The sequence below is a fragment of the Salvelinus namaycush genome, chromosome 19 (genome assembly GCF_016432855.1).
Source record: "Salvelinus namaycush isolate Seneca chromosome 19, SaNama_1.0, whole genome shotgun sequence".
Taxonomy (NCBI): domain Eukaryota; kingdom Metazoa; phylum Chordata; class Actinopteri; order Salmoniformes; family Salmonidae; genus Salvelinus; species Salvelinus namaycush.
Genome location: NC_052325.1, coordinates 40,024,202 through 40,085,917, shown reverse-complemented (window position 1 = coordinate 40,085,917; position 61,716 = coordinate 40,024,202). Strand labels below are relative to the sequence as shown.

Below are 61,716 nucleotides of genomic sequence, written 5' to 3'. Positions count from 1 at the left end.
TCTCCTTCAAATGTTGATATTTACAGTAGCTGCATTGACAACCAAACAATTCAAAATCAAGTTTGTCTACAAAATGAATAATTGATACAGTTGAAGTCGGAAGTTTACAAACGAGTTTTAATGAATCCAACATAAGTGTTTTTCAACCACTCCACAAATTTCTTGTTAACAAACTATAGTTTTGGAAAGTCGGTTAGGACATCTACTTTGTGCAGGACACAAGTAATTTTTCCAACAATTGTTCACAGACAGATTATTTCACTGTATCACAATTCCAGTGGGTCAGAGGTTTACATACACTAAGTTGACTGTGCCTTTAAACAGCTTGGAAAATTCCAGAAAATGATGTCATGGCTTCAGAAGCTTCTGATAGGCTAATTGACATCATTTGAGTCAATTGGAGGTGTACCTGTGGATGTATTTCAAGGTCTACCTTCAAACTCAGTGCCTCTTTGCTTGACATCATGGGAAAATCAAAAGAAATCAGCCAAGACATCAGAAGAAAAAAAATTGTAGACCTCCACAAGTCTGGTTCATCCTTGGGAGCAATTTCCAAATGCCTGAAGGTACCACGTTCATCTGTACAAACAATAGTACCCAAGTATAAACACCATGGGACCACACAGCCGTCATACCGCTCAGGAAGGAGACGTGTTCTGTCTCCTAGAGATGAACACACTTTAGTGTGAAAAGTACAAATCAATCCCAGAACAGCAGCAAAGGACCTTGTGAAGTTGCTGGAGGAAACAGTTACAAAAGTATCTATATCCACAGTAAAACGTGTCCTATATCAACATAACCTGAATGGCCGCTCAACAAGGAAGAAGCCACTGCTCCAAACCCGCCAGAAAAAAGCCAGACTACGGTTTGCAACTGCACATGGGGACAAAGATCGTACTTTTTGGAGAAATGTGCTCTGGTCTGATGAAACAAAAATAGAACTGTTTGGCCATAATGACCATCGTTATGTTTGGATGAAAAAGGGGGATGCTTGCAAGCCGAAGAAGCCGAAGAAGCCGTGAAGCACGGGGGTGGCAGCAGCATTGTGGGGGTGCTTTGCTGCAGGAGGGACTGGTGCACTTCACAAAATAGATGGCATCATGAGGATGGAAAATTATCTGGATATATTGAAGCAACATCAGTCATGAGGTTAAAGCTTGGTCGCAAATGGGTCTTCCAAATGGACAATGACCCCAAGCATACTTCCAAAGTTGTGGCAAAATGGCTTAAGGACAACAAAGTCAAGGTATTGGAGTGGCCATCACAAAGCCCTGACCTCAATGCTATAGAAAATGTGCGGGCAGAACTGAAAAAGCATGTTCGAGCAAGGAGGCCTACAAAACTCAGTTACACCAGGAATTGTGAAAAACTGAGTTTAAATGTAAACTTCCGACTTCAACTGTATGTTAGATTCACGTCTCCATCTCAACCAAAAATCAAATTAAAAAACAATCAACTTTAAAAGCACTTTAAATAAAGTCCTATTCTTTAAATTCAATTATTGGTTGAGATGGAGACGTGAATCCAACATTAATGATTAACTTGAAGACAACCAAAGCTTGAAACCCTAGGCCTATGTGTATTGCCTATTTTTAGTTGAACCCTGGGTTGAATTGAAACAATAGCTGGTGATGACTTTGCAAATGCTATACTTTAGAGGCCTAAATAGACTCACTGATGATATATGACTTGTAAAAAGATGGTTACATTTCAATAGCAACAGTAAATATATTTAGTTATTAAAAGATCGAGAATCATTCTCATGATAACACATTGGTAGTAGTGTGTGACGAAGATAAGCAGGGCTGGATGGGAGACCAAATTAATAACTATATAGATAGATCAACTGTCCAGTAGGAGGTGCAGCCCAGACTATTGTTTTTTTCTGATAGTGGATATAACGTTGAAGATCTGACATCGTTTCAAAAAATGTACAAATTCAACATATTTGTCTATGTTGAAAATTGGTTACAATGAGGACCTAATCCTGTGGTTGAAATCTTCTTTGATTCAACCAGTTTGTGCCCAGTGGGTAGCCATTTATCAGGCTTATGGCCAGGGGATAGAAGCTGTTTAGGAGTCTGTTAGTCTGAGCCTTGATCCACTGGTACCGCCTGCTGGACGGGAACATGGAGAACAGTCCATATCTCAGGTGGCTGGAGTCTTTTGGAATTTTTCGGGCCTTTTTCATACACCGCCTGGCATGTACATCCTGGATGGCTGGGAGCTTGCCCCCAGTGGTGCGCTCGGACATCTGGTCAGGATGCTCTCAATGGTGCAGTTGTGAAAGCTCCTGAGGATCAATGCCAAATTGTTTCAGCCTCCTGAGGGAGAAGATGTGTTGCCGTGCTTTCTTCAAGACTGTTCTGGTGTGAGAGGACCATGTTAAGTACTCAGTGATGTGGACACTGAGGAACTTGAAGCTCTTGACCATCTCCACTACATCCCCATTGATGTGGATGGAGGTGTGCACCCCTGTTTCCAGGAGTCCACGATCAGCTCCTTGGTCTTGCTGACGTTGAGCGAGAGGTTGCTGTCTGACCATCTCCCTGTTGGCTATCTCATTGCCATTGGTGAACAGGTCTAACACTGTCGTGTTGTCAGCAAACTTGATGGAGATGGAGTTGTGCGTAGCCACACAGTCGTGGGTAAGCAGGGAGTACAGGAGGGGTGTAAGCACATAGCCCTGGAGGACCCTCGTGTTGAGGGTCAGCCTGGCAGAGGTGTTGTTGCCTACTCTCACCACCTTGGGTCAGCTCATCAGGAAGTCCAGGATCCAGTTGCAGAGGGAGGTGTACAGCCCTAGGGTCCAGAGCTTCGTGACAAGCTTCGGGGGCACTATGGTGATAAACCAAATGTTCGGGTGCCTGGGATGGAGGTGACGTGTGCCATGGCCAGCCAGTCAGAGCACTTCATGATTAAAGATCTTAGTGCTACAGGGCGGTAGTCATTGTGGCAGGTAGCAAGAGTTCTTGGTAAAAGGAATGATGGTGGTCAGCTTGAGTCATGTGGGGATTACAGACTGGGGAAAGGAGAGGTTGAAATGACAATGAAGGTACCTTCCAGCTGGTCTGTGAACGCTCCGAGAACGCGCCCTGGAATACCGTTTATAAACTGCTTATAAACCCTATATCATGTTTATAAAGGGTAGCTTGATGCAAAGTGCTGTATATACCAACTAATTGTCTATCTAAAACTAAATGGACAGACAAACCTGATACATTTGTAATTCACCAGGTATACCAACACAACAACACAATTGTTTTAATAAATTTATAAAAACCCATGGAGAATGCTATCTGCAAATAGGGGCTATACCTATAAAATACTGTCTCTACTGTTACAAATGTATAGGGCTTCACCTGAGCTGAACATAACCTTGCAGCTGTCAGTGTACAAAGCCATTACACCAAGGTGTCTGACTGAGCCCCTGAATGAAATCACAAGTGATTTACTTCAGCCTCTGCCTTTACACTCGTCGTGCCAAACCACATGGTACAAAAGCCAGGCCTAATGGCTAAAGAGTTTGGCATGTTAGCCAGACAACACTAGCACCCTAGATGCACTACACTAGCACCCTCGTTCTCTGTTCTACAGTACCTCAGGCACCGGCATACCTCCTGGTCAGGTCACATGGTTAGGAAAAACTCTAAGCTGCTCGGCAGCACCATGCCCGTTATGACACCAATGTATCGAATTTAGGAAAACGGTTTAGAAAAATGAGCCCCCTGCTTCTGACGCAGTCTGGGACTGTCCATATTAGGTCCCTAATGTAGATCTACGGGTTGTAACTTCCAGAATGCAGAGGTCAGCCACCTGGGGAACAGAACAAGGTTAAGGGTATTCCATACACAGACCCAGTGCAACAACCACTCAAGAGCACTGTTGTTGACTGAATTCTTTCAGGACAGTGGAACTTGATAAAAAAAGTGCTTCTTTATTGACCAATGCATCCTTACAGCCTTCATCGGTTTTAATAAATAAACATCAACTTCCACTGTCCTCAAAGAATAGATTCATTTCTTTTCACTTCAGTTTGCTCGTCAATTCATGCACCTTGGTTGAAAAGCGAGGTTGCGGCAGTGTTCCCTTTCGTTTCTATTGACTGTAAATGCAAAGTGACTCTGACTGATGGCCTCCCATACAACTACCTGCATGAAAATCACTACACACCTTCAAATCATAGGTGACCACATTGTTAGTGCATTTCCATAGTAACCTACAGGAAACTGACAAAATAAACACCAACATAAAGTGTCTTAATCAGGCGTTGGGCCACCACGAGCCAGAACAGCTTCAATGCACCCTGGCATAGATTCTACAAGTGTCTGGAACTCTATTGGAGGGATACAACACCATTCTTCCACGAGAAATTAAATCATTTGGGTTTGTTGATGGTGGTGGAAAACGCTGTCTTTGGTGACCGAGACGGCCATGGCATACGCTTTACATCGTTGCCATGCTAATCAAACCATTCAGTGACCACTCGTGCCCTGTGGATGGGGGAAATGTCATCCTAGGCATAGCCATGGTAGCCAAAATATTGTCCAGCCCAGAATGTATATCCGTGACCCTAAACATGAGTTAATTGCTTAATTAACTCAGGAACCAGTGTTGAAGCATCTGCTTTCATTATACTTTCCCTCATTTACTCAAGTTTCCCTATTATTTTGGGCAGTTACCTGTATTTCAAACCCATTAACAAACCCACTCCGAATGTAGAGGTTATTTTCGCTTTAATGCTCAGTTCCTCTCTATTCCTCAAGGTCAAGGCTACCTACGTCCTGCCCCTGGATAAATGGCACTGCTCAAGGGGAAGCGAGAGTGTGAGAGAGACAGCAATAGAGTGGGAGAAAGAAAGAGGCAGGTAGGGTGTGTGTTTTCCGTGGTGTCAGTTTGAAGCTGAAAAAGAAACTGTTTCTCAAAAAAAACGGTTTGCCAGCTTAGTGACGGAGTTCGATGAATGCATTCTTGGAATGAATGTGCAGAATGAATTCAAGGCCATCTGTTGAAGGATCATTATCACCACAGGCAACACTTTGCTTCAATGTTTTAATTTAAAAGCTACCATCACCTAAAAGCTGAGGGGAAACAAGTACACAAATAATATGCATTACTGTCGTCTTGCAGTACTGTAGTGGGTATTACAGTTTAAAATCATTCTGCCATTTGCTATAATTTGTAGGCCTACTGAGATGCAACGTTAATGGGAAGCACAGTGAGTAATCAACCGGCCTGATACACAAAGCAGAAAAATGAGACCTTGCTAAAAACTAAATCTGGTCAGGAGATGGCTAAAATGACCAGTTAATATGGACCATGAATGACTCCCAAAACAGCACTGTTTCCTATATAGTGCACTACCTCTGACCAGATCCCTATTGGCCTTGGTCAAACGTACTGAAAAGGTGCCATTCTCAGGATGTATGTAAAATATGCAACAACATATTTTTTGAGGGGGGGGCACAGTAAGTCCTGGCAGACAACTGACATAGCCATTGCTTTGCCCTTTACCGGTCCCATGTTGATTCCGGAGTATGAACCACCGCAGTTGGTACCATTTACCATTCTAGACCAGCCTTTTGTTTCTCTTCTGGCAAGTGCTCCACAATTCAAGCAGTTCAATTTATAGTCATTAGGACCTAGCAAACCCTGTGACATTTCCCAAATGAAAATGAATTGGTATTTTACAGTCGAGATTGAGAGGTGTTCAATATGGAAATGGATTAACATGCCCTACATACTTTGCTGCATTTCATTATTTGTTTAGTAGTTCAAAGGCTGGACACAAGAAAATGTCCTTTGTGCACTGAACAGCTTGCGTCTCCGAGGCACGTCAGTGAAACTGCACTATGCAAAGGCAAGGGAACTGTCTAGTCCGGGGGGGGGACAAAGGAAAATATTCAGAGCTGTTGAAATGAAAATATGCTCTTAGTGGTTTGCATAACAACCACTACTAGTACTCACCACCAGCATATTGCTTATCCTGACATAGAGTTGCAAAACTGTGTTAACGTTCTCAAACTTCCCAGGTTTTCCAGTAATCCTGGTTGGGAGTATTTCCAGACGTACTGTTTATTCCCGCCTACATTTTGGGATTCGGAAAGGTTACCAGATTTTTGCAACCCTATCATGACATGTACAAATGCTCAGGTTTTAGTAGATGGTGGACAAATATTGTGGCAATCATTCCAATGATATGTTTTAATTATGAGAATAAAATGGTTCATTTGATGTTGTGACTATGACATATGAGACAGATAGCAGCTATATGGTTTTTCTATTTAATTAATAGAAATCACTCCTTGATATAAAATATTAAAGAAATGAAAAAGCCTGAAGTTCGAGTTCAATTACTTAGACAATACACGCCGTAAGACAATATTAGTGCTCCTGTATGAATTGAGTTCAGTGTCATCTAGTAAATATTTTATTTGCTCTTTTAGCATTTGTCTCAATAAAGCTGATGAAACAACCAAACAAAGAACAGGTACATAATGTAAAATGTATGGTGATATACAAAGTTTCTACGACAGGATACCTTAAGACAACACCTCCGAAGGACGAATAAAAGAGAGTGCCTACAGCTGTCCGCAGCACAATTCTACAACACAGTGCGTTAGCTAAATAAGTTACAGCTTGGACGAAATACCAAAAGAATTGGTCTAACAATTTCGTAAAACAGCGGTGCAAGAGATGCAGTCCAAGTAAGAATTAAAAACGTTTTCCTAATTCTGATTACTGTTAAGATATGGAGTTTGTGTGGACTATTTAAAAAAAAAAAAAAAAAAAAAAAAAAAGTTTTTGGCAAGTTGCGTTTTTTCCCCAAATACATCCGCAACATTGCATGTCAGGAATGCAAACATTGCTAGTGCAATAACAGCGATAAAGCACAGCCAATATTGCTGAATGAAATACGTTCATATGTTTCTCAAACTTAAGTCGTGTCAAAAAGAAAAATGGGTAGCTCTAAAGCGATAAACGGTACTCAAATGCCCAGGTAACAGTCTCTTCTTTGAAGAATGTTAGTTCAATATTCCTATGTCTTTCAAGTGATAGTCACCTAATTTCCAAGACTATTGGCAGTGTTTTAAATGCCCTGTAAGCCATCTTTGGATGCCAAAATGTGTCCCACCAAGAGTGTTGCAAATAAATACAATGTGCCACTTCAAGAGCACTGAGCCCAACCAGTCTCTTTTCTCCTGTGTGTTGTCCAGGAAACCAAACTGCCTGACATCTTTTAAAGGCCATTAGGTCTTCTCTCCCTCTGCATCAACGAGGAAGAAGCTCAACAGTCCGCTTTCATTTTGTCCAGAGAGTTGTCGATTTTTGTCAGAGTCTTTTTGATGCGTAGCGCCGTTAATCTGGCAGAGGGATTCTGATACCAGCACTCCTTCATAAGTTTCGAGATGGACGTTAAAGTCTGGAAAAGAAGAAGAAAAACTGAGCAAATCTGTTAAGAGTCCCACTCCACTTGTTTTGAGTCTTTTCCCCATTTAAAAATGTCCTGAATATGTAAGTACAGTAATTTGCACAACAAAAAATGACGTTGGACAAAATACTATTTTTAAGCCTCAACTGCGAAAGTCTATAGTTCTGCAAAGGGTAACGCAATTATTCTTAAACGCTAGAATTCTAAGCACAAAAGATTTTAACTGCCCATCAGACCGTATTATGTATTCAATGGTCCTGGGAAATGAGGTGGGCGGCTGACAGGCTGTTTTCGAAGACTCACAAGTGAACTGAACGTCTGATGAAGCAGGACAACCTAGCAGGCAGTGCTGAATTCTGCACGGCTTCTAAATTGACACATTTGGAGCAGCTCCTATTCTCCATGACAACATATTAGCTAGTTCCCTCTCTACCAGTAAACATTTAACTCAGATCGCCTCGTCTGGTCTCGGTATACTCACTGGGTCTGAGAACCATCTGTTGGGGATGTTGGGTCTCTGCTGGTCCACACACACAACCTTCTTCATGTCTTCAAAGCTGGGGTCACTGGGCACCACGTCATGGAAGGGAGGTTTGTAGTCCTCTACAATGCCTACACAGAGTATGGGGGTAAATACACAACACAGATGTCCGTAAGATCACACAATCATCAGCATGGCAATTTAAAGTAATTAAAGTGACATAAAAAGTGTCAAACACAATACGTGAGATAGCACAGGAAATTTCTAATTTCCTAACAAAGGGGATTTGTTTTGATAGTTGCTCTCAATTGCTACTGTGTACCAGGTGGAAAGTCATGGGGAAAGTAAGATTGCGGTGTCCTGCATTAACCAATACCCTGTGTGTGGCTGTCAGCCAGGTTCAACTATAAATAACCACGAAGCCATTTAAATGGGAGTGGAGAAAGCAGGATCCATTTCAGATAAGACGCCAGCTCCCTCTAGCACCAGACTGGACCACAAACTCATGGAGAGAGTTGTGTCTGTCACTCCTCTAAAGTCACATTGCCTCATTGATGAAATGAGTGACTGACTAAGTCTCAGCCCAAGTATGGATTTGAATTATTGGCTTGTTCTGCCAACGGTCGATGTAACTTTGTGCTTAGCAAAGTGATATATGGCAGTTATGCTATCCGATTGCTGAAGACTTTCTGCGAAAATAACACTTCCTCTGAAGTGGTGAAATCAATCGTTAAAAAGCCAGCTGGACACTAAATTATGTTGGACATATTTTTATAGGATTTTACTACACCCTGACAGGGACATCAGATAATATTCCAAGAAAAGCATGCATTTGCAGACAGACAGACAGACAGACAGGCAGGTAACAGACATATACCTAAAGCAACTCTGTATGATGCAACTACTATAGGAAAGATGTTTACCATGCTTTGTCATATTGTCCTAAATGCATGACATTTTAGAGGTTTCTTTTTTTATCCTACATTTTTTTATGGATACTTTGTATAGTTGCTGCACTGTTCCGAGAGGAAAGCTTGCAATTAATGATTTAATTGCACTGTGTACACAAGGCTGTATTCTGTGCATATGACAAATCAACGTTGATTGGATGGAGTGAGGAGTGAGAGAGAGAACAGAAGAAACCATGGACCATGTATTGTACAGACCATTGCTGACCGTCCTCCTGGCGATCTCCCACAGGACCAGGCCAAAGGCCCAGATGTCCACTCTCTTGAAGGACTCAAAGCAGTCCATCTGGATGGAGTCGTCCAGGACCTCTGGGGCCATGTAGCGCTTCGTGCCTACTTTAGGGTTGTTTCCCACGTCTAACTCGTTTGTGTCTTGGAAATGCATCACAGCGAGACCTGGGACAGAAAAACAGGCCTCTGTTAGGATATTCTATCTATATCAAAAATGTCCAAAATAATTCAAATACAAAAAAACACATAGCAAAATAATTTTTAATTTTGGTTATTTTTAAGTAAATAACCCAAATGAATATATCCAAAGATGAGAACACTGCCCTCTGGTGGATTTGAAAATATCAATGGTAAAACAAGCTGATAGTTTAGGACTGTTGTCAAAAACAACCCTATTCGTCCAACATCAAATAACAAAAAATCATCTTGATCGTGAGCAAAAACAACATAACATTCCATAAACAACCTAACAGCAGTGACGGCCGTGACCGCAGTAGTAGTCTCAATTAGTAGCAGTAGATTGCGTGTGCCACCTGAAATAGCTCACACTTATCATTAGCACAGAGAACATTGGGAGTATGCGACACGGTGCACAAGAGTATCCCTTAATGCATTTTTGGTTACGATTTAAAGAGCCACCGGCTCTGCTGCTCTTCATCTAACGATCAACAGACATGGAGGGAACAGGGTTGGAGTGTTCAGTGGCACAGCCTACTGTACTAGCAAATCTTTCCAACAACAAACAGAACCGGACATCCTCACCACCCACAGACGATGTGGACAACATGCCCTGCTATTTAAATTTAAAAAATCACAATACATAATATGGACACGATAACAGAAAACGGTCATGTAAACAACACATGTTGAATGAAACCTCATAATACTTATGCTTCCTATCTGGAACACTGTGCTCTTACCCAGGTCGGCGATGCAGCACTGGCCGTTCTTGTTGACAAGTATGTTTTTGCTCTTAAGGTCTCGGTGGGCGATGGCCGGCTTTCCCTGGGTGCCGAAGATCTCCACGTGGAGGTGTGCCAGGCCGCTGGCGATGGACAAGGCCATGCGCAGACAGCTGGCTGTGTCCAGGGTGCTCAGCTGCAGGTAGTCATACAGGGAGCCCATCTCGTGGAAGTGGGTGATCAGCCACAGCTGGGTGCTCGAGTTTCGGGAAGTCATGTCCGAAGCGATGAAGCCTGCAGTCAAAGAGACAGACACAGAGACAGAGCTGTTAGAACTCAAGGGAAGGTCTTAAAAATCAATTTGACACAGACATTTTGTCACTAAAACACTGCCGGACAGAAAGAATTCGCTCCTAAGTCATATTTTCCCTTAGTCTCCCAATGACATCAATGCATGACCAAGTGAAAAGTGGAAGTTTTCGATTTGTCCCATGGAGAACAGCTCCTGTCCAGAACATGGCTGAAGGTACGTACCCAGGATGTTTTGGTGCCTCAGCAGCACTGTGTTGTAGATCTCAGTCTCTCTGAACCAGGACTTCTCATCTCTGGAGGAGAATATTTTCACAGCCACACTCTCCCCTTGCCACTGGCCCCGCCACACCTCACCATAGCGCCCCTTACCTATAATAATGCGAAGAAAATAGGGAAAAAAAGATTAGAGCAAAGCAGACATTGTGTACGTCTGAAATTTCACCATATTCTTAATATTGTGCACTACTTTTGACCAGAGTCATATGGGCCCTGGTTAAAAGTAGTGTACTATATAGGGAATAGGGTGCCATGTCATACAGCCATTTTTAATGAATTACTGAAAATGCGATTCATCAAATACAGTGGGAAAATATAAAGCCTCTCTGACAGGAATAAACCCAATGTTCATCTCCAACGCAAATGTCAGATTATCTCAGTCTATCATGTAAAAATGATGAATTCTTTGTAAAAAATAAAATGTATTTAGAGAGTTTCACTGATTTAAATGTATTTTTTAAGGCAGTGTTACACAAAATTCTAGACCAATAGTTAATGGAACACATAGTACAATTTAATTTGTCATGCTACTCAACCTTAACCTTCTGCATAAACTACATAAATCACACAACAGGTACTGTAACTGCCCAAAAAAAGGAAACACTTCAGTAAATTAGTGATACAAAGTATATTGAAAGCAGGTACTTCCACACAGTGGTGGTTCCTGAGTTAATTAAGCAATTAACCCATCATTAATCCCATCATGCTTAAGGTCATGTATAATAAAAACGCCCAGTTGCCCATTATTTTGGCTACCCCAACTAGAAGAGATCTCAGTGACGTTGAAAGAGGGGTCTCAAAAGAGCATTTTTTAAATATTTTTTTATCTAAACCTTTATTTAACTAGGCATGGTCAGTTAAGAACAAATTCTTATTTACAAATGGGACGGCCTACCCCGGCCAAACCCGTACGACGCTGGGACAATTGTGCACCGCCCTATGGGACTCCCAATCACGGCTGGATGTGATGCAGCCTGGATTTAGGTTTAAAGTATGTGTGTCTAAGTCACACATAAAATAAAATATTAAGACAATATGTAGGTGTTTCCTTAATTTTGGTAGTTACGAGTATAGCCCCATTTGACATTAAATGAAACATGTTTGTTAAAAATATTTTTGTTGGCAGTTTATACTCGACTAGACCCACAAATCAAATGTGTGCAATGTTGGTTTAGGGAGTTGAGTGTTACATTGGCCATCTGGCCATGTTTCAGACCGAACTCTAGGAAAACTAAGAGAAATATTAAGAGATACTACTGGGAAAAGAAACCTCTTCTAAGAAATCTCTCAGGGTCAGAGAACAGCAGTGGCTCTGTTTTGCAACACAAATCTCTGTTCCAACAGTGCTACACTTTTTTTTTTTTTTTTTTTTTTTTTTTTAAATACATTTACTTCAAAACCTGCACTGAGGCTAAACGTACACCTTAGCCACTGAACAAAGAGAACAGGCTCTGATTGGATACTGACCCACACACTCGTTGAGCGTGATTTGTCGGGCGACAGTTCTCTGAACGAGGAAGGGGAGTCCGGAGCCGCTTCCAGACGTACACGAGTGGTCCAGCAAATCCTACGAGAGAGAAGAAGGACAGACAAAATAAATGAACTGCAACCAGAGGAATATGATCAGCCTGTACTCTCTCTAGATGAAGGTGGCCTAGCCCTCAACACAGCAGAGCATCTGGAATTCAGTTAATACAGCTGGCCTCCCTCCTTCTGATGTGGGCCAGGTTGGGGAGGCTGAGTGAAATGGTTGATGATTAGTGCTCAGACTCCAAATGCTGGCTATCTAGCTGTCTGTCTGTGCGCATGTCTATCTATGAGTCAGTCTGGCCATTCTGAAGAGTTAGTCAGTCAGTCTGGCCACCCTGGAGCAGCAGAGGGCCCCCTGGGTAAACAACAGCAGTCCCTGGTGATTAGTGAACTGAGGGGGCTGAGAGATTTGATCTAATCCCAGCCCCAGACTCCAAACAGACGCAATGCTACTAAGCCTTTTATTTTTAACTCCTCTCCAGGCATCTGCAGGGCATCATGGCTGACACAAGGGGGTAGTGTCCCGCAACTCCATCAAACACGCCTGAGAAAAACAAACTAACAAGCAGAGGACTAAAACGGAAAAACTAAAAAGATAGATGCCACATGCATAAAACACATGCTGTGTACAATTTGGGAAAGGAGAAAAATACTAAATAGAAGCCGTAAAACCAATGACAACTCCTTTTGTCGTTAGTTAAAGTCCCTGTTTAGTGGTAGTGCAGATCTGGGCTGTTCTGTTGAAGGGGGGAATTCAGCCACAGCATTACCACAATAACCACATTTCTAGGCATCCAGGGCTACTGGGGGAGACCCGCATGTGTTTTAGGGAAATGTGTTTTTCTTTTTTACTGTCACCACAGTTTATAATAACTCTTATCCGGGTTGCTGCCAAGCACTTTTTACTTATACTGAAACAAAACATTATGCGGCAGCATATTTGGAGTTTACACTGCCAAGTGCTCTGATGGGCTTTGGAAAATATCTAGAAATAGATCCAACATCGGCACTTCCTCTAGCACACCTCAGCCCATCAGTGTTATCAGTGAGACTGGTCACACCAATGGAAACATTCGGCCTGTTTATGGTTTTCCTTAAAGTTTTTAATAAAAAAAATAGATGGGATTGGTCTGGGTCTTGAGGTAGGTAGATTGCTGAAGTTTAATCAAACAAATGCTGATTAGAGTTGCAAGCTCAAAGCATTATTTCACTAGAGTAGCCAACAAACTTGCAAACAAAACAGGCCATTTTGTTGAAATCATGTGTATCTGTGAAACACATGTGCTCAATATGCTCTGGTAAAACAATGCGCATATTTTTCCATCACAGTGGTGGAACAAATTCTTTCATTCCCAATTCCCAGGACAGGAATGTAATCCTGACAGGGTTGATATAGGCAGACTACATGAACACAGTGGAACAGAGTGCATGACTACCTAGCACACATTCACATACAAATGGTCTTCGGGCTCAACATTATGACATAGTTTGAGAGTGTATAAATGGTGTTCAGTGCTGGACTGCGTGGATTGGAACCATACTATCCACAGCTCCCCGACGAGCCCAGGCCTGGCATGCTCTTAGTGTAGGGTTGCAATGTCCCAAAATTCCCTGGTTTTCCAGAAATCCTGGTTAGAAGAAGCCCGGAAACAGGAGGGAATAAGCAGGTAATCATCCAACCAGGATTTCCGGAAAACCTGGGAATTTTGCAACCCTAAGTATGACCATGTCTTACTCACCGCCAGTGTACTCTCCCCCACGTTGGAGGCGATGAGGCCGTCTATGGTGCCGTACTCAGCTTCCCGGGCCGTCAGCCTCTCCATCTGGTTCTGGTGGATGCGTCTGAACACCAGGATGGCGATGCCAGAGAGGACGACGAGCACGATGACCGGAGCCACGATGACGATGGCCAATGTAGTCAAGCTGTAGTTGGGCAGGTTGCTTGCTACGAGGATGAGAAAGAGGTTTAGGTTTATTTGAACATCCTGGTACATATTGTATGTAGAAACATAAATAAAATGTGATGTCATACAATATATAAAAACGCATTCAAAAAGATATGATCTGCCTAAATATATGGGTAACAGACAAGGAAGAGGGTGTTTTTTTTGTCCCTGCACTATTGTCCAAGTCAGGGACAATTATGCAATAAGGCACGAGGGGGTTTGGTATATGGCCAATATACAACGGCTAAGGGCTGTTCTTGAGCACGACAACAACGCGGAGTGCCTGAATACCAGCCCTTAGCCGTGGTATATTTGCCATATACCACAAACCCCCGAGGTGCCTTATTGCTATTATAAACTGGTTACCAATATAATTAAGGCAGTAAAAATATATGTTTTGTCATACCCGTGGTATACGGTGTGATATACCACAGCTGTCAGCCAAATCAGCATTCAGGGCTCAAACCACCTAGTTTATTACAAAGTATATCACATCATGCCAGAACCAGATGAAGACAAAAAAATCTCCAGCAACATAATCGCCTTTAAACACGAACTACATTCAATCCAGTACCGTGTTTGGACAACGAATTTGAAATCTGCAGTAAAACCAAGTTCTTCCTCCGTTCAGCTTAGCCAGGTGCCCAGCGGGATCAAAACACAGCGTTTACTAAAGCCCTAAGCTTTGGGAGGCCTCATTCAAGGAGAGGCGATGATAATTAGGCATGTTAAAGAACACGTTCTCTCCCTCCTCCCCCAGTCCGCCTGCCTGCTCTGCCTGGACCAAACAGACTGAGGAACCTGGCTCCAGGGTTGAGGGGGAGGCCAAGGTAAGAGCACACTGCAGCATATATCCACGGGTGGGATAGGCCACACATCAAAAGGCTGCACCACCACCATGCCTGGAGATCTGACTACCACACACACTCCACACACTCCAGGGGGAAAAGACTGCCTAGCCCTCAGCACAGACAATGCTCCCTCTTTTCTCCCATGCATACTGAACTCTTTCTCCTTTGCATAGCACTCTTGGGGAGTGGAATTCAATGAAGCTCAACTAGCTCAGAATAGACAGTATAGAAAACAACAGATTTTAGACCGAAATGATGGCACAGTGTCAATGTTTTCTACTGTTCTTGTTAACGCAGAAATGTAGTTTTTGGTAGATGCTAAGATCTTATTGTGTGTTTAACAGGTGTGTTTAACAAAAGCAGGGACTAACCTCAAAGAAATATTGATATTTAGGAAATAATTCATTTTTATACATACCTAGCCTACTGGTTTTACTGTGGATAGGAGAGGAGAGTGAGTTTTAGAGAACAGAGCTATACATTTCATTCAGGCCTTGTCCCATATGACCCCCTATTCCCTGGTCAAAAGTAGTGCACAATGTAGGGTATAGGGTGCCAATTGGGACACAGCCACAGTGTCATCTCCTTTCCCAGGGGGCTCCGCTCTACACTGCCTTACAGGTCTGTGTCAGGCCGAGCAAACAATCTCAGAGGAGACATAGGAGGAAGTAGACCGTGACTAAACACAATTCTAACGTTTGTCTCTTTTTTCAGACTGTCCCCTCCTCTGCTGTGGAGGTGCTCGGGGTGGAACTGTCACACAGGCCTGAAAAGCAGACCAATAGAGGACCATGCAGCAAACGACTATGGCAGACAATTTCATGCGCCGCAGCATCGCGTCCTCGCTGGAGAATGGCCAAGTGGACACAATCAATAGAGCACCTGCCTCTTCACGTCAGTCAACCGATCACAGACAGCAGATCACTAAGAGTATATGGCCCAAAAGTGTTGTTTTCTTGGCAGTAATTATAATCAAATGTTATTGGTCACGTACACATATTTAGCAGATGTTATTGTGGGTGTAGCGAAATGCTTGTGTTCCTAGCTCCAACAGTGTAGTAGAATCTAACAATTCACAACAATACACACAAATCTAAAAGTATAAAAATGGAATTAACAAATACGTAAATATTAAGACGTGCAATGTCGGAGTGGCATTGACTAAAATACAGTAGAATAGAATACACTATATACATATGAGATGAGTAAAGCAGTATGTAAACATTATTAAAGTGGCCAGTGATTCCATGTCTATTTACATAGGGCAGCAGCCTCTAAGGTGCAGGGATGACTAGCTGGGTGGTAGCCGGCTAGTGATGGCTATTTAACAGTCTGATGGCCTTGAGATGTAAGCTGTTTTTCAGTCTCTCGGTCCAGGCTTTGATGCACCTGTACTGACCTCACCTTCTGGATGATAGGGGGTGATCAGCCAGTGGCTCGGGTGGTTGATGTCCTTGAAAATATTTTGGCCTTCCTGTGACATCGGGTGCTGTAGGTGTCCTGGAGGGCAGGCTGTGTGCCCCCGGTGATGTGTTGGGCAGACCGCACCACCCTCTGGAGAGCCCTGCGGTTGCGGGTGGTGCAGTTGCCGTACCAGACAGTGATACAGCCCGACAGCATGCCCTCAATTGTGCATCTGTAAACTTTTCCGGGGGTCTTAAGGGCCAAGCCGCATTTCTTCAGCCTCCTGAGGTTGAAGAGGTGCTGTGCTGTTGAGCCTTCTTCACCACACTGTCTGTGTGGGTTGACCGTTTGAGATTGTCAGTGATGTTTGCGCAGAGGAACTTGAAGCTTTCCACCTTCTCTACTGCGGTCCCGTTGATGTGGATAGGGGCCTCACAAGGGTGCGTGCTTAGTAGCCCCCTCCTGTGCACCCTGTTCACCCTGTTGTACGCCCTAGCTCCCTCTGCTGTTTCCTGAAGCCCACAATCAGCTCCTTTGTTTTGTTGACGTTGAGGGATAGGTTATTTTCCTGTCCCCACTCCGCCAGGGTCCCTCACCTCCTCCCTGTAGGCTGTCATTGTTGGTAATCAGGCCTACTACTGTTGTGTCATCTGCAAACTTGATGATTGAGTTGGATGCGTGCGTGGCCACGCAGTCGTGGGTGAACATAGCGTACAGGAGGGGGCTGAGCACGCACCCTTGTGAGGCCCCAGTGTTGAAGATCAGTAAAGATGTTGTTTCCCAGCTTCACTACCCGGGGAGCGGCCCGTCAGGAAGTCCAGGACCTAGTTGCACAGGGCGGGGTTCAGACCCAGGGCCCCGAGCTTAATGATGAGCTGGGAGGGTACTATGGTGTTGAAGGATGAGCTAGTCAATGATCAGCATTCTGAAGTTGGTATTCCTCGTCCAGATGGGATAGGGCAGTACGCAGTGCAATGGCGATTGCAACGTCTGTGGATCTATTGGGGCAGTAAGCAAATTGATGTGGGTCTAGGGTGTCAGATAAGGTAAGGTAAAAATTTGAAGAAATAAAAAACAGAAAAGCCCCTAAATAAGATCTAGTGAAACCAATTACCTTCAGGAGTCACATAATTAGTTAAATAAAGTCCACCTTTGTGCAATCTAAGTGTCCCATGATCTCAGTATACAGTTGAAGTCGGAAGTTTAAATGTATTTGGCTAAGGTGTATGTAAACTCAGTTTTTCACAAATCCTGACATTTAATCCTAGTGAAAATTCCATGTTTTAGGTCAGTTAGGATCACCACTTTTTAAGAATGTGAAATGTCAGAATAATAGTAGAGAGAATTATTGTATTTCAGCTTTTATTTCTTTCATCACATTCCCAGTTGGTCAGAAGTTTACATACACTGTTAGTATTTGGTAGCATTGCCTTTAAATTGTTTAACTTGGGTCAAACGTTTCAGGTAGCCTTCCACAAGCTTCCCACAATAAGTTTGGTGAATTGACAGAGCTGGTGTAACTGAGTCAGGTTTGTAGGCCTCCTTGCTCGCACATGCTTTTTCAGTTCTGCCCACACATTTTCTATAGGATTGAGGTCAGGGCTTTGTGATGGCCACTCCAATACCTTGACTTTGTTGTCCTTAAGCCATTTTGCCACAACTTTGGAAGTATGCTTGGGGTCATTGTCCATTTGGAAGACCCATTTGCAACCAAGCTTTAACTTCCTGACTTGAGATGTTGCTTCAATATATCCACATCATTTTCCTTTTCATGATGCCATCTATTTTGTGAAGTGCACCAGTCCCTCCTGCAGCAAAGCACCCCCACGATGCTGCCACCCCCGTGTTTCACTGTTGGGATGGTGTTCTTCGGCTTGCAAGCATCCCCCTTTTTCCTCCAAACATAACGATGGTCATTATGGCCAAACAGTTCTATTTTTGTTTCATCAGACCAGAGGACATTTCTCCAAAAAGTACAATCTTTGTCACCATGTGCAGTTGCAAAACGTAGTCTGGCTTTTTTATGGCGGGTTTTGGAGCAGTGGCTTCTTCCTTGCTGAGCGGCCATTCAGGTTATGTTGATATAGGACCCGTTTTACTACGGATATAGATACTTTTGTACCCGTTTCCTCCAGCATCTTCACAAGGTCCTTTGCTGTTGTTCTGGGATTGATTTGCACTTTTCTCACCAAAGTACGTTCATCTTTAGGAGACAGAACGTGTCTCCTTCCTGAGCGGTATGATGGCTGCGTGGTCCCATGGTGTTTATACTTGCGTACTATTGTTTGTACAGATGAACGTGGTACCTTCAGGTGTTTGGAAATTGCTCCCAAGGATGAACCAAACTTGTGGAGGTCTACAATATTTTGTCCTGAGGTCTTGGCTGATTTCTTTTGATTTTCCCATGATGTCAAGCAAAGAGGCACTGCGTGTGAAGGTAGGCCTTGAAATACATCCACAGGTACACCTCCAATTAGCTTCTAAAGCCATGACATAATTTTCTGGAGTTTTCCAAGCTGTTTAAAGGCAAAGTCAACTTAGTGTATGTAAACTTCTGACCCACTGGAATTGTGATACACTGAATTATAAGTGAAATAATCTGTCTGTAAACAATTGTTGGAAAAATGACTTGTGCCCTGCACAAAGTAGATGTCCTAACCGACTTGACAAAACTATAGTTTGTTAACAAGACATTTGTGGAGTGGTTGAAAAAAGGAGTTTTAATGACTTCAACCTAAGTGTATATAAATTTCCGACTTCAACTGTATATGCACCTGTTCTGAAAGGCCCCAGAGTCTGCAACACCACTAAGCAAGGGGCAATATGAAGACCAAGGAGCTTTCCAAACAGGTCAGGGACAAAGTTGTGGAGAAGTACAGATCAGGGTTGGGTTATGAAATAATATCCGAAACTTTGAACATCCTACAGAGCACCATTAAATCTATTATAAAAAAAATGGAAAGAATATGGCACCACAACAAACCTGCCAAGAGAGTGCCGCCCACCAAAACTGACGGACCAGGCAAGGAGGGCATTAATCAGAGAGGCAACAAAGAGACCAAAGATAACCCTGAAGGAGCTGCAAAGCTCCACAGAGGAGATTGGAGAATCTGTCCATAGGACGTAAGCCGTACACGCCACAGAGCTGGGCTTTACGGAAGAGTGGGCATAAAGTAATTGCCTAAATAATAAAATACGCAAACACGTTTGGTGTTTGCCAAAAAGGCATGTGGGAGACTCCCCAAACATATGGAAGAAGGTACTCTGGTCAGATGAGGCTAAAATTTAGCTTTTTGGCCATAAAGGAAAACGTATTGTCTGGCCCAAACCCAACACCTCTCATCACCCCGAGAACAGCATCCCCATCCCCTGCACCATCCCCATCCCCTGCTGATGGGGGTGTTTTTCCATCAGCAGGGACTGGGAAACTGGTCAGAATTGGATGGCGCTAAATACAGGGACATTCTTGAGGGAAACCTGTTTCAGCCTTCCAGAGAGTTGAGACTGGGACGGAGGTTCACCTTCCAGCAGGACAATGACCCCAAGCATACTGCTAAAGCAACACTCGAGTGGTTTAAGGGGAAACATTTAAATGTCTTGGAATGGCCTAGTCAAATCCCAGACCTCAATCCAATTGAGAATCTGTGGTATGACTTAAAGATTGCTGTACTCCAGCAGAACCCATCCAACTTGAAGGAGCTGGAACAGTCCTGCCTTGAGGAATGGGCAAAAATCCCAGTGGCTAGATGTGCCAAGCTAAAAGAGACATACCCCAAGAGACTTGCAGCTGTAATTGCTGCAAAAGGTGGCTCTACAAAGTATTGACTTTGGCGGGGTGAATAGTTATGCACGCTCAAGTTCTTTTTTGGGGTCTTAATTCTTGTTTGTATCACAATAATAAATATTTTGCATCTTCAAAGTGGTAGGCATGTTGTAAATCGAATGATACAACCCCCCCAAAAATCTATTTTAATTCCAGGTAGCAAGGCAACAAAATAGGAAAAAATGCCAAGGGGGTGAATACTTCCGCAAGCCACTGTACCTTTGCTTTCTTGTGTACAGGAACAATGGTGTACATCGTGAAGCAAGTGGGGACAGCAGACGGGGATAGGGAGAGATGGAATATGTCCGTAAACACTCCAGCCAGCTGGTCTGCGCATGCTCTGAGGACGCGGCTAAGGATGTCGTCTGGGCCAGCAGTCTTGCGAGGGTTAACGCGCCTAAAATGTCTTACTCGCGTTGGCCTTATACAGGTTCAAAATAGCAGATATGGACACGGACATGCACCTAAACTGGAACGCAGTGGCTGTAAAGTAACATGTTATACATGACGTCAGAGCTTAAGGTCTCGCTTCACAGCGCCATATGGGTTTCGATTGACAGCAGTTCTGAACTTGAACACCACTCGCGACAAGAAGTTGCCCCCATCCCTGCTGCTAAATGGGCAACTTTTGCAAATGTTTTGTTTTCTGAGTAAGGGAAATGCTGCAAATAAAGAGGACTAGATGTATTTTGAAAGATGAGACGCTAAGGATTATAATAATTATCGCTTTGATGTCATACAAGCAAGCCAAACAGCCGTTAGTCCAAACGTGCACTTCACATTTCCATATCGCACAACTCATGTAATATACCGTGTGAACGTTTACAATCACTATGTTTGATGTACAGTTACAAGATGACATGGCGTCATACCCTGGGTGGTTCTGAATAGAATGTAGCCTGTGACGTATTGTGAAGAAATCTGGCAGGGAACACGCATCTGAATGCAGTCTATTCTATTTCGCACCACAGGAAGGTGTTGAGGGGAGGACGGCTCATAATAATGTCCGGAACGGCGCAAATGGAATGGCATCAAACACCTGGAAACCATGTGTTTGATGTATTTGATACCCTTCCACTGATTCCGCTCCAGTCAGTACCCCCGAGCCCGTCCTCCCCAATTAAGGTGCCACCAACCTCCTGTGATACGCACCAAAATGACAATCTGCTTCTCTGAATTGCCTTTTGAAAACTAAGATTATATTTTGTAATTTAGCTAGTCATGTTGGCAATAGAACAAGTTTTCAAAATCATGCCCACCCGACCAGATTGCGATTTATAAATGGACTGTTTTTTGGAATGTGTAAACAACAGTAATTGTGTAAAGGCGGGGATGCAGGGCTGTGTTCCAAAGAAAATAACTACAAGTCTGCTTGCTATAGTTCCTCAACGGCACAGCTAGGCGAGCTCAAAATATCACCTTATCGTTGAAGACTCTTCTTTGAGTAATAAAAGTGCAATGAAATCATGTAGGACATGCACATTTTGGAGATGTGTGTGGCCACTTGGAGACACCAGTTAGACCTCTCACTCAAATCCTTGTAATTTTTTTGTTTTATGTTTATGCACCTACACCAAATTGTTCAACTTTTTCATGATACTGAACGTATCCAGAGTATTTTCAGATTTCGATATCAACAAACATGGCAAAAAGTACAGCAACTGTAAAATGCACATAAAATCCACACTAATGTTTGGATTCAGTCTTTTGTCAGATTAACTGTTTTGTTCTCATCTTTAGTCTAATAATTTCCCCATGATCTACAAACTGTTCCCTTTAGATTGCTACCATGGTTATACATATGCTTTCCATATTTCTTCTGTAAGAAACATTGAAATGTAGCCCTATCCATATAGGCCAATGCAAGGGGTGTAAGTGGTTAATTAATAACCTTGGTTTAAATGCAAATGTGCACCACACAGACCTCCCATTAGAATACAGATGCATATGAATGAATGTGCACCATTGTGTGTGTCCCAAATACGGTGCCAAGTAGCAAGTGCATTGACTTACCTATAACAGGCAGCTCCACAGTGATGTTCATGTTACACAGGTGGCCCTGGCAGCACTCCACGATCTGGTCGCGGGAGGGCGGCGTCTTGCAGGTCATCCTGCTCTGCTCGTACACCTTGAAGCAGCCCTTCTGGTAGACCAGGGCTCCGTCGCTGACTGTCAGACTGGAGAAACAGTGCTGGCCCATGCAGCGCTGCCCGGTGGCACACGACTGCCCCTTGCACACGCACTCGTGCTCGCTGGCGGTCTTCACTTTCTCCTCTGGACAGGAAACAGAAAATATCATTATTGCTCATGGAGTAGGGTGATGCTAGAGCTGCCCCGGTCAACTGGAAGTGCTGTTATTGTGGAAACGTCTAGGAGCAACAACAGCTCATTCGCGGAGTGGTAGGCCACACAATCTCACAGAACAGGACCGCCAAGTGCTGAAGCTTACAACCGAGTTCCAAAGTGCCTCTGGAAGCAACGTCAGCACAAGAACTGTTCGTCGGGAGCTTCTTGAAAAGTGTTTCCAAGGCCGAGCAGCCGCACACAAGCCTAAGATCACCAGGCACAATGCCAAGCGTCAACTGGAGTGGTGTAAAGCTCACCGCCATTGGACTCTGGAGCAGTGGAAACGCGTTCTATGGAGTGATGAATCACGCTTCACCATCTACCAGTACGATGACAAATCTGGATTTGGTGCCAGGAGAACGCTACCTGCTCCAATGCATAGCGCCAACTCTAAAGTTTGGTGGAGGAGGAATAATGGTCTGGGGCCGTTTTTCATTGTTCAGGCCCCTTAGTTCCAGTGAAGGGAAATCATAGAACATACAATAACATTCTAGACTTTGTGGCAACAGTTTGGGGACGGCCCTTTCCTGTTTCAGCATGACAATGCTCCGTGCACAAAGCGAGGTCCATACAGAAATGGTTTGTCGAGATCGGTGTGGTAGAACTTGACTGGCTTGCACAGAGCCCTGACCTCAATCCCATCGAACACCTTTGGGGTGAATTAGAACGCCGACTGCGAGCCAGGCTGAATCGCCCAATATCAGTATTAGACCTCACTAATACTCTTGTGGCTGAATGGAAGCAAGTCCCCACAGCAATGTTCCATCATCTAGTGGAAAGCCTTCCCAGAAGAGTGGAGGCTGTTATAGCAGCAAGGGGGGAAACAACTCCATATTAATGCCCATGATTTTGGAATGAGATGTTCGACGAGCAGGTGTCCACATACTTTTGGTCATGTAGTGCATCTTCATAAATTTGAATCACCTCTATGATATGCATACCTATCTTCTTAAAAAATATAAGTTGCAAGTGATATATATTTACGTATAAAAACTACAATAAGTGAGAGATGAAGCTTCAGTGAGGCCAAGATTAGGAAAAATTATTGAAATTATTTCAGTGAAAACAGGGTAGTGCGTTACCTTTTGCTGGTGCTTCCACGGTGACGTTCATGTTACACAGGTGCCCCTGGCAACACTTGACTATGTGGCTGGGAGAGGGAGGGGTGGCACAGGTGGCTCTCCCCTGGTCGTCATCCTGAAGGCAGCCCTTCTGGTGACCCACATACCCGTCACTGATCTTCACAGAGGAGAAACACCGCTGGCCTGTACAGCGCTCCCTGCCCTCACATGACCGTCCTTCACACACACACTCATCGTCTTGCAAGGCAGGCGCCACTTCCCCATCTGTTCAATAAGAGAGACCAGACAAATCCATGAAACCTTTTCATTCTCATTCATTTAAACAAATATAACGACTCTTTAGGTAGTTTTGTTTATGGAAGCATTTCACTAATGTACCCAAATGGCCTACACGCAAATGAAAAACTAAATGTAAATGTGTTATTAACTAAATCATTGTGCAAAGTGGTGATGTGCTGCCTAGGTAGGTAGATATATGATGTGGTAATGTGAGTGACTCAGCATGCTGGTATTGCTTAGCCTACATTGAGGGAGGGATAAAAGCATGAGTGTAATGATTTCAAAGACAACAATGCGTCACCTCTCTCTGGGTCTGCCACTGTGACATTCATGTTACAAAGGTCGCCATGGCAGCACTCCACAGTCAAGTTATGGGACGGGGGACTTCCGCAGCTTATGGACCCTTCGCCAAGCCCCACAATGCACCCCTTCCGTCGGAAGAACGTGGCGTTCTGGATGGAGACGGCCGAGAAGCACTGCTGGCCAATACAACGGTCTCCGCTGTCGCATGACGGCCCGTCGCAAACACACTCATAGTCGCTCGCGTTGCCCTTATCTGCATAGTCATTAGACCAGACAGACATTTTTAGTATTCTCCATTCATTTCAAACAAAATCTCAACACATACTGACGGACAGAGCTGAAAAGAAACATATTTAAACACCAAAGGCATAAAATACGCAGACATTCGGCATTGTTAAAACTTCTTCTGGATCGGTCCCTTCAACGGGACGCTTGAGCTAACGTAGGCTAATGTGATTAGCATGATGTTCTAAGTAACAAGAACATTTCCCAGGACATAGACATATCTGATATTGGCAGAAATGTTTAATTCTTGTTAATCTAACTACGCTGTCCAATTTACAGTAGCTGTTACAGTGAAATAATACCATGCTATTGTTTGAGGAGAGTGCACAAGTTTGAACATGAAAAGTTATAATAAACAAATTTGGCACATTTGGGTAGTCTTGATACAATATTTTGAACAGAAATGCAATGGTTCATTGGATTAGTCTAAAACTTTGCACATACACTGGGTGCAATCTAAATTGCACCCGGGCTGGTATAATTCATTATGGTCTTTCTCTTGCATTTCAAAGATGGTACAAAAAAATACAAAAGAACGTTTTTTTTTTTTCTTTGTATTATCTTTTACCAGATCGATTGTGTTATATTCTCCTACATTTCATTCACATTTCCACAAACTTCAAAGTGTTTCCTTTCAAATGGTACCAAGAATATGCATATCCTTGCTACAGGCAGTTAGATTTGGGTATGTCATTTTAGGCGAGAATTGAAAAAAAGGGACGGATCCTTAAGAGGATTTATTAATATGTGAATATTGTGGTCATATTGTGGTCATGTTAGTGCAGGATATTTGCTATGTTCAACCTCCCTCATTCTTATAATGAGTGTGTCATCATTTAGCTGCTACACTACAGTAGGCGATGCAGAATAATAAGTATCCCCAGCCAGCCAGCCAGCCAACCCGTGACAGTGAGAAATCCTCAGTTCTCCCAGAGCCCAGTCTGCGAGCCTGTCACTGCAGTTGTTAAAAAAATGCTGCGAGACAGCGGGGGAGAGGGAGAGAGACAAAGCACGCCCTTGACAGAAAAATGTAAACTCACTACGCAGATTCGAAGCCGTGTACTTGGCCGAATGTATGGGGAATGGTACCGAATGCGTGTAATCTCTGAAGCCGCTACCTAATGTATAGATGTTTTTATTATTTTTATTATGGAAAGGTGTCAAAATCTTACCTTCCACACTGGAAGAGGGTAAAACCAGAAGTATGAAGACCAGAATAAACATGTCGTCATCTAACATCGTAGACCTGGAAGAGACAGAAGTTGTGATTAGACGACCATATGACATTGGAATAACGTGTTCACTAAACATGGACTTTCAAAATAGCTTACAATTTAGAAAGACAAGATACATACATTTATTTGTGTCACATCATTTGACAAATCAACGTCTATGTAAATGCCTTTGTTATGTCCACTAAAATGATTTCAAGCCACTTGCTGTGACAGGATAAAAGGATGGAAAGAGAGGGGGGGGGGGGGGGGGGGGGGGGTTTGATCTAAGAGCACCATCATAATGGCATTTTTACTCAAAGAGAAAACCCTTTCCTTGTTTTCAATAAAGAGTCAACACCAACTTTAAAATGCTCAAGTAAAGTGGGTCTCATGCCTTCCTGTTGTCCTGGCAACAAGGTGTTGAGTGGCAAGCAATGGGGAGACTGATGCACTCCTATTGGCTGAGCTGTAGAGAGCGAGAGAGAGAGAGAGACAGCCTTCTTGACAGCAAGGGGAGTAGACAGACGCGGCAGGAGAACGAGGAGGACCGGAGAGGGGCACAGCAGGGAGCACCAACGTGGGAGCCCAAATAGAAACATTTCAAATGAGGAGGCTGGGTCTTTAAAACCTTCTATATATGTGTCTTTAGGCACATCGACATGCATGTCCATTGACGTCTGCTTGATTTCGGCTGTGATCCGTCTGATTCAAGCAGAGCCCACCGCACTCTACAGCAACACATCCGCACTCCATTAAAATAAGATGCATGTTTTCCAAATCTATTCCTGTAATAATTCCACACCGATAAGATTTGATGCGGGAGGATATATATCTCTCTCCAATTACACCACCTTTTCCCCACGCAGCGTGTTTACGACATACTAAGCCCGGGCTGATCGTTATCTTGGCAGTGTGTGTCTGCCCACTGATAAATATCCCAGTGGTGTATTCCCAAAGCCTTTGTGCCCGCTCCCAGACATAAATGTTAGCATTACCCCAACACCGCCTGTATGGTCCTGCTCACACAGACCACATGCTGCTCCTTTAATCAGAGCACAAAACAGAGGCTGCCACTGAGAGATAATCAGGGGCTCTGTGCAGAGCAGAGTGTGGACAGGGAGGGGTCAGGAGGACCGAGGGGGGCACACATGTATGGCCAGGGGGCAACGAGAGGGCAGGGGGACAGAGGGAGGGGGAGGGCACTGAGGAGGAATGGAGGGTGGCAGATGGATAGGGGGCAGCACAATTAACGAGGACAGGGCACAGACTGGTAAGGGAGGACAATGATGGGGTAGGTCAGTTAAGGTGGACAGCATAGTTTGGTTAAGGTAGCTAAATTACGGTAATGTTTCCAAAATTCCCAGGTTTTCCAAAAAATCCTTGTTGGAGGATTCTGATGTCGTGCATATTCCCTCCTGATTGCGGGAATTTTGGAGAAAGTTATTAGAATTCTGCAACCCTAGTTGAGGTGAGAACAAACACAGTGCAGCTGCATATAGGGATGCATAGCATGACACAGATCTCACAGTGCAGCTGCATATAGGGATGCATAGCATGACACAGATCTCACAGTGCAGCTGCATATAGGGATGCATAGCATGACACAGATCTCAGTGCAGCTGCATATAGGGATGCATAGCATGACACAGATCTCACAGTGCAGCTGCATATAGGGATGCATAGCATGACACAGATCTCACAGTGCAGCTGCATATAGGGATGCATAGCATGACACAGATCTCAACACCCTGATACAGGAAGCTGTCTTCCAGACACCTAATATCCATCAATATATCACCTCAATTATCTGCCCAGTGAACCTCAGCCACTTCATCTGCTCAATCACTAGCCTTTAAAAAAAATAAAAAATTGATATTTTTTTAAATCACTGCCCGTCTGCAGTCTGCCTTCACACAAAGACGAGAATGCGACCACATTCTATTTGGTTGAAGGATAGCCTAACTTTTGCAGCATATCAAAAAGGCAAAACCCTATCGTCATCTTGCGAGGACAGCGAGCAGCAATGCCTGTGTTGAATAACAAACCGGGTCATGCAAGGCAGAGGCAGATCTGATGCAGTATTTGTGTTGAGGGATTAACATGTGCTCCTCCTGATATTGGAGACGAGAGAGAGAGAGAGAGAGAGAGAGAGAGAGAGAGAGAGAGAAACAAGGCCAGCAGCATACGTTGCGCGGAGCATAGAGAGCGGTAGGTTTTTTCCCCCAGAGTTGTGTGCCTGTGCTGGGCTGTGATTATGCTCCCTCTGTCCCTGCATATTGAATTCTCTGGCAGTCCCCTGGCCACAGTGAGTTCACAGAGCTGACATCCTGACAGGGGCTGACATCCTGACAGGGGCATTCACCCCTTCAAGAACTCCCCCCCCCCCCTCCCCCAGTCTCAGGGAGGGAGGTCAGGCAGTTCTCGTTGGTTGCCATTTTCTGTGTATCTTGGGCTAGTATCTAGTATCCCTGTAATACAGTCAGCCAAGGGAAGGATAAATACATAAGAGGGAGATCAAATACCGATCGGCCACTAAAGTTCATAAGCAGAGGATTTGAAGGCGTGGTGTTGGCAGTGGAAAGGCTTTGCTGAGATGTTGTCTGAGGACCAAGTGGGAACAAACAAAAATTTGGACAAGTTGTGGTTGAGGCAGTATGAAAAAGAATCAGGTTTCATGCAGTCCTCCTCCTCTCTCTAAAACGATCCTGAAACGATTCACAGTCCCTGCTCCTTCAAAAGCTCACATTTGCATCAAAATGAACATTTCAGTGTTGACTGTTGAGTCACTTGCACACACCAGATATTTGGATGGATTCGTCCTCTTTCACCCAACTGTCATGATTCAATCATGTTTGGTTGCGATATGCTTAGATCGTGCTCAGGTAACGATTGGTGCGATGCAGTGTAGAACCTTATATTTTGTCTGATGTGAGATGTGTGGTCCTCCCAGACCCAGTGTGTGTGTGTGACGCTGAATGGGCCTGGGAGCCCTAGCAGGAGCTGCTGAGTCATCGTGCTGCCGAGCTGGGAGACAGGAGGTAGAATCTGTGTCTGAGCTGGCATAGTTACCATGGCACAAATAGCCCCAGCGCCAGGGGAGCCGCAGGGAGGGAGAGCTGGGCAGAGCCGACCAGGTCTGGCCCGCTCCAGAGCCCATGCCTCTCATCACATGTCCCGTCCCACTCAGCAAGGAGTACGACACCAGAGAGATGGAGATGGCCCGCTCCGAGGTGAGCGTGGGTGTGACACAGACAGCGCTGAGGGCGAATTAGCCCTCCGCAAGCTCACCTGGCATTCACACAGCAGACTAGCACAGCATATCGGATCAAAAACACTCGCCACCTCATTCAAAGGGGCAGCCTCTGCTTGCAGCCAAACAGCCAAGTGAATCAGAATGAATAAAGTCAAGCTGACATAGGATTGCAGTGTTTATTTGGTTGTTTACAAGACCTGTCTGGAAACTCTGAAAGAGAGAGAACCAAAAATAGCCTTGGTTAGACAGGTGCAGCTACAACAAATATAAATACTATAGATTATTTGGGGAAACGGCATCTCATAACTGCACAACAGACGGCAGCCCACGACTGGTTGTGACATGCAGAATGCCATACAAACACCCATTGCCCATTCAAATTGAAAATGTTACAACTTCAACACACACAGGATGTTTTTAGATTTGTTTATTATTAGTGTACTATGAGCAGGGGGAAAAATTTCCTTGCTTCCATTTGAGCAGCAGAGAAATGCTCCTGTTAACTGGAAGTGTAGTGCTTAAAATCAAGAACGACTTCTGTCGCACCCAGGCAATGCTGTTCAACTCATCCAACGGCTAATCAACATTCTTTCAGCATTCAGCTTGCAATTAAAAAAATAATTTTAATCACGAATTTATGCCACATTTTTTACATTTAGGGACATCGCACTTCAAGAACGTGTCATCCTACAACAAAAAATAAAAAAATAAAAAATGGACAGATTAGCTTTTACAGAGCAAACAGTCACAAATAATTCCGGGACTGAAAACAACTCGGCCATGATAGTTAATTACAGCGTGCTAGACGGCTAACAACTGGGGGTTGCCATAATCACACTAAATCTGAAAAACTCATTAACCTATGGAAGTCCTGCTCCACCCTTGCCAGGGGCCTCATCAAATGGGAGCTTAAAAGAGATAAAGTGAAAAGCCCACAGGCAGCCCTCCGTGGCCCCCAGGACCCTACAGTCCCCCATTCAGTTCATTCTGGCCCTGCCGGAGCTATCGTTCCTTTCTCTCTCTAGGACTTCAACTCAGCGGCCGACTCTCTCACAATGTAAGGAATGTAATCGAATACAAAATGGCCCTTTTCTTGTAAAATCACAATACTGACACTCCTGTCCTGGTAAGAGGCGAGCGAGCGCAGCAGGTTTGGTTCCAGGATATGGTGCAAGAAAGGGTAATTTCTGATACACATACACACAGGGGCCCATGTACTAGATCATTTGAAATCAGAGACAAAAGATGTATTTTCTTTCAGCAGTACGATTTTTCCCATCATTTTGGCTTGGACAACGCCCAGAGAGACCCTCCTGAAAACTGTCAGACTTGAACAACCATTTTGCCTCAGATGACCTACTCGTCACTAAGTAAAATTAGTGGTTAGAACGTTGGGCTAGTAACCGAAAGATTGCAAGATCGAATCCCCGAGCTGACAAGGTACAAATCTGTCGTTCTGCCCCTGAACAAGGAAGTTAACCCATTGTTCATAGGCCGTCATTGTAAATAAGAATTTGTTCTTAACTGACTGGCCTAGTTAAATAAAGGTTAAATAAATGAAGTTTGATTTCCTATCGGACATGTCATGATACCCTGGGATGGTGTTGGCAGGGACTACTGATGTGGTCAGACAACCTTGTTCACTTTGAAATTACATTGGGAGTGAGGAGATGGGAAACAGATTGCTACAGCAAGTGTTTCAATTCCATCCATTTTCAGCCTCAACCTCTAACACGTTGCACAGGTGAGACGCGAGAGCAAGAAAGAAAACAATTAACGACTGCACCACCACAGAAGCTCTAAAATGTTCTAAAACCCCAAGCAACAAGACTTCCAGAACAATTAAATAAAGTGCTCTGTGCTACAGAGACGTCAAGAACAAAGTTTATGGCTTCGAGAAGACATTCAAGACAAGAAGTCAGCATGTTGCACCCGGCAGCAGTCACCATGGCACTGCGGAGTTCATTGTAGGACCACCATCACAACACTCGCCACGGCCAATTCAAACACCGTCTTTATGACCTTTAGCAATGTTTGCAGAAAGTGGAATGCACAAACATTCTCCCTCCGATTGCCCTCTGACAAAGATCAGTGTGCTGGAGCGTCAGGGCCCTCCAATAGCACCTTGATTTGTACCACCTCTTCTCCACTGTCAGACCTGATTGGTCACATTGGGCTCGCCGAGGACAAAGATCAAGTGTGGGCTACGAGAGGAGAAACCTCTTATTAAAAGACTCTAAAATTACAGTATGGAAGCAACAAGAAGAATCGTAGGCGACATCACCAAGCAGAGGGAATTTCAATATGTTTCTATTGATTTTATGTCCTGTGGCAGAAAGTGAGCTTCGCCGTTGAGTGGGCTTAACAAGACCAGTCCCCCCAGCCACACACACACACAAACACCCCATGTCTACCTGTCAGCCTGAGTCTTCCCACACTGGCTGAGTACCACACAGCATTACTGCAGCTGGACCCTCAGTCACACCCTCCTGTCAATGGAAGCTTAATGACCTGCTATTTCTGATAGTCAATTGCTCCTTCAATTACAGAGGATAGGTGACAGGACATTATAGTTGATCTGATGGATCTCCTCTCTCAGTGATCTTGAAGCACACAAAAGTGGCACTGTTCAATAGCATTACCCAGGGCTCTACGCTGACCCTTTTTTTCTTCCTACAAGGGTCATGTGCGCGTGCGCCTAAGCTGAAAAAAGGTGCACACAAAAATGTAGGAGCACAAAGAAAAATATTTTTGCTAATAAAACAAGAATCCTTCATTTTTCTAGGCGCCCAAGTGCTCCTAAATTGAAATTCCAGGTCACACAGCAAAATATTTAGGCACATTTGCAAGTCAAATGGTGGCACTGTAGATCCCTGTTATCTTGTCTTGGTTATGGGGTTTTAATCATTTGGGAACATAATGTCATGACATGTGAGAGTGGCAGATTCGGGGTCTATTTACTTTCTAAAATATTTTGTGCTCGGCCTCCATCGGAGGTTTAACCTAGCTTCCTCACAAAGCCATGGAGAGACACATAACAGCATCACGGAACAGACAAGGATGTCCAAGTTGAACTGCAGCACAGCACATCAAACACACGTTTGATATTAGCGAGTGTAACTAATGTTAGTCTTGAGACGTAAATCCGGGAAACATATTTGTTTACAGAAGAGAGGCTAGGGTTTTCTCAAACTCGTGTAATATGATACTTTGAGTATTTACACACCATGCCAAAAATGTCTGCCTTGGTTTTATCTTCTACCACCGGCTCGTTACATACCGTAGGTATTAGGATAGATCACAAAATCGTACGTATAGGCCTCCCTCTAACACGGCTCATTTAAAACGTTCCAAACACAGACTTTACTTAAATAAGGGAATCCTTAAGTCATCTAAATGAAGGAATCCTTAATGAAAGTAAATGAAAAAAAAGGTACAATCAAACATATCAAGGGATCGATCAAACAGAGGTCACTGCTCAATTACACGCCGGCCATGATGCGAGTGAGCGTCACATAACAAATGTACGCATACACGTCAATCATTTCACCCCCACCGCTTGCACGCGTGAACGAGTGTCTGCGTAGCCAAGAACTAAAATAGAACTTAGTTCTATTTGAGATGCTCCACGCGCTGCAAATCCCCTCCTTATTGGATATCAGGTGGTTACAAACCCACGTGGATGCTTGAAAAAACAAACAAGGCAACTTGAACTTGAACTTAAAGACAACTAAAAACTAACTAGGTTTCCCTTTTTAAATGGTGGATGAATAGTCAGAGTGGAGAAACACAATTTTGTATGACTCGGGAGGGTGTCCAATCAACAATGCATATTTAAAATATGTTAATTATGTAGATAATCTAAGAAAAACAATGGTCCAAACTTCATGTCTCTATCATAATCCGTTCAAAAGTTATTGGAGTTTTTAACCCTTGTAGGATGGCCAAAATTAGGCTGACTAAATCAACGGAAGCTAGAGGGGGAAAAAAGTGGTCCAAAAATTGCACAGGTTCGTTCGTGTCAGTTAGGCTGAGCACTGAGAAAATTTCAGGTCTGCTGAGCACAAAACTTGAAAGTTGTGAACATTCTGTACAACTTCCAGCGCACGTTTACTGTGAACACCGAGGCCGTACCCTCTGTTATAACAGTGGCTATTTTATCATAATATAGACCTATCAGAGTGGCCTACCATCAAAAACAATGGAGAAAATGCATTCCATAACATTTTAACATGGAAATAGCTGTTCTATCATTCAGCCTATAGGGTCAGCCAATGTGTGGTGTTCAATGTAGGCCTACATCCCATGAGAATTTTGAAAAAAAACATGCAGGGCTTGACATTATGCTCTTTATCCACATGTCCTTCAGACAAGGAGGTGACTGAAAATGGCTACCCGCAGAAACTACTTTGAAGATGACCACCACAAAAGTCTCCAAAGGTTGCACCGTTCTGTCAACAGAGCTTGGTGATCATTATCGGATGTATTAGGTAACCCAAATTTGACTTTCTGGATAAACTGTTAATGAAATGTTAGAGAAATACCCCACTGAACTATTTAGAACATGAATAATCAATATTTGTCTTAGTAAAATGTTTAACATACGGAACTGACATTTCATCAACCAATGCGCATCCTCACCCCCTCGGGGTAGAGTGGGTGGACACCCTAGACTCCGGGTCAAACTTCTACAAAGAACCAGCTAAAAAGAGGACAATATGCATGTCAAGTAAAATAACAACCCAATGTTCATCTCCCAGGACAAACTAGCTTGCAACAGCTAGCGATCTTTAAAAGTCCAAGAATGTTTCATGCGATTCGACAAATTAATATACTGTAATATAATGTAGCATGTTCACAGTTGGATTTGATATATTAACCTGCGTGTCATGATCGCGTCTGGCGCGGATGGATAAAAATCAACATGTGCTCGATGGCGTGGACGGTGTAGACAGCATGTTAGGGAATTGAACCTGCAATTTTAATCCTTTAAAAAAAGGCACACTATGCAAAAATCGCTCAGCTATTTTCTGGTTGTAAAATTCTAATAGTTCTCCTAATTTCAGTTTATGACAAAACAAACATCTAAACCACTGAAATACAGTTTCCATAACCAAGGTTATTGTATTTTCAGCTGGTGTACAAAACACAAAAATAAAACGGAAGTACGGGAAACATAGAAATAGCGCACATAGAACAGATCTACCGCTTCTTAGACTTGCTTTCAATGAGAATGACAGATCAATGTAAATTTGGTTGGATCACCCAAAAAAAAACATATTGCAGCTTTAATTCTATTAGTATTCTACATCCACTCCAAAGCCCAGGAATGGGGAGCAAGGAGGGGCAGAGAAACCAAACAGAGCCATAACTTCCCCCCTAACAGCTGAGCAATAAGAGCACTGAAGCGAGTGAAGCGCTCATAAAATGTGTATTGCAGACTGTCTCCAGTGCAGTCTCGGGGTAATGGGAGAGCGAGGAGCCAGGAACACTGCGGATCTGTGTCTGCTCTAGTCTGCGCAGACGGCAGACTCCCGTCTCCATTTGCTTTTCACCCACATTTGCACAGAGAATAGAAACAGAAATCAATAACCCACTGGAGAGCCACCAAAGGAGAGGCACCCGGCAGCAGGAGCAGACACACACAGAAGTAGGACTAAAGTCTGGCTGGGGCACAGTCATTCTCTGTCTGACTTCCTGTCTCGCACTGAGCCGAGGCTGCAGAGCCCGCCAGGCCCCAGACGACTAGGTTACACTCATCCTAATATGTTTCGGCTGCACAAGGCTTATGATTATTAAAGGCTCAAGGATTTCGACTAAAAATAACATGCAGACAAGAGGCCATGTCCTAAAAAGCAGTGGACACAAGGGTGAAACAGGCCAAGCGACCAATATGCTGTGTTCCTCCGCATCCCCACCGCCTCCACAACTGTCAGGTCTACTGCTAATCCAAATAGAAAATTAAAAGCACAACTTACTCGCATGTCAGCGCCGGGCACACATGGTCAGCAGCGCCAGCCTCGCAGCTGATGGGTCCTTAAAGAGATTGCTGCTCCGTTGCTGGAGTCTCTGCCAAGTCCTGCCGCCCCCCCCCCCCACCCCCCCCGCTCCCACTCTCTCTCTCTCCCTTTCTCCGTCCCTCCCTCCCACACACACACACATTCATACACACAGGGATGCAACCAACCAAACACACACAGTTACACACACACCTCTTCTCTTACCCTCCCAGGCTGATTTGAGACAGATCTACCTACACCACTGCGCCTGAGCCAGCCCCAGACTCCTGCTCAGACTTGAAGCTCTGTGTCTCTGTGGACGGCGCAGTCTGTTGTTAATGACAGTGTGTGTAACCTTATCCTCCCGCAGGCTAGTCATGGCTCTCTCTCTCTCACAGAGCAAGGCAAGCTCTTCTCTCTCTGCTTTTCTCTCATAAATGTTCCAGTCTATACTGCCTGCTGTTTCTGACAGCCAAATGACTGTGTACAGAGAAATGATTGCTGTCGGAGGACTGTTTCCCCTACTCTCTCTTTCGCCTCTGTTTTCTGAACTGTTCAGGCCTCTGTGGGCAAATGATGCACTTTACGGTGCTCTGAAAGAGCAGCTGCAGAATGGATCTGGGGAGGAAAGGCCAGCACATCTGCTCCGATTGAAAGTGGATACCATGTCATGTGGAAGTAATGATTATGGGAGAGAATTAGAAATTGGTTTAAAACAGCATGTTGTGTCAGAAACGAGTTATGTTGAACCCACTAACCCGACATGAACACTTGGTGTTTAAATGGCCTTGATCAGAAAATAGAACACTGCTGGTTGCACTCAGCCCAGTAGGTAAACCGTGCATGACTCAAACAGCATCGAGAGATTCACAGTGTAATCTGCTATCTTCGAGTACAGGGTTTCCCCAACCTCGGTCCTGGGGCCCCCCCTGGGTGCACGTTTTGGTTTTTGCCCTAGCACTAGTCAATTCAAATCATCAAAGCTTGATGAAACCAAAACGTGCACGCAAGGGGGGCCCCGGGACCAATTTTGGGAAACCCTGATCTAGTAGATAAACGTCCACAATTAAAATTGTAAAAGTTTGAAAAATCATTATGGAGCTGTAATAAGAGAAACATGGTAATATCCAGAATCACATTGGCACAATATCATTACAGCAATACGTTTTGTTCCACCATCAAAAGAGCTTTAGTAAACCTGTTCCACTGCTTTAAGCGGATTCGTTAACTGTGACAACTTTAAATTAACATCTTCATGAAAAACAATAGGAGTGCTACATTTCTGAGCAGCCTACCAGAGATTTTCCCAACATTCACCACAGTGTCATTGGGCCAAAGCACAATGATTACATTGTCAGGAAGGACACTGGAGAAAGAGCGCTAATCAGGGCGTTATGGGTGAGCAGGCAAGATCAAGTCAGACCCTTCACCTCAGTTGAATAGAGCAGGAGCCCTGAGCGACCCTTGGGTCTGACCAGTGTCTCCGTCCAGACTGACGTCCCGCTATCTGACCGCTTATCAGCAGACTCCAGGACACGAGTCACTGAGCTCACCAGGCGCCCACAAAGGCAGCATGACCTCAGTGAAGAGGCAAGGAATCAGCTAAACTAGCGAGACACTCTCCAGATCACTAATCACTCACTCACTCATACAGCTCCAATAGTAGGTACAAACATCCAGCACAGCTCTACTATTCTGAACAACTTTCATCAAAGCAAATTCCATCAATTATACTGAACAAAAACATAAAACGCAACATGCAAAAATGTCAAAGATTTTACTGAGTTACATTTCATATAAAGAAATCAGTCAATTGAAATAAGTTCACTAGGCCCTAATCTATGGATTTCACATGACTGGGCAGGGTCGCAGGCCCAACTGGGAGCCAGGCCCAGCCAATCAGAATGAGTTTTTCCTCACAAAAGGGCTTTATTACGTGCGGAAATACTCCTCAGCACCCCGCTCCCCCTCCCCTCACGCTAGTCCTGGGCTAGCGTGGTTACACGTGGTCTGCGGTTCTGAGGGTGGTTGGACATACTGCCAAATTCTCTAAGGAACATTGAATTCTCTGGCAACAGCTCTGGTGGACATTCCTGCAGTCATGACAATTGCACGCTCCCTCAAAACTTGAGACATCGGTGCTTAGAGCGGATATTTTATCGTCCCCAGCACAAAGTGCACCTGTGTAATGATCATGCTGTTTAATCAGCTTCTTGATATGCCACATCTGTCAGGTGGATGGATTATCTTGACAAAGGCTTAAACGCTGACTAACAGTGAAACAAATTTGTGCACAGAATTTGAGAGAAATAAGCTTTTTGTGCGTATGGAACATTTCTGTGATCTTTTATTTCAGCTCATGAAACATAGGACTAACGCTTTACATGTTGCATTTATATTTTTCTTCAGTGTACATGCACAATTTCTACCACTGTTTTATAGACTGGTCAGAGCTACAGATTCCCTTCAATATTGATACCAATAAAATAAGTGACAAGTGATCAACATTCCTTTGTGTATTACAAACTGTCTAGTAGTCGATTTCATAAGCAAATTCACACATCGTTCACATGTGATAATGTCAACAGTAGGGCCGTCAATTATCTGCTTCAAAAAGACACTACTTTCAAGGATCAAGGCGAGCTGCGAGGCATGCCTGCCTCGACACATCCCGATGATCTCACACAGTTGCCACCGTAACTTAGTCACCTTAGACAGCTGAGCATTTTACACAACATCATCATCATGAACTCTTGACTCATTTGAGAATGGAGGCTAACCTTGGATTCTTTATGACACACTGGAGAGACACTGACGCCAATGGGATGTAAGGACATGATTTGTTTCATCAACTAGAATCCATTAAAGCGACTAAGGGACAACTGATTGACATTCACAGCCAATAACTGACAATGTGAGCGTATAACAGCTTTGAGAAGTTTATTGAAAAGAGCAGAACCTCTAAATGGTGATACCAATGACTTGTACGTGTTATGTAGAAGGGACATACATATCAATATGATGCAACAGAAGTGTTAATATTATGTAATGTAGCCCAAGTGAGGCCAAAAGTCCTTAGTGTGTTGTCTGTGCATGCTCTTCTTTGGTCCTCTTTTAAATTAAAGCACACAAAGAAGTGAACCGTGAACTATCAGGTACCAATCAATGTTTTTCGAATGGGATTGTCTTTCGGATGGGACGTTAAACAGGTGACCTGACTCCCGGTGGTACCTAAAGATCCCAAGGTACTTATCTTAAAAAGTAGGGTTGTTAATCCCGGTGTCCTGGCTAAATTCCCAAATCATACCATCATGACCACCTAATCATCCCCAGCTTCCAATTGGCTCATTCATCCCCCCCGTAACTATTCCCCAGGTCATTGATGTAAATGAGAAGGTGGGTGTTCTCAGTCAATGTACCTGGTAAAATCTGGGATAAATACAAATTTTCCCCAATGTCGGGAAGTATGTATAGTGTCTTCCCCCTCTCTGGCTACAGGAACATTGTGATGCTTATTGCCCAGCATGGGATTGATGGAGCGACACAATCAAGAAGTGGTGCTCCCAACAAAGTCTACATGACAAAGGCACACTAACAACATGAAAACCGGGTGTAATTTTGCACCTACAAATGACTAACCCCTGAGCATAAAAAGTTGCAGCCATAAGAAGTTAAAGGGGCAATCAGCAATTGCTACATCCATTTTTGGTCTAATAAATTAATGATATGCACCCATTGATTCTTGAAGAATAAAACTTGTCTCATGAGCTTAGTTCAATTGTCCTACACCTTAAGAAACCAAAATAGAAACTTGTTTTACTCCCATGTTTGTAGAAAACTAAATGTAAACAAACACTATATAGCCACAGAACATGGTTAAAACTATAATGTTGGTATCATCGATGGTCAGTCCTTGCATCCATAGCTGTCTATAAATTTGAGATTTGTTACATTACTCCAACCCCATCCCTCAGCCTTTTACTGAAACAGGGGTGGGGAATATACGTTGATACCGTTTCTGCTGCTGATTGACTGCATTATAAACAAATCCAAATGTAGCCTACTATCTAGATCTTGCCATTACATTATTTAATTGGGTGGATATGTTCTATGCTTCCCGTTCTTAAGTTTCGTATATGCTCTTTTACTTTCGGTTTTGTACACCAGCTACAAACAGTTGAAAATACAATATTTTTAGTTATGGAAAATATATTTCTACACTATACTTGTTTGTTATACTTAATTGTTTTGTGACAAAGTGAAATTATGCTTACCATTATATATATTTTTGTAACCAGGAATTGGCGAAGCGATTTCTGCATAGTTAGTAAGGGGAGTTTGGGTTATTAGGTTATTGTGGCAATCCCATCTATTGGAAAAAACAACAAAAATGCTATCCTCCAGAACATTATTTGTTTCTCTCCAGGTTAAAAAAAAACAAGGTGGCCTAAAAGACCGTTTATGGGCCTAGTATTTCAAAGAGAGAAATTAACATTTTCTGGTTAACCTAAAGTTTGTGAGAGAGACTTGAAAGTGCCATCCACTGACTTTCCCATCGGGAAAACTAAGGCTGTAGCTATGCTACAGGTTACGTTTGTACTATTTAGGATCCGCGCAAATCCAAAGAATAGGCTACGCCTACGACTCTCTACAGGTAGCTACATATTCCAAATAAAATATACAAATATAAAAACAAATAACTTACCTTACATGTAAAACTTACTAAGTGCGTTGAGGACGCACAGACGTAACCTAATGTGCTAAAAGCACAAGTCAGGCTAGTCTGCCATCTCCCGAAAATTCACCGAAAATAGCCTATTTGTTTTGATTCCTTCAAAAGCAACATTCCAGTTTCAGCCGACATTGCCCTTCGACTTTGATACAATATTACAATTTAACGAACGTTCATAATCCAAAGTAATAGAAAGTTGCGGTCAGTAACTTGGCCAGCGTTCCATAAGCTTTGGTGTTCCACACTCGATATTTTTATGGTGTGTAGCTACGCTACGACAATTCCTAGGAGGAAGTAGCCTTGCAACTCACTGTAATTAGAGGACCATTACAACATCATTTCCTCTGCGCATATTCTCACACCAGCCACCTAGTTAGGCGGTCACCTATGATATTTGAATTTGAAATGTATTCATTTTCAGTAATCTCATATCTGTATTGCAAAACATGCATGTAAGGAAAACATTATAGCCTATGTTCAACAAATTCTCATTCATGAGACTTACATTCAAGAAAAAAATCCCTGAATAGGATACTTTAGACAATACAAGGAGCCATTATATATAAAACCTTACACCTATCAAATCGTTTAAGATCAGAGAAGGGAGGAGATAAATATGTATTTTCATCTGCTGCATTGCAATCGCCTCATACGAACCATCCTGATCTCGCGAGTTTAGCGAAACAGAATGTGAGCTGGCAAGATCAGGATGGCTCGTACGAAGCTAAAATGTCAAGCCCATTAATGGAAAATTTGCCTTTGAAGACTAGGAGTAATATATGTCTAATTAGAAAGTCTTCAAATAATAAAGAAAATCAAATATATATATATTTTTTGTTATTGAAATGATAAATATATATAATTTATATTGGACTAGCATTGGACTAGCAACTGAAAGGTTCAAAGATCGAATCCCCGAGCTGACAAGGTGAAAATCTGTCGTTCTGCCCAGTTAACTCACTGTTCCTAGGCCGTCATTGAAAATAAGAAATTGTTCTTAACTGACTTGCCTAGTTAAATAAATAATATATATATCTACATACCGGTCAAAAGGTTGGACACCTACTCATTCTGGGGGTTTTCTTTATTTTTTACTATGAAATAACACACATCGAATCATGTAGTAACCAAAAAAGTGTTAAGCAAATCAAAATATATTCTATATTTGAAATTATTAAAAATAGCCACCCTTTGCCTTAATGACAGCTTTACACTTTTGGCATTTTCTCAGCCAGCTTCACGAGGTAGTCACCCGAAATGCATTTCAGTTAACAAGTGTGCCTTGATAAAAGTTAATTTGTTGAATTTCTTTCCTTCTTAATGTATTCGAGCCGATCAGTTGTGTTGTGACAAGCTAGGGGTGGTATACAGAAGACAGCCCTATTTGGTAAAAGACCAAGTCCATATTATGGCAAGAACAGCTCAAATAAGCAACGAGAAATGACAGTCCAACATTATTTTAAAACATGAAGGTCAGTCAATCTGGACAATTCAAGCGCTATGATGAAACTGGCTCTCACGAGGACCGCCACAGGAAAGGAAGACCCCTCTGCTGCAGAGGATAAGTTCATTAGAGTTAACTGCACTTCAGATTGCAGCCCAAATAAATGCTTCACAGAGTTCAAGTAACAGACACATCTCAATATCAACTGTTCAGAGGAGACTGCGTGAATCAGGCCTTTATGGTCGAATTGCTGCAAAGAAACCCCTACTAAAGAACACCAATAATAAGAAGAGACTTGCTTGGGCCAAGAAACGCGAGCAATGGACATTAGACTGGTGGAAATCTGTCCTTTGGTCTGATGAGTCCAAATTTGAGATTTTTGGTTCCAACCGCCATGTCTTTGTGAGACACAGAGTAGGTGAACGGATGATCTCCGCATGTGTGGTTCCCACCATGAAACGTGGAGGAGGTGTGATGATGCTTTGCTGGTGACACTGTCAGTGATTTATTTAGAATTCAATGCACACATGACCAGCACGGCTACCACAGCATTCTGCAGCGATACACCATCCCATCTGGTTTGCGCTTAGTGAGACTATCATTTGTTTTTCATCAGGACAATGACCCAACACATCTCCAGGCTGTGTAAGGGCTATTTGACCAAGAAGGAGAGTGATGGAGTGCTGCATCAGATGACCTGACCTCCACAATCACCTGACCTCAACCCAATTTAGATGGTTTGGGATGAGTTGGACCACAGAGTGAAGGAAAAGCAACCAACAAGTGTTCAGCATATGTGGGAACTCCTTCAAGACTGTTGGAAAAACATTCCAGGTGAAGCTGGTTGAGAGAATGCCAAGAGTGTGTAAAGCTGTCATCAAGGGTGGCTACTTTGAAGATTCTAAAATCTAAAATGTATTTTGACTTTTTTGGTTACTACATGATTCCATAGGTGTTATTTCATAGTTTTGATGTCTTCACTATTATTTTACAATGTAACTTGCAAATGAAGTGCTGGGTGGATTATTCATAATTTCAATATCTTTATTTTCATTGAATAAACAGTAAAACATTTTTTTGTTTTTTAAATCTCAGCTCTGATTGAAAGGAATTTCACATCCTTTCTGTTTTTAAACCCATTCACGACAAGCGGTTCTTGAACACGTCCCTAAAATGTCAACGTCCCAGCCCTGTTTCCATGGTAACAAAACTTTGGGCACAGTCTGTTGGGCACAGTCGGACGTTTGTCTTGTCACTCGTTGCAAGCTAGCTCTAAACCCATACTCTCGGTTTTCTCCGCGCTCTTTGCCAGTGTCCAGATTTGCAACCGCTGTATAGCAGGAGATGTAAGTAATGTTTTGCAACGATTCCTGAACATCACACCGCCTTGCTAGTTACCCACACTTACATCCATGTGCTTAAACGAACACCTATACTGTTACTGTTAGCTTGCTTTGAACTAGCTAATGCTAGCTGGCAACGCCTTATTGCTAAGCTAACGGTAGCTAACTGACTAGCCATTTGGCCAGCAGTGTTGGCAAGGATGACAAATGTGTTGCGTTCTTTTTCCATCAGAAAGACCACATTCGACATGGACACTGACACAGATCACCGACAAAACAACGATGGCAAGTAACTTACAGAGGGTCTTCAAATGTGCAAAGTTGACCCACATTTATTTTTACAAATTAACTGTTACCGTTATACTAACGTTAGCTGTGAAGGCCCAGTACTATTTGGCTAGTTAGCTAGCTACATCTCAAATGCTAAACGAGCATCTCTAAAAATGTACCAGGTGAATGTGTTAGTTGAAGTACCTAGCGAGCTTGAAGCGAGGCATAAGATTGTGTTTGTGTTTTTAGACGTTAACAATGGTGATGATTGTTCAACAAAAGCTGCCCCGACCTCCCAGATTCCTGGGCTGTCTGAAGATGCTAACAATGGTCCTGAGGAGAGGAGTAAAGGGCGCCGTACGGGAGTTAATGAGTCCGATTCTGCTTATACTAAACTGGCTAAACAAGGAGGACAGAGGGGTAAAAACGATATTCTGTTTTAAAAAGGGAAATATCACAATTATCTATCCTTTCATCTGTGGAAATAAAGTCAGATAACGTTATATCTAGCTATCTGTGGAAATAGGAAAATGACACACCCATCCAGATAATTGGAAGGATTGCCACACGAGACTACTGACGTTAGCTAGCGAGCTAACTCGCAAATAGCTAGTATACAAAATGGATAGCCAAGTTCTTCTCATCATTTACAGGTTTATTGTGGCATGAGGAGACCAACTTGGACACCAAACCTAACTCTGCATCTTACAAGGCTCCTAACTGGTTTTCTGGTTCTCCAAAAGCTAAAGAGCAAGCAAGGTAAAGGCAAATTAAAATGAGAGTAATGACAGTGTGGAATAAAAAAAAAAATGTCTTTGTGTTAGCTAGTAATTTTATGGCTACTTGGCTAGGCCAAGTTGAATTGTTTGCATTAATCATGCAAATTGCATATTTGTTTGTGGTTGTATGGCATGTACCCTATTGTAAAACAGGGGTGTGTTCAGTGTATTAAACGTTTTGCTACGTTGCGTGATGGTTTGTACCTAATAACACGTTTCCCTCAAACAGTGCACTTTCCTTCAACAGCCTTTGTATGTTTGCTCCCTTTTGGTGGTTGTGGCGAAGTGTGGTCAGATCAATATGGGTGTGGTCACCATTTGAAAACTCATGCAGCACACTGTAGTGTATACACGATCACCCTCTGGGCCACCATTATCATCACAACATTCTTCAACTGGTCGTTCAGAACAGCACCGTCTCTGTCCGTCTCCGTTGTATCAAACATTGCACACCGTTGAGTCCTGCTGAACGCAGCCCTGTTATACCAGATAAGTCTACTAGTAAAATGGGTTATTTGTCCATTTTTCTTTCTTCCAGCCCAACTGAGAGTTTCCAAAACTACATGTCAACTAATGCTCCTTTTGGGAGTGATAATAAGTCAACTTGGGAAAGGGACTTTGATGACAAAGAGAAGGTGAAGGGAGAAATCCTTGCAATTTCCTAAAACAACTGTAACAATATTACACCCTCCCTATTGTGCCACTATAAATTGAGTTTATAGTTTATTCTTAGGTGTTTGAAGTACAGTATGCAGACAGACCTGTTTAGATCTAGATTTACTGATCTATTTCAGACATTGACTTTTTTTGTCAGCATTATATCACCTGCCTAGTATCATGAAAAGCCTAATGTTTTTAGTGCAGTAAAATAGTATTAGCTAACAAGGAATAGAGTTCTCAGACTAAACACCTACCGTATCCTGAGAACTTATAACCAACCACTTAACCACCATCTTTGGCTATGTCCACCATTGTTGGTGAAATGTATTTGGTTAGCATCAAATTGTCACTGACGTTTATCATATTTAAATTATTCTAGATTTATAAGATTCCTCTCTTGCAGTTGCATGGATCGAGTAGAAAGTGACCTAGTATGTCCAATAGAGGCTGAAGTTGCCAACTGAAATAGTGTGTTTCATCTCTTGTTGAATACATCTTTCATCTCTGTTCAATCCTGACGTGATTCCAGATGATAAATGACTATTCAAGACACTTTGTTTTTATTTTCAGATATCTCCCAACAGCCAAATGGAGAACTTGTCCATAGCATCAGGAAAGAACGAAGAGGCAGCAGGCAATTTCAAGAAAACGTGAGTACGCCCTTTGAAATATTTGCACCAGATATCCACAAGATGGCAATGTTCTATTTTTCATGCACAGCAGAGTTGTGCCTCTCCAGACAGCTTGGGCAACTTGACAATATGTAACTTTATTATAGGCTCAAACTCAGTCATATACATTCAAATAATCAATGTCAAATAGAAAGAGATTTCAAACACATTACTTCAGTATGTAATTCCTATTGATTGTTAATGATAGGGGATTATTTATACTGTGAGAATACAATGAATGATATACAGTGCCTTCGGAAAGTATTCAGACCCCTTGACTTTTTCCACATTTTGTTACGTTACAGCCTTATTCTAACATTTTATTAAATCGTTATTTTCCTCAATCTACACACAATACCCCATAATGACAAGGCAAAAACAGGTTTTTAGAAATTTTTGCAAATGTATTAAAAATACTAACTGAAAAATCACATTTACATAGGTATTCAGACCCTTTACTCGGAACTTTGTTTTAAGTACCTTTGGCAGCGATAACAGCCTTGAGTCTTCTTGGGTATGACGCTACAAGCTTGGCACACCTGTATTTGGGGAGTTTATTCTCTGCAGATCCTCTCAAGCTCTGTCAGGTTGGATGGGGAGTGTTGCTGCACAGCTATTTTCAGGTCTCTCCAGAGATGTTTGAGCGGGTTCAGGTCCGGGCTCTGACTGGGCCACTCAAGGGCATTGAGACTTGTCCCGAAGCCACTCCTGCGTTGTCTTGGCTGTGTGCCTAGGGTCAAGGTCTTGTTGGAATGTGAACCTTCGCCCCCAGTTGGTGGTCCTGAGTGCTCTGGAGCAGGTTTTCATCAAGGATCTCTGTACTTTCCTCTGTTCATCTTTGCCTCGATCCTGACTAGTCTCCCAGTCATCGTAGGGATGGTGCCAGGTTTCCTCCAGACGTGAGGCTTGGCTTTCAGGCCAAAGAGTTCAATCTTGGTTTCATCAATCCAGATAATCTTGTCTCTCATGGTCTGAGTGTCTTTAGGTGCCTTTTGGCAAACTTCAAGCAGGCTGTCATGTGCCTTTTTTACTGAGGAGTGGCTTCCGCCTGCTCACTCTACCATAAAGGCCTGATTGGTAGAGTGCTGCAGAGATTGTCCTTCTGGAAGGTTCTCCCATCTCCACAGAGAAATTCTGGAGATCTGTCAGAGTGACCATCGTGTTCTTGGTCACCTCCCTGACCCAAGATCCTTCTCCCCCGATTGCTCAGTTTGGCCAGGCGGCCTGCTCTAGGAAGAGTTTTGGCGGTTCCAAATTTCTTCCATTTTAAGAATGATGGAGGCCACTGTGTTCTTGGGGACCTTCAATGCTGCAGAAATTCTTTGGTACCCTTCCCCAGATCTGTGCCTCGACACAATCCTGTCTCTGAGGTCTGCAGACAATTCCTTTGCCCTCATGGCTTGGTTTTTGCTCTGACGTGCTCTGTCAACTGTGGAACCTTATATAGACAGTTGTGTGCCTTTCCAAATAATGTCCAATCAATTGAATTTACCACAGGTGGACTACAAGTTGTAGAAACATCAAGGATGATCAATGGAAACAGGATGCACCTGAGCTCAATTTTGAGTCTCATAGCAAAGGGTCTGAATACTTATGTAAATAAGGTATTTATGTTTTTTATTTGTAGTAAATGTGCAAAAATGTCAACCTGTTCTCGCTTTGTCAATATAGGGTATTTTGTGTAGATTGAGGATTTTTGTATTTATTTAATCCATTTTAGAATAAGGCTGTAACGTAACAAAATGTTAGTCAAGGGGTCTGAATATTTTCTGAATGCACTGTATAATATTATAAATATTAAACAGAATTACTATTACAGTCATTTTGCCAAAATGACACAACTTTTTTTTTACTGTCTTTTGGATATGACTTCAGGACCCCTCCCACTTGAATTGCAGTGCCGCTATTGCACAGGGTTTCTGTTTGGCAACAAATGCATTTGATCAGTTTCCTAAGAACAAATTATTGGAAAACTTGATATAAAACATTTTTTTTTTCAATATCATGTGTGTTTGGGGTTATTGTCAAGTTTGTCTCCTGGCAGAGGCAACCAGATTTTGGGGCAAAATGTCCTGGTACTGGGTAAAGTTCATAATGACGTTGACCTTAACAATTGCCGCAGGACTAGTGGAAGCAAAATAGCCCCATAACAAGATCCACCACCGTATTTTGCAGAAGGTAAGGGAGTCTTTTCTGCTCATGCGTTCTCATACAGGGGCTCCGATAACTCTCTGAACGCGGAACGAGGGAGAGCTCGGTTTTGTTGTTTTGAAAGTGTATTGAAAGTCTTAGTTCTTGGATCCTGCGATGCATTTGGCATCAGTTTCTGGGACTGCTAGTCTCTGTCTAGTGATCCTGCCGACCAAGGACTGGTCTAACAAGCTATTTGGTGTAGCAGTTAGCCTAGCTGCTAGCTTGATTTTCTTGAGGGCTTGAATGCAGCTCGCAATGCGGTTAGCCATTGTGGCTGGGGCCATGGATTGTCCCGTGTTTGTGGCTGTCTAGATCCCTGCTGTTTGTTTTCAATCTTCCCTGTGACCTGCCCTGTCTGGAACTGTGAGGAGTAACAGCGTATCCTACATTTCTAGCTACCATGACAAAGACCAAAGCCAGTGGGAGTACCGTTAAGGACAGTGGTGTCTCTCTATCACACGTGAATGAAAGCGTTCTACAAGCAGTTGTTACAACAACAAGAAAATAGCTTGTGTTTTGTCCAAATACTAGTGGATTCTACTAATAAAAGAATGGGCGATCTGACCAGAGAGGTCCAGGACCTGAAGAACAGTTTGCAGTTCTCCCAGGGTCAGCTCGATGAGTTGAAACAGGAGAACGGCAAGATGACAGCAATCAGTAAGTCATTGAGAGAGGACATCAGTTCTGTGTGTGAATCCATGATAACAATGACGGATAAATCTCGAGGGACAATCAAGGCAGAACAACATGGTTGTGGTTGGAAGAGTCTGAGGACCAAGTGAGGGAAATGATCTCTGAGAAATTCAAGATGGACCCCAGGAAGATTGAGGTGGGGCGCGCCCATATGACTGGAAAACCCACCACCGGCCCAGATGACAGGCCCAGGCTGATAGTGGTCAAGTTCCTGAGGTTCTGTTCTGGATAGAGCCAATAACTTGGGAGGACCAAACATCTTCCTCAACGGGGACTATCCTGAAGCTGTGCGCCAGAAGAGGAAAGAACTTATCCCAGCCATGAAAGCTGCCAGAGCGTGTGGGGACATTTATTACATCCGCTATGACAGGCTCATTGTCCACCCTCCCTCCCAGAAGCCTGGAAGAGATGCTTGAGCCAAGCCTATGGGTTCGTAGCTTCAACCCCGCAACACACACACACCAATTGATTAATGGACTGCTTAATGTATATATGTTTTTATCTTGCTTTGTTTGCTCTTTTCAGTATTATGTATATCTCTGATAAGCTACCCAGGAGCTGAAAATAGCCCATATTTATAGATGTAGCCTTAGAAATAAGGTTCATGAAATCAACTTGCTAACATCAGATAACATTCATATATTAGCCATTTCTGAGACTCACTTAGGTAAGTAATTTGATGATACAGCAGTAGCAATACAAGGATATATAGAAGAGATAGAAATGCTTATGGGAGAGGTGTCGCTGTATATATTCAGACCATATCCCTGTAATGCTTAGAGAAGATCTTATGTCAAGTGTTATTGAAGTGTTGTGGTTGCAGGTGCACATCTAAAGCCTTTTCTTGTGGGGTGTTGCTATAGGCCACCAAGTGCTAACAGTCAGTATCTAAATAATATGTGTGAAATGCTTGATAGTATATGTGATTTTTAAACAGTGAGGTCTACTTTCTTGGGGACCTGAATATTGCCTGGTTTTCATCAATCTGTCAGCTCAAGAGGAAGCTTTTCACTGTAACCAGTGCCTGTAATCTGGTTCAGGTTATTAACCTACCAGGGTGTTTACAAACACAACAGGAACAAGATCATCCACATTTATACTAATACTGTAGAACTTTGGATGCAGTGATCACAACATAGTGGCTACATCCAGGAAAGCCAAAGTTCCAAAAGCTGGGACTAAAATAGTGTATAAGAGATCATACAAAAGATTTTGCTGTGACTCTTATGTGGATGTTCAAAATATTTGTTGGTCTGATGTGAACAAGACAGTTAACCCACTGTTCCTAGGCCGTCATTGTAAATAAGAATTTGTTCTTAACTGACTTGCCTAGTTAAATAAAGGTAAAATGTGATTAATAAGGAGCATCCAGACGCTGCACTTGATGAATTTATGAAATTGCTTCTTCCAATTATTGATACACATGCACCTGTTAAGAAACTGACTGTTAGAACTGTTAAGGCTCCATGGATTGATGAGGAATTGAAAAACTGTATGGTTGAAGAGATGGGAGGGGTGGCTAATAAGTTTGACTGCACATCTGACTTACTGCAAATTGAGAAATTATGTGACTAAACTCAACATAAAGAAGAAACTGTATTATGAAGCCAAGATGAATGATGTAAAAAAAAAAAAAAAACTTTGGAGTACATGAAATGAAATTATGGGCAGAAAGACATTCACCTCAATCTTTCATCGAATTAGATGGCTTATTCATCACAACCATTTGAGCCATTGTATTCATGCATAAAAAAACATAATGAAAGAAAAGCATTGCAGGTTTGAATTTTGTAAAGTTAGTGTGGGAGAGGTGGAAAAATTGTTATCGATCAATAATGACACCTCTTGGCATTCACAACTTAGATGGAAAGCTAATGGGGATGGTAGCTGACTACAGCCACTCCTATCCGTCATCTTTAATCTGAGCCTAGAGGAAAGTCTTTGTCCTCGGGCCTGGAGGGAAGCCAAAGTAATTCCGCTACCCAAGAGTGGTAAAGCGGCCTTTACTGGTTCTAACAGCAGACCTATAAGCTTGCTGCCAGCTCTTGGCAAACTATTGGATTTTTTGTTGTTGACCAAATACAATGATATTTCTCTGTAAACAAATTCACAACAGACTTTCAACATGCCTATAAAGAAGGGCATCAACATGTACTGCACTGACACAAATGACTGATGATTGGTTGAAATAAATTGATAATAAGAAGATTGTGGGAGCTGTACTGTTAGATTTCAGTACAGCCTTTGATATTATTGACAATAACCTGTTATGGCTTTTCAACCTCTGCCATATCGTGGATTCAGAGCTATCCATCTAATAGAACTCAAAGGGTTTTCTTTAATGGAAGCTTCTCTAATGGAAAATATGGAAAATGTGGTGTACCGCAGGGCAGCTCTCTAGGCACTCTACTCTTTTTACAAATGACCTGGCATTAAACAAAGCATTTGTGTCCATGTATGCTGATGATTCAACCATACGCATCAGCAACCATAGCTTATGAAGTCACTGAAACCCTTAACAAAGAGTTGCAGTCTGTTTTGGAATGGGTGGCCAGTAATAAACTGGTCCTGAACATCTCTAAAACTAAGAGCATTGTATTTGGTACAAATCATTCCCTAAGTTCTAGACCTCAGCTGGATCTGGTAATGAATGGTGTGGCTGTTGAACAAGTTGAGGAGACTAAATTACTTTGGCATTACCTTAGATTGTAAACTGTCATGGTCAAAACATATATAGATTCAATGGGTGTAAAGATGGGGAGAGGTCTGTCGGTAGTAGATGCTCTGTTTTTTTGACACCACACTCCAAAAAGCAAGTTCTGCAGGCTCTAGTTTTGTCTTATCTTGATTATTGTCCAGTCGAGTGCTGCAAGGAAGGACCTAGTTAAGCTGGCCCAGAACAGAGCGGCATGTTTTTCTCTTCATTGTAAACAGAGGGCTGATATAAATACTATGCATGCCAGTCTCTCTTGGCTAAGAGTTGAGGAGAGACTGACTGCATCACTTCTTCTTTTTATAAGAAACAACTAATGTGTTGGAAATCCCAAATTGTTTGCATAGTCAACTTACACATACACACTTACCCCACTAGACAGTCCTCAAATCCAGAACAATTATTGCATGAAACTCCATTCTATCTCAAATTGCTCAAATAAACAGCTAACCTGTTGTTTTTTCTTAAACAGATAAAGCAACACCTCATGCCACAATGCCTCTCCCCTATTTGACCTAGATAGTTTGTGTGTAGGTATTGATACGCCTCTCCTTTAAAATATTTTTTATGTAGTTCTGTTCTTGTCTATTAATGTTCTGTATTATGTCATGTTTTGTGTGGACCCAAGGAAGAGTATCTGCTGCTTTTTCAACGGCTAATGGGGATACTAATACAATACCAATTTCGACGCCAAACCCACTACTGGTGTGCATGGCCAGAGCTCTATTTTCATGTCATCTGACCATAGCATCAGTTCCAATCCATTATTAATGCCGTTTAACAAACTCCAGGCATTTACATTTGCTGGATGACATGAAAATAGAGCTCTTTGGCCACGCACACCAATGGTGGGGTTGGTATCGAAATGAGAATGAATGAGCAGAAAATAACCCCATACCTACTCTAAATTATGGTGGTGGATCTTTGGCCTTATGTGGCTATTTATATTACTTGTTAAACCAAATCTATTTCGCTGAATTATTGGGCCTTATTAGTATCAAATAATGTAATTTTGAATTTACTTGAATTATTTTATACAGTCATCTTTGCTGATCTTTTTCAAGGGTGTCAATACTTTAGGACCCCGCTGTACAGTGTGCGTACAGATTATTGTTTTATGAGAACAATTTGTGGAGAATTTCAGTAACAGCTAGGTGTGTGTGTGTGTGGGAAAGGGAGCCACACAGAGGAGATGCATGTCTCTTCATTGGCTAGTCTAAGCCCCCCCCTTCTGTAAAATTAGATGTTTTGTATTGTATTCATTCATGGAAGCAAATGGGTGAAGAGAAATGTGTATGTTATGTGGTAAATGTGAAAGTAGACTGTAATGTGAAAAGTTGGTTCATTTTTACCAAGCACAACCGTTTTTATGAGTGTTAATTAAAGCTACACTCCTGGTGTATTTGTGTTTCAGCCCAGCAGCCCCGCTACCAATTGATGGGGCTGAAGAAAAGTAACTATTTTAACATTTACAGACCACTTTTGGATGCAATTCAATGATATCATCAATATAGTTTTTACCATTTCTGAAGCTATACATTGTTAACGAAGTCACTTGTTTAAAAACAATGGAGTAAACATTAGATGTTGCGTTATGAATGGTTAAGACTGTTTTTCTCACAAGCTCATGAGGCAAGTTATGTTATTCAAGAATCAGTAGGTATAAGCCTCATATCATTAATTTTGGTGACCTAAATCAGATACAAATATCCCAGACTGCACCATTTTAAATCTGTAAGCTTCTGGAGTGACAATGTGCTGACAATATTCACTGTGGTAGTCTTGGACCTGGCTTCCGTAGTTCTCATACAATATTGCACTACCCAAAACTTCTCCCCCACACTTTTTAAAGAATGGATAATGCCCATGTGATGTGGCTAATGCATAGAGTTAAAGGACTCCTCTTTGTATCTGCCCCATTATGGCATCTGTGACGGCACGGGTAGTGCCATTAAGGCTATTTTGAAGTAGTCAATTTTCTTCTTCTTTTGTGTTTGAAAAAATACAATGCTAATATTGGTGATTTACCACCAAGAGTGCTGGCGTCCTGAACCAAATCTTGTGTCATTGATTTATTGTGGCCACTAAGATGTTGATGATATAGCTTAAAGAAATTTACTAACCATAGTTAACCCATTTTGAAGAAGTAGACAATGCTCTGATTATTGGTTGATCGCACCCACCCATACGAATCCCCATCCAGTTGACTGCTTAAAAATGGTGGAAGGCCTCAATGGCAATGTCCATGCAAAAACAAGTTTATATCCATGATGAGTCCTCTAACTCTATGGACCAATGCCTACGTGCCTGGCTGCAATGCTGCTCAGAGAGTACAAATGTCCTCACTAGTCGTTCCGCTCAGTTAGCTTTATGAACCAATACATCAACAAACAGATCGCTAGCTTCAAATAGTATTACTCCACAATTCAAGTCATTGTGCAAATGTTTATTTTTTACATTTGGCACCTGTCAGTGACCTGTGACGACTTGTCACACATTATTTATTTAACTAGGCAAGTCCGTTAAGAACATTCTTATTTACAATGACGGCCTACATGAACCAGAGATCTCTCTTCTAAGCATAACATCAGAGATAGCAAATAGTCACAGCTACACAGTCAGTCCATTCTTAGAACCATAATGAATAACAGAACATGTTAAAATTGGAAGATATTGTTGACCAATTGTCAGGGTATAAAAACATTTATTTAATTATTAGCTCGACTGTGTCTCAGAGGTAAGTGTTTTCAGTCCAAATTCAATGTTTGCTGTTGATTTACTCCCCTTCACCGTATCAATATTACCATCAGCTGACTGATTCTCACACTGTTTTATGATTGTTTTATGGTTGTGAGCCCTCGGCTAGATCTAAATGCTCAATGATTTTCATGTTTTGTTTCCGCATTTTGTTTAGACCACATTCCCCCACCCCCCCCCAACCCCACTGTGATTTTAAATGCTTGCCTTTTGGTCTTGCAGATCTCAGAATTCGACCCCTGTCAACATGGGTACGCTCTTGAGCTTCGGCTATTTAGAGGACAAGAAAGGGCCACCCAATACGCATTCATCAAGTAAGTAGCTGTTAGTGACTGTGGTTTGATGTTCCAACTTCAAGATCATTTGAATTCAATTGGCAATTTTGTCTCATTGCTCAGAAGCACATTGACTAACTAATGAAATATTGAATGAATATGAACTCATGAAGTCGTGTATTGATTTTTAGGAGCCAATAAATAATGTACAGATCTACAGAATTGATACATGGGGCACCAAAGTAGAGTTGCAAAATTACAATGCAGGAACCATTCAGACATGATGATATGCCTGTCGACATCAGTCGGGAACATTTTAATCCTGACTTGTATTATTAATGCATTGTTGTCAGTGATCATGTGATGGGACGGCAAATCAAAATGTGTGGGGAAACACACACACACACACAAATTAACCTGTGTGTATCTCTGCAGATTCCAATGAGTAGAAAGGAGCAAAGGCAGTTGAGGACGACTGACTCAATGTTCACCTCCACAACGTTCCTTCACCGGGGTTTGCCTGTTCAAAACCGCATATACTATAGGTCAATTAAAGCAGTTAATTTTGGTTAGAGTTATAGCACTCTTGTTATTCCACCTACGTGTGTGCTTGTTCCAAGAAGTATGCACAATTGCAAAATTAGATTGTACGTTAGTTTGCGCTCACAGACCCGTTCTGTGCCTGACGTTGTTGCTAATGAACTGCATTTGCACTGTAACACTAACTTAATGTACTAGCCTGAGCTATGCTCTTGTTTGTCTGTTGTAGTAGTTTTTTTTTGTTTTGGAATGATGGTTTGCTTTTAAAAGGTGTCTGTGGCTTAGAAGGGCTCGTCTAAAAATGCCTGCTGTTTTGAAGTGTCTTTTTTGTGCCTCAGTGTGGTTGCTATAAAGATTTCTGTTTAAAAATAAATGTGTTGTGCATAGAAACTGTGGACGTGTTGTCATTCTCTTTATGTGCTCAATGAAGCACTCGTCGCCATTTTGAAATGGCATCTAGACATGTATTTGTTGAGACCTGTGGTCTCTACGAATTTATCCTCTTTACCACCGTCATCATAGTAGAAGTTGTTCTACGGATGTAATTGACACAGGATACAAAGTGAATATGAGAAATAATCCACCCCGTAACGCTTAAACGAATGACTAGGATATGAGGCATATCAGAAAAAAAGTTGTTCAAATAATGTCATAATGTATTTTATTGATACACACACGTAGTCAAATATTTGTACACACTCAATTGCTTTCGAACCTGAATGTCATGAGATGCCCAGGATTCTGAAAATTACATTATCGTCTAGCTCACGTTTGAAAACTTGTCAGGACATAGAGATGTGTGTTTTATGTAACTTGAGTCCACCTGGCAATTTATTTGCATGGCCATTTGTATTTTACACAACTGAAGTAATTCATTGTAAAAAATAAAATAAAAACTATATGTAAACTGTGTCTATTCAAGCTCTTTGGATCTGAGCCAAGTATTTGTAGCGTCTGTCAAAGCATTTGTTTTAGATCAGTTAGAGACCAGACAGTCACTGCTCCTCCCTCACCAACCAATCATTCCTGAGAGGTCACAGGGCAAAGCTATATCAGCCCCAGAATCAGAGACGGCACTTTTATTTCCTTCGAGCTGAACAAGTGTCAAGAGTATTTGGAAACTGCTACACAGCACAACAGCGAATATTACCTGTATTCTTTTTCTGTCTAGCCTGAAAGGTATGTATTGCACTTGTGGCTGTAGGTAATATTGTGGCTCTAAGTATTGTTTGTAATATTGTGTTATATAGTTGATAGTAATTATTCATTTTTTTAGTATATCTACAGTGAACAACAGCCATGTCATCTATTTTACTGAACTGTATGGGGACTGTCACTGACCATTCTGAATATAGCGAGTGAGTATTTTTTGTTTACTTTGACGTTTCATTACACTACTAGCTCTTGTTCTGCATTAGAGAGACTTTTATTATGACGTTTTCATGTGCTCTCTCTTATGTCAATGTTTTTACAGACCGGAGGTCCCTTTCAAGAACCCCCAGATCCATGTCAAGAACCCCCACTTGGATACAATGGAAGAGGATATTCTCTATCACTTCAACCTGGGTACCAAGACCCACAACCTACCTGAGATGTTTGGAGACATCAAGGTTTGTGGAAGTTGCCCAGACAAAATACTTGAAATACCTGATTTCGAAAAGCTACTCTCAAAGACAGTTAGTTGTCTTTTATATCTCCCCCAATGCAGTTTGTGTGTGTCGGCGGGAGTGCCAATCGGATGAAGTCCTTTGCTCAGTTCATTCACCAGGAGCTGGCCTTGCCCGGAAACATGGATAATATCACAGATATCTGTGAAGGTACCGACCGCTACTCCATGTACAAAGTGGGACCCGTACTTTCTATCAGTGTAAGTATTGCACAATGGATACATCTCCCTCACAAGATAATGGTCTGACTTGACTTTCGATAGCCTGTTTAAGACTTTACAACTTGATAAGTGAAAATGATTTATGTAAGCCAGTGACTGACACCTGAAATTGTGTAATATTATTATCAGATGTTTGGTGTATTACCATGTCTTGTAATAATAATAACAATAATTGATTGGATTTATATAGTGCTTTTCCACCTAGGTGCTCAAAGTGCTTTAAAATAGTAAGGGAGGAATTCACCTCTACCACCACCAATGTGTGGCACCTACTTTAATGATGCACGGCAGACATTTTTGTGCCAGAACGCAGCTAGCATAGTGGAGAGGTGAAGAGTTATTTATTTATATATACATACATACAGTGGGGAGAAGAAGTATTTGATACACTGCCGATTTTGCAGGTTTTCCTACTTACAAAGCATGTAGAGGTCTGTAATTTTTATCATAGGTACACTTCAACTGTGCGAGACGGAATCTAAAACAAAAATCCTGAAAATCACATTGTATGATTTTTAAGTAATTAATTTGCATTTTATTGCATGACATAAGTATTTGATCACCTACCAACCAGTAAGAATTCCGGCTCTCACAGACCTGTTAGTTTTTCTTTAAGAAGCCCTCCTGTTCTCCACTCATTACCTGTATTGACTGCACCTGTTTGAACTCGTTACCTGTAGAAAAGACACCTGTCCACACACTCAATCAAACAGACTCCAACCTCTCCACAATGGCCAAGACCAGAGAGCTGTGTAAGGACATCAGGGATAAAATTGTAGACCTGCACAAGGCTGGGATGGGCTACAGGACAATAGGCAAGCAGCTTGGTGAGAAGGCACCAACTGATGGCGCAATTTTTAGAAAATGGAAGAAGTTCAAGATGACGTTCAATCACCCTCGGTCTGGGGCTCCATGCAAGATCTCACCTCGTGGGGCATCAATGATCATGAGGAAGGTGAGGGATCAGCCCAGAACTACACAGCAGGACCTGGTCAATGACCTGAAGAGAGCTGGGACCACAGTCTCAAAGAAAACCATTAGTAACACACTACGCCGTCATGGATTAAAGTCCTGCAGCGCACACAAGGTCCCCCTGCTCAAGCCAGCGCATGTCCAGGCCCATCTGAAGTTTGCCAATGACCATCTGGATGATCTGGATGATCCAGAGGAGGAATCATACAATGTGCTTTTCTGGATTTTTGTTTTAGATTCCGTCTCTCACAGTTGAAGTGTACCTATGATAAAAATGACAGAACTCTACATGCTTTGTAAGTAGGAAAACCTGCAAAATCGGCAGTGTATCAAATACTTGTTCTCCCCACTGTACATACACTACCGTTCAAAAGTTTGGGGTCACTTAGAAATGTCCTTCTTTTTGAAAGAAAAGTCTATTAAAATAACATCAAATTGATCAGAAATACAGTGTAGACATTGTTAATGTTGTAAAAGGAAAGGGCAGATTTTTTAATGGAATATCTACATAGGCTTGGAAAGGCCAATTATCAGCAACCATCACTCCTGTGTTCCAATGACACGTTGTGTTAGCTAATCCAAGTTTATAATTTTAAAAGGCTAATTGATCATTAGAAAACCTTTTTGCAATTATGTTAGCACAGCTGAAAACTGTTGTCCTGATTTAAAGAAGCAATAAAACTGACCTTCTTTAGACTAGTTGAGTATCTGGAACATCAGCATTTGTGGGTTCGATTACAGGCTCAAAATGGCCAGAAACAAAGAACTTTCTTCTGAAACTCGTCAGTCTATTCTTGTTCTGAGAAATGAAGGCTATTCCATGCGAGAAATTGCCCAGAAAAGGAAGATCTCGTACAACGCAGTGTATTACTCCCGTCACAGAACAGCGCAAACTGGCTCTGACCAGAATAGAAAGAGGAGTGGGAGGCCCTGGTGCACAACTGAGCAAGAGGACAAGTACATTAGAGTGTCTAGTTTGAGAAACAGACGCCTCACAAGTCCTCAACTGGCAGCTTTATTAAATAGTATCCGCAATTCACCAGTCTCAACGTCAACAGTGAAGAGGCAACTCTGGGATGCTGGCCTTCTAGGCAGAGTTCCTCTGTCCAGTGTGTTTTTTTGCCCATCTTAATATTTTATTTTTTATTGGCTAGTCTGAGATATGGCTTTTTCTTTGCAACATCTGTTTCTCTACAATAGTCATTTACAACATTAACAATGTCTACACTGTATTTCTGATCAATTTGATGTTATTTTAATGGACAATTATTATTATTTTCTTTAAAAAACAAGGACATTTCTAAGTGACCCCAAACTTTGGAACGTGTGTGTGTGTGTGTGTGTGTGTGTGTGTGTGTGTGTGTGTGTGTGTGTGTGTGTGTGTGTGTGTGTGTGTGTGTGTGTGTGTGTGTGTGCGCATATATATGCCAATTAGGAATGAGGAGGATGATTAGGTGGCCATGATGGAAATGGGACCAGTTTGGGTATTTGGCCAGATCACCAGGTTAACACCCCTACTCTTATGATAAGTGCCATGGGATTTTTTTGTGACCACAGAGAGTCAAGACATCTATTTAGCATCCCATCCGAACGACGCCACCCTACAGTCGTGGCCAAACGTTTTGAGAATGACACAAATATTAATTTTCACAAAGTTTGCTGCTTCAGTTTCTTTAGATATTTTGGTCAGATGTTACTATGGAATACTGAAGTATAATTACAAGCATTTCATAAGTGTCAAAGGCTTTTATTGACAGTTACATGAAGTTGATGCAAAGAGTCAATATTTGCAGTGTTGACCCTTTTTTTTCAAGACCTCTGCAATCCGCCCTGGCATGCTATCAATTAACTTATGGGCCACATTCTGACTGATCGCAGCCCATTCTTGCATAATCAATGCTTGGAGTTTGTCAGAATTTGTGGGGTTTTGTTTGTCCACCCGCCTCTTGAGGATTGACCACAAGTTCTCAATGGGATTAAGGTCTGGGGAGTTTCCTGGCCATGGACCCAAAATATCGATGTTTTGTTCCCCGAGCCACTTAGTTATCACTTTTGCCTTATGGCAAGGTACTCCATCATGCTGGAAAAGGCATTGTTCATCACCAAACTGTTCCTGGATGGTTGGGAGAAGTTGCTCTCGGAGGATGTGTTGGTACCATTCTTTATTCATGGCTGTGTTCTTAGGCAAAATTGTGAGTGAGCCCACTCCCTTAGCTGAGAAGCAACCCCACACATGAATGGTCTCAGGATGCTTTACTGTTGGTATGACACAGGACTGATGGTAGTGCTCACCTTGTCTTCTCCGGACAAGCTTTTTTCCGGATTCCCCAAACAATCGGAAAGGGGATTCATCAGAGAAAATGACTTTACCCCAGTCCTCAGCAGTCCAATCCCTGTACCTTTTGCAGAATATCAGTCTGTCCCTGATGTTTTTCCTGGAGAGAAGTGGCTTCTTTGCTGCCCTTCTTGACACCAGGCCATCCTCCAAAAGTCTTCGCCTCACTGTGCATGCAGATGCACTCACACCTGCCTGCTGCCATTCCTGAGCAAGCTCTGTACTGGTGGTGCCCGATCCCGCAGCTGAATCAACTTTAGGAGACGGTCCTGGTGCTTGCTGGACTTTCTTGGGCGCCCTGAAGCCTTCTTCACAACAATTGAACTGCTCTCCTTGAAGTTCTTGATGATCCGATAAATGGTTGATTTAGGTGCAATCTTACTGGCAGCAATATCCTTGCCTGTGAAGCCCTCTTTGTGCAAAGCAATGATGACGGCACGTGTTTCCTTGCAGGTAACCATGGTTGACAAAGGAAGAACAATGATTCCAAGCACCACCCTCCTTTTGAAGCTTCCAGTCTGTTATTCGAACTCAATCAGCATGACAGAGTGATCTCCAGCCTTGTCCTCGTCAACACTCACACCTGTGTTAACGAGAGAATCACTGACATGATGTCAGCTGGTCCTTTTGTGGCAGGGCTGAAATGCAGTGGAAATGCTTTTTGGGGATTCAGTTCATTTGCATGGCAAAGAGGGACTTTGCAATTAATTGCAATTCATCTGATCACTCTTCATAACATTCTGGAGTATATGCAAATTGCCATCATACAAACTGAGGCAGCAGACTTTGTGAAAATTCATATTTGTGTCATTCTCAAAACTTTTGGCCACGACTGTACATAGGCCCATGGGCCCTTCACTGCCATGGGGGCCATGGGATCTCCCTAGACCAGCAGCCTGGTCTCATAGACTAGACTATTGTGTACGATATGTTACATTTGGTATGGTTACATAAGACAGATGGTTACATAAGGCAAAAACTAATGTAGGTGGTTGGTCAGGGTGGATGGGTGAGCATATAACACGAACGTCTAGCAACCCAAAGGTTGCAATTTCGAATCTCATCACGGACAACTAGCAACTTTTCAACTACTTTCTACTTTTTAGCTACTTTGCAACTACTTAGCATGTTAGCTAACCCTTCCCCTAACCTTAACCCTTGTAGCTAACCCCTAGCCAGCTAGCCACCTAGCTAGAATTCATAACATTCCATAGGTTTTGCAAATGTGTAACATATTGTACATTTTAACAAATTCGACTCATATATAGTACGAATTGTAATTCGTAACATATCATACGAAATGGGTGATGGACATCCACGAATGAACACATGCCATATGAAAAGTAATATATCATACTAAATGGAGTGTCTGGGATTTACGTACAGAATAACACAAAATGCGCTGAGACCAAGTTGAGATCAGAGGGAAGAGTGCCTGCCAACCCGAGTTGCTTCCCACTGGGCAGCTGTATCATGGTGTCACCGGCAGTAGCTAACGTGGCCAAATGTTTTCCTCCAATATTTTATTCCATGGATGATAGCAGCTTTCATGAATTATTTTGTACAAAATTTGGTAACCATCTGGATGTCACCGTGATACCATCTACACATTGGGGGGAGCATGCACGGCGAGTCAGTGTTTCACAACACCAAGTACTACTTTCCCGCAGTTCCGTTAACGTTAGTAAAGATTGTTAACCTCACCCGTCTGTCTCTGCAGCATGGTATGGGCGTCCCCTCCATCTCCATCATGCTCCATGAGCTCATCAAGCTGCTGCATCATGCCCGCTGCATCGACTTCACCCTCTTCCGCATTGGCACCTCCGGTGGAGTTGGTCAGAGCGTACTCCCCCCTTTCCATTCTTCTGTCGAATGTTAACACACGTTTATACATGTTGATATAGTCGGGTAACACAGCTCTCTAAATCATGTCACTGGTGTCCCATTACAGGTCTGGAACCAGGAACAGTGGTGGTCACAGACAAGGCGGTGGACTGCTTCTTCCGTGCCCAGTTTGAGCAGGTGGTTCTAGGTATAGTGATCACCAGGAGCACAGAGCTGGATATGGGCGTCTCCAAGGAGCTGCTGCAGTGCTCGTCCGAGTTAGACGGCGTTCCAACCGTCATTGGAAACACCATGTGCACCAGTGACTTCTACGAAGGTAACCACATCACGTTACCCACCGCTGTACAAATGCTCTAAGTCAAAGCTAGAGTCTGTGAGTTCGGTTGTTTTTCGAATGGTTAGACTGACCCTTTAACTTAGGATGTACAGTACATTCCCAATGCTGCCTACTAGCCTTCTGGATTTGATCTAACTCAGCCTGTGGTCTGTTGTGGTCCACCAGGTCAGGGTTGGCTGGATGGAGCTCTCTGCTCCTTCTCCACTGAAGACAAGCTGGAGTACCTAAGGAAAGCCTATAACACAGGAGTCCGGAATATTGAGATGGAGTCCACCGTCTTCGCAGCCATGTGTCGTGCCTGTGCCATCAAAGGTGTTATTCAAAATAAATCAGTCTCGCTATGTCTCCAATG

The 61,716-nt window shown here is 42.7% G+C and overlaps 3 protein-coding genes across 5 annotated transcripts in view; 2 read left to right on the top strand and 1 right to left on the bottom strand.

Annotated features, from left to right (window-relative positions):
• Positions 1–6,270: 6,270 nt before the first annotated feature.
• On the bottom strand, positions 6,271–39,937 carry LOC120064417 (activin receptor type-1-like). Of its 2 annotated transcripts, none has more exons than XM_039014988.1 (12): positions 39,623–39,937; positions 25,624–25,697; positions 24,165–24,419; positions 23,585–23,848; positions 22,170–22,430; positions 13,872–14,077; positions 12,070–12,169; positions 10,549–10,695; positions 10,033–10,308; positions 9,080–9,277; positions 7,914–8,044; positions 6,271–7,423 (listed from the first exon to the last, which is right to left on the bottom strand). In XM_039014988.1, exons 2-12 carry the CDS (start codon positions 25,688–25,690, stop codon positions 7,289–7,291), a joined length of 2,040 nt encoding a protein of 679 aa, XP_038870916.1. In that variant the 5' UTR covers positions 25,691–25,697; positions 39,623–39,937; the 3' UTR covers positions 6,271–7,288. The 2 variants fall into 2 exon arrangements, with proteins under 2 accessions (XP_038870916.1, XP_038870917.1); XM_039014989.1 differs by having other exon boundaries at positions 39,641–39,937.
• Positions 39,938–42,326: 2,389 nt separating this feature from the next.
• Positions 42,327–54,373, top strand: LOC120063841 (uncharacterized protein C7orf57 homolog). Of its 2 annotated transcripts, XM_039014155.1 has the most exons (9): positions 42,327–42,439; positions 42,669–42,721; positions 42,956–43,126; positions 43,360–43,465; positions 44,024–44,120; positions 44,716–44,795; positions 51,830–51,868; positions 53,395–53,486; positions 53,883–54,373. In XM_039014155.1, exons 2-9 carry the CDS (start codon positions 42,685–42,687, stop codon positions 53,894–53,896), a joined length of 636 nt encoding a protein of 211 aa, XP_038870083.1. In that variant the 5' UTR covers positions 42,327–42,439; positions 42,669–42,684; the 3' UTR covers positions 53,897–54,373. The 2 variants fall into 2 exon arrangements, with proteins under 2 accessions (XP_038870083.1, XP_038870084.1); XM_039014156.1 differs by lacking the exon at positions 51,830–51,868.
• A 715-nt stretch (positions 54,374–55,088) lies between these two features.
• The window catches only part of LOC120063840 (uridine phosphorylase 2-like), a 7,021-nt gene continuing 393 nt past the window's right edge, over positions 55,089–61,716 (top strand). Inside the window, exons 1-7 of the mRNA XM_039014154.1 lie at positions 55,089–55,166; positions 55,264–55,345; positions 55,462–55,597; positions 55,696–55,854; positions 60,903–61,017; positions 61,134–61,343; positions 61,530–61,676. Of these exons, the coding sequence (XP_038870082.1) occupies positions 55,287–55,345; positions 55,462–55,597; positions 55,696–55,854; positions 60,903–61,017; positions 61,134–61,343; positions 61,530–61,676 (826 nt within the window). The 5' untranslated portion in view covers positions 55,089–55,166; positions 55,264–55,286. The remainder of the gene's footprint in view (positions 55,167–55,263; positions 55,346–55,461; positions 55,598–55,695; positions 55,855–60,902; positions 61,018–61,133; positions 61,344–61,529; positions 61,677–61,716) is intronic.

Excerpts from the sequence above, each read along its gene's own strand:
- LOC120064417 (XM_039014988.1), bottom strand. The coding sequence starts at position 25,690 with ATGTTAGATGACGACATGTTTATTCTGGTCTTCATACTTCTGGTTTTA. Across the intron at positions 24,420-25,623 it reads ACCCTCTTCCAGTGTGGAAG|ATAAGGGCAACGCGAGCGAC; the intron begins GTAAGATTTTGA and ends ATGACTATGCAG. Across the intron at positions 22,431-23,584 it reads CGTGGAAGCACCAGCAAAAG|AGGAGAAAGTGAAGACCGCC; the intron begins GTAACGCACTAC and ends TTTCCTGTCCAG.
- LOC120063841 (XM_039014155.1), top strand. The coding sequence starts at position 42,685 with ATGGACACTGACACAGATCACCGACAAAACAACGATG. Across the intron at positions 43,466-44,023 it reads AAAGCTAAAGAGCAAGCAAG|CCCAACTGAGAGTTTCCAAA; the intron begins GTAAAGGCAAAT and ends TCTTTCTTCCAG. Across the intron at positions 51,869-53,394 it reads ATTGATGGGGCTGAAGAAAA|ATCTCAGAATTCGACCCCTG; the intron begins GTAACTATTTTA and ends TTGGTCTTGCAG.